This window comes from Rousettus aegyptiacus, unplaced genomic scaffold, assembly GCF_014176215.1.
Source record: "Rousettus aegyptiacus isolate mRouAeg1 unplaced genomic scaffold, mRouAeg1.p scaffold_m13_p_2, whole genome shotgun sequence".
In the NCBI taxonomy this organism is placed as follows: domain Eukaryota; kingdom Metazoa; phylum Chordata; class Mammalia; order Chiroptera; family Pteropodidae; genus Rousettus; species Rousettus aegyptiacus.
Genome location: NW_023416295.1, coordinates 63,941,291 through 64,013,379, shown reverse-complemented (window position 1 = coordinate 64,013,379; position 72,089 = coordinate 63,941,291). Strand labels below are relative to the sequence as shown.

The following is a 72,089-nucleotide window of genomic DNA, read 5'->3' as shown; positions in this document are numbered from 1 at the left end:
GTACATTATGAAAGGAGCCAAGAGAACTGATCCTCCCTTCTACTTCTAATTCAAAAAGAAAAGAATAGAAAAAGAATATGAACCTAGACACCTGGTCCCTCTCCAGCTGCTGCCTCACTTCTCTGCTTCCCTCTGCAACAAAACTGTCTAAGAGGTGGACTGTAGTTGCTGTCCTCATTTTCTTTTCTCTTTTTCTCTGTTGAACTTATTCCTACCACTGTTTTTGGTCCACATGAAACCATTCTTCTTTCCAAGGTCAGCAGATTCCATCTTGCTAACTCTGAAAGACAAATCCCAGTTCTATCTTTTGGAAGCATTTGGAACCCTTTATTCACTTGCCTTGTGAAATACTGTCCTCTTCCCTAACTTCATTTTCTGCTCCAGTTTCCCTCCCCGACTAAATGTTGGAGTGCTCTAGGCTCAGGTCTTTGTCATCTTCTTTTCTAGATCTACTCTCATTCTCTAATGGCTTTAAATTTCAACTGTATGCTGATGACTACTAAATTTATATCTGCTGCCTAAATCCTTCCTCTGAGCTATGCACATATGCATGGGCACACACACAAACGTATATCTTAGATTGGATGCCTAAGGGTAATTTAAATTAAATCTATGCAGGCCTTTTGAGCCACGCTTCTCTTGCACAGGCCCATTTCCACATCTGGAAATGTACTTTTCCTTCTAATAAAGCTTTTCTTTTCTGCTGTAATAACATAAAAATAAAATAAAATAAAATAAAATAAAATAAAATAAAATAAAATAAAATAATATAATTAAATCTATCCAAAACAGAGTCAATACTTCTACCTTCTGAATTGTGTTTTTTCTTAGATTTCCCATCTCAATAAATGACATCACCACTCCTCAGTTGCTCTGGTCCAAAATCAAGAAGTCACCTTTAATATTTCCCTTTTCTCACATCCAATTTATAGGCAAATCTTATCATTTCTGACTTCAAAATATATCCTGAATATGATTACTTCTAACCACCTGTGTTGCTGCTATTCTAATCCAAAGTACCACCATTTCCTGCCCGGACTCCTGCAATGGCCTCCTAACAAGTTTCTCTCTTCTACTTCTGTTTCCTTTCCATAAATTCACAACAGATATAAATATGATCATGTCATTCCCTTTTTTAAAACCCAACAAAACCCATGTCACACTTTAAATAAAACCCAAGCCCTTCATTATCTATTCTCTGACTACCAGTCTACTTTCTTCTAAGGCCATTGCTCCCTTGATTATTTGCTCCATCCATGCTAGTGTCTGAGCAGATTTCTGCCTAAATAGTTTCGATTTTGTTGGTCTCTGTAATGCTCTCCCTTGACCTGACCTTCACATTTGTCCTCCTAGATTACTTCTTTCAAGTCTTTCCTGAGACATCACCTTCTCTGGTCTTTCTAGACCCCATCCCTACTTTCTTATTCCGATTAGTTTTCCTATAGCACTTAATGTTAAATAGCAGTATTTATTTTTTCTTTATTTTATCTCTTACTTGCAGGTCAGCTCCTTGAGGGCAGATTGTTTATCAAGCACAGTGTCTGGCATATAATAGCTACCCAATAAACATTGGCTGAATGAATGAATGATTTTACCCTTTTAAGGATGGAAGGATTTTATGCAAAGCTTCAAGACAAGTTCCTTATACCCCACACCTCCCATCTAATGTGGTGCTGGTGGACAGTGAGAAGGTCTTTTGATGCTCTAAACCTCTGAAATACATGAAAAAATCTACCACTCCCAGCATGCAATGTTCTTATTGCCTTTGTTACCGTTCGTCAACATTGGGCCCTTCTCGCTCCTTCCACCTTTGTGGTAAGAGTTCCCATTTCTTTGGCCAGTTCACTCCTTGCCTGCTGGCCAGAAATTCCCAGCGGAGATGGTAAAAAGCCTACCAGATCGTCTCTTTGTAGAGGTGAAGAATTAGGTTACAAAATGTGTTTCTCAATCTAATTCCACCATCCTGTAGTTCATGAAAATTCCTCTTAGATGCTGGCAATAGCTTAAGTATCAAGTTTTGGCCAGTGGAAAAAATTAATATTTTATCTGACTTTTCTGGGATTCTTTTCTGGGATTTTAGTGGAAATTAGGAGAGGACGCATCAAGATCTTCAAACTACATTCTGTTATCAAATAGAACTTTCTCTATTTTAAAAGGTGTATCCCTAATCAATGATTTTTTTTTTTTTTTTTTTTTTAGCTTTTCTTCCCAATCCCTATATCTGGAAACTAAAATTCAAAGGTAATGAGTAATTAGGCAGAGTCTATAATTTTCATTAAATTGTTTGCTTACCCATTTCTTAAAAGCTACTTACAGAAATGTGAGATTTACACTGAAAGGAAGTGAATTCTAAATCTCACTTTTTTATGACTCTAGGTTTGAACTGAACATGCTTACATGGCAAGAATGTGAAATGACAGGCGGTACCTTCTGTGCTTTTGCCAGTTTGTCCCTCCTTACCCCTACCTCCAATACAAATATAGCAGCTCTGTCCTGTAAATATACATGACAAGGAGAGACACAGCCTCTTTCTAGGGCTCAGTACTAAGGAATTCTCCAGCAATGGATGCATTTCTGCTGCTGGGAGACAGTGGAGGGAGAGGCAGCTCATTCAAGGGGAACAAGTTATCCTGCTGTAATGGGGCTGGAATGTAGATGTGGGACCTGTCAAAGGAGCTTCTCTGTTCTCTATATTGACAGCTCATGCTCGCTCCATGACATGTGTGCTGCAGAAACATGACCTGGAACTGATGTGTTCTGGCAGAAACAAGCTGGGAGATTTCAGGCTCTCTCTCTTGCTCATTTTTTTTGTCTCTTCATGATGGTACTGAACTGTTGAAGGGGTAAGGGGCATGTAGCTGTCAGCAGTGGGTTCCCAGCCCCACCATCAAAGTCAGCTTCATAGCCCAGTAAATCCACATGGTGACTGTTCTTGAGATTCTTGGAAGATGACATTGTTATCTGAATATGAAATTTTATTCTACGTCGAATGAAAGTCTAGGATGAGATATATGCAAAATAGGGACTGAGAGAATGGGAAAATAATAAAACCAACTTCGTAGACACAAGTAAATAGGATAACCAAGGTAACAAGAAAATAATACCCTCCCGTAAAAAAAAAAAAAAACAAAACAAAAACAGGGTACAATGACCTTGTTATTCAGTTCGGTACCTGCAATTAATTTTTGTGTTGAAAGTCGAAAAGTCTGTTATGATCAGGCTTGATTGCCTATGTTAATAAAATAGAACTCTTTGTTTAGTTTTAAAATATCTTTGTGAGTGAGGAAAAATGAAATTTTGCTTTTAAAAATTCTACCCAGGTCATCAACCGATTTTACAAATAGATTTTTTTTTCCAGTGAGAAGGCAGATGTCTGCAAATCTTGGAAAGATGTCTAACCAGAAACAAACCCTGGCACTTTAATAAACTTCCAGCTTCTAGAACTGTGAGAAAATAAACTTCTTTTGTTTAAGCTTCCCAGTCTATAGTATTCTGTTATGGCTGCCAAGCAGACTAATACAATGCATAAGCAGATAATTATAACATGATGTGGTAGATATAATGATAGATAAATACCTATGAGCACACAGGGGAAGCGGCCCCTTCAGTGATTAGCATGATTATAGCATTTCACCATAACTACAGGTCATCGTGTCCTGATGAACCCAGGGGCAGGGCTCTGCCTTTACTTGGAAGCAAAGATTCAAAGGCATTGGGCAGCTTCAACAATCAGTCATTCAACAGATATTTAAAGAGCGTTTACTCTTGTTAGGTACTGGGGATGCAATGGTGTAGAGAAGGATAATTCCCACAAGATTTATCTTTGTAAAATGCAGAGACTGATAAAAACGAGTACACATAAAATAATTAAAATCTAATAAGTGTACAAAGGAAACAAGTGAGGGACTGACAAAAAGAATATGAATGAGGGGTAGGGAATTTTTAAGTGGGATTTTTAAGGTGAAATCCAAAGGATGTGAGAGGGGCGAAAGGGGGCTGGTGAACATGAAGGGCATGGTAAAAAGTTGGGGTTTTGTCTAAGTGTGATGAGAAGCCTATAAAGAGTTTTAAGCAGGGAAGTGATATAATCCACTACACCCACACTTTTGTTTTTAAAACAATCTCAAACTTAAAGTACAACTTTTTTCCAGAACCATTTGAGAGTAGGTTGCAATATGATATCCTGTATTAGTTATCCATTGGTATATAACAAATTACCCCCAAATCTAGTGATTTAAAACAACCTTTATTATATCAGAGCTTCTGTGGATCAGAATCTGGGTGTATCTTAGCTGGCTCCTTTATCTAACAGTCTTTCACAGGCTGCAAACAAGGTTTTGGAGGAGGCTATGATCACATCTGCACATTCGACTCTAGGAGGATTCACTTCCAAGCTCACTCAAGTGGTTGTCAGCAGGATTTAGTTCCTCATAGGCTAATGATCAAAGGCCTGCAGTTCCTTGCTACGGATTCAGTTTCTCACAGGCTGTTGGTAGGAGGCCTCCCTCAGTTTCTTGCCATGTAGTTCTCTTCATAGTGTAGCTTGTGACATGGCAGTTGACTTCTCTTAGAGTGAGTGAATGAAAAAACAAAGAGCACCGAAGGTGGGAGCACCCACAATCTCTTTGTCAGCTAATCTAACGAGCACTATGCTATCACTTTTGCCATATTCTATTAATTAGAAGTGAACCCTTAGTTATAGACCACATTTATTATAAGGGGATTGTGCAAGGGCATAAATATTAAGAAGTGGGGATAATGGAGGCCACTTTCGAGGCTGCCTAACACATGATCCATCACCCCAAACGCTTTACAATAAGGACATTGTACTCACCAAAGTACAATCACCAAAATTAGGAAATTAAATAGATATATTACTATTGTCTAATCTTTAGACCCTATTCAAGCTTTGTCGATTGTCATAATAATGTCCTTTATTATATAAAAAAAAAAAGGTTCCAGTCTAGAGTCATGCTTTACCATTTGTTGTCATGTCTCTTTAGTTTCCTTCAATCTGCTAAAGTTCCTCAATCTTTCCTTGATCATGTTCTTGACATTGTTGAAGATTGCAGGCTAGTTATTTTGTAGACAGTCTCTCAGTTTGGGATTGTCTAGTGTTGCTTTACGGTTGGATTCAGTTTATGCATCTCTTCTAAGAGGATTATAGAACTGATACATTGCACTCTACCAGGTGGCACATGGTTTTACAGGCTTCTCCGCCATAGAGTTACTCTTTCCCCTCCTTTGTAACTAATAAATATTTTGTGGAGAGGTACTTTAAAACAATGTAAAATTTCCATTCCAAAATGAACATCTCATTTATTCATTTATTAATTTATATCAGTGTGGACTAATAGATTTCATTTTATTTATGGGTAAATATTAATTACTATTAGCATTTATTTTGATGCTAAATAGTTGCAGATTTGACCAGTGGAAGCTCCTTCGAGCTGGCTTCTATATTCTTTTAACCTGTCTCCATCATTCTTTGAGCACTTCCTTAGTTTTTGACACAAAACATGCTCCAGATTCATCTTGTACTTACCCTACCCCAGCCTTGGGATCGTCCATATCACTAAGGTACCCTGGTTCTTTTCAGTGGAGAATGGTATTTAGAAACCAAGGTACATGCTTCTTGCTATTGGGGTGTTACTGCTCCCAGGCTTACTCAATAGATAGAATTAGGGAGGTACATATGTATATATGTGTGTATGTATGTATGTATGTATGTATGTATGTATGTGTTTACACACATTTACACCCATGTTTATTTTTATGTCTATTGATACATATTAAAGCCATGAATTCCCACTGCTGTTTCCAATTCCAATATAACACCACATAGTAAATTTTATTTTTCAACATTTCTGTATTTGTAGCCTCCTACTCCCACAATGAGAAACTAGTTTCCATCATCTTTAATATATTTGCTTGTTTTATCAGTGTCCCTGCATGCAATCAACTTCTCAATTCCGCTACCAACCACCTCCTCCCCCTCCCAGCATAGGTTATCTCCTCACCCCATCCAGGCTCCAACAAGCATGCTGAGCTACCAACTACCTCCTGTGTGGATATTCTTCTTACCCATCTAGGCTTAGGCAATGTATGCTAAGCTATCTCCCCACATGGATGCCCTCCTCAGCCCTGCTTAGGTTTTGATCCCGAGTTCTAGGTCATAGTGGATAACCCCTATGGATGCCTCCTTGTTTAGCACCGATTAATGGCTTTGGAGACGAGTTATTGAGGAAAGGCACCAAAGCAAAAAAAAAGAAAAGAAAAGAAAAAGAAAAAGAAAAAAGAAAGAGAAAGAGGAAGAACTACAGTATATTTTAAGCCAATAGTTCTTATTATTATAGGAGAATAAATTGGAGAAGGTAGAAACTGAAGCAGGGAGACCAATTGAAACACTACTACACAGGATCAGGTGAGAGATGGTGGTGACATGATTTAAGGGGCTGGCAGTGGAGTGAAAAAGAATTCATTTGGAGAGTTGAAATCATTTTCTTTTGGATTGCATGTGGGGGAGCAGGGAAAGGTAGAAATTTAGGGGTTGTTCTTTTTAGCTTAAGCAATGGATCGAAACATAGCACCCTTTACTTTAGACAGAATGATATTGGTGTTGAGAGTAGAGTGCATTGAGAAGAATCAATCTCTGTTTTTCATTTATGTCAAGCTCAAGATAGATATATGTGAGATATTTAAAAGGAAATGTTAAATAGGCCCATGAATATTACTCAAAGCCTGGCTCAAAGTACACTCTTGGCTGATAATATAAATTTCGATATCATGAATATAGAAAGAGTTGAGAGAAGGAGAGTACCCAGGACTGACCCTTAGCAACTCCAACAACTAGATGCCGGGAACAAGAGACAGACCTAGCAAATGAGCTTGAAAAGGAGAGATCACTGGGGTAGAAGAAAAACCAGAAAAATAAATGTGCTACCACAGAACTAAGGGAGAGACACGTTTCAAAAAGGCAAGAATAATTGGTTCCATTAAATATTATTGAGAAGACCAAATGTTCATTGGCTTTTGTCATTAAGGATGTTGACGATATTAAATTCAGCGGAATGTCTGAGGAAGAACCCAGTTGTAGTGGATTAAATAGTTAAAGAGATTCAGGGAAATGGTGTAAGACAATGAGTCTGAGAAGTTTGCTCTGAATAATGTGTGAGTTGGTAGCATAGCTGGAGAAGCATTTGGGGTCAAGAATGAGTCATGTTAAGATGGGTGATATTGGAATCTGTTCGTATGCTGAGGGCGGCGATCTCAGTGGAAGAGACAGATAAGGCAGAGTGAAGGGCAACAACTTAAACAGAGAAATCTTAAGGGTGATGAGTATTGTTGTCACTGGACAAGTGAAGGATTGGCCTTTGATATGCCTGGTCTTAGCAGTAAGGGGAAAAGAAAGATATGTGCATTAACAGATATATTTGTAGTGTCATACATTGAACACTTAAAAACATATTTTAATATATTTCTTCTTTTGTCTGGGGTTCTTTTTTTTCCCCTTGCTGATCTTCTAATTAAGGCTAAATTTCAAACCTTATTTCCCCAGGGAAGAAGGGGAGGATACTGCCTTAAATAAAGCACAAAGAATAGAAGAGGAAAAGAAAATGGTGTGAGAGAAGTTGCTGTGAGGCAGACAAGAAAAGTACAAAAGGAGGAGAGACCAGAGAGGATAAGAGGTTTGAAAGGAAGAATCAGCCACAGGAATCCTCCTGAGGTCTAACCTGAGAGTACCTTTTGTTAGAAAGTTGTAGATGGATTTGCAGGAAAAAGAATCTGAACGGCTGGTACTTACTTTCAGAGGGGATAGCCTGGGATGGCTGAATCATCTTAAGTCTTCCATTTGACATGGCATCACATCAGGTAAGGCACAGGACGGGGAGAAAAATCAGAATGTAAGAGATGCCTAAGAGCTGCCTCATGGAGTCTGCCCACCAACATAAACTCACTTCTTCAGGTGTGAGAAAGCAGCCGTTTTCAGCCCCCTGCAGGGACGGAGGTGCTGAGAACAGAGGCTCAGAATAAGCCTGAGGTTAGGATGAGGAACCTGTAATGTGGCCAGAGACCAGAGCATCATCTGTCTATGCTACAGGACAGCCACGAGAAGCCTAGAATGAGCCAACCCCAGCAGGAATGGGTGAAGGCTCAAAGAACAATGAGTGGATCCAAGGCTCCTCCCCTACTGCTGTAAAAGCGCAGAAACTTCCACTATGTCCAGACACTACTCACTGGAGGAAAGAAAAACAACAGGAAATGCAAAAACACCAGGACCAACTGAGTGCTTACTCCAAAAAGATTATATAACCATAGACTTTAAAATGCAAAATAGCTAAGGCACTTTCAATAAACTTGTCTTTTATTTTCCCCATGGGAATGAGAACATCAGAGAAAGATGAGGTCAGTTAGAGAAAATGAAGAAGTCACCATTTCCCCTAATGTAGCTGCAGTATAAATATTGACAGTAATACAACAATAAGCTTATTGGTAGTATAAATATTGACATCAATACAATAGGCTTCTGAGTGAGGCTGCATTGAATGGCTTTCATTTTGCTCATGAAATATGAAGTGTGAGTGCCAGCTGAGAGCAAGGGTTAAGAAAGAGGTGTAGGGGTTTGCAAAAAAAAGAAGAAAGCACAGAATAGCCGCAGGAAGATTCAAAATGCAGTTTGGTATCTTAGAATATCTTAGAAGTTTTGTCTTATGAAACAAAACAAAACAAGCAAAACAGAAACCAAACATACAAAAGAAGCCCTCCTGTTCAGATTTATATACTAGGGCAGATCCGGGTGTGGTGAATCCTGAAGCTTACACAATTTCGAGGCCCTCTAAGAAAAAGAACACTAAATTATGAATATAAAATTAAGAACAGAGAGTTGTAAGGGACTTATAAAAACAAGGGTCCCTGAAGTGCTAGTTTCATTAGCTTTGCAGTAAATCACTTCTATCTACATGTTAAATGACCATATTGCTCATGAGAAGACACTTCCTTCCCCACACCTGCCAATAACTCTCAGAACAGACTGACTTAACCTCAAGTTGGGATGCGCTGGCACAGACTATTGTGGCTTCCTCAACTTGCCTCACTTCCATCTCTTACCTTTCTCACCTCAAACACAAATGCATCATTTTACAGCTGCTCATTATTTTCCTGGACTACCAGCCTCCTACCCAAACAATATTTCTCTCCATGACTTAGATTCCAACCTCTCTAGATGGATGAATGACTTTCAAACTTCCTAGATCACAGTCTATATAAGAAAACCATTTGATATTATAACCCAATACACATACATATTACTGAAAGAAGTTTCACAAAATACAGTATTTTCTGTCTGATACACTGCATTTTCAAAAATAATTCTGGTAGGGCTACGCTAAAGTGATTCTTATGGCCAGCTGGTTTGAGAAATGTTCTCTGTTAGTGCTGTACTACTAATGTTTTTTCATGCTGACATTTCTTGCTTATGTGGCTCCCTCATTCTGGGTTGCCCTTAACCTCTGCTATGATTTTAGATCTTATTTTAATCCCCCTGGTTTCAAATAGAATTCTACCTTTTACATAAAGCCATCCATTAAATCCTCTGTGATCTCACACATTTCACATTCATGTTGCTGTAGCAGATATTTTATTCTGCTTTCAATTATAGTTAATCATTTAAAATTCAGTCTTCTTTACTTGATCATGAAGTCTTTGTGGGCAAGACCGTGTCTAATCCTAACATGGCCAATTCTATGAATCCAACAGTATCTAGCACCTAGTGCCTTGTAATTTTGTAAAGCAGAAGAAAATAATAGTGGTTCACAGGGATGTCATGAGGTTTAAATCAGATGATACACTTAAATAATTGTGGCATAACTAACATTTATTATAACTTGTTTTACAATTGAAGCAATTGGTTAATGGTCATATAAATAGTAATTGGTATGGCTAGAACAAAAAACAAGTTCCATATTCTTAACCACCATGTCATTCTGTCTTAGTTCAGTGCTTGACCCATAAGAAACACTCAGTAGTTTGTGACTATTATTGTCATTTCACAAAAGGGTGTTGGATCAAAACCAAATAAATAATTTGGCAGAAACTGTAGATTATCTGCCGTAGCCTTTGGGTCTAGGGATAATTTCATTTATCATTCTGCTATTAGTTTGCTATTTAATCTGCTGTTTTATTTTTCTGTATGAATGGTTATGACTACATGATTAAAACTCACAATATCAGGAAAATGAATTTACTGTCGTCAGTAGTCTTAATGACCATATGAGATTAATTGCAGGACTAAATCAACTATGCACAAATTAGATATTAAGATAGATGAAAAGAATCCAATTTGACCAAAAAATGATTTTGAGATTACATAGATCAAACTAATTTTCTTCCTTTGTGCAATTCAATTCAACTCAAGCCTTCAAATATACAGTGCAAGGCACTGCAGGGGATAGCAAGAAAAATAAGCAACATCCCTTCTTGCCAAGGAGTTTATAATCAAGTGTGAATGTCTTGGGGGTAGGGCAGAAGAAATAAGATATCTATAGAAATAACCCTAATATAAGGCATTGTAGATTTGTTTCATGAGGTTTCAATGAATCCTAAGGTTCCAAGGAGGAATGGCTTGTTTTTCCAATGAGGGAATTGTGGAGAGGAGGAAAATATTTGGAAGACTAGATACAGGCAAGTGTGATTCTGGTTCTCAAAATAAAGATGATGAGGGCATTTTCCTTACTGCAGATTTGTGGAAATCTCATAGGCTCTAAGTAAGGTTTGAGTATTACTTATTTACAGAATGGTAGGAGATCTTATTTATGAAAGGAATCTGGTGATTGCTAAATTTCATTGAAGAAGTCATATCAAACCAATCTTTTTTTCTGGGGGGTCATGATCTCGAAATTGGTGCAAATGAGAAATATGATATATAGAGAGCAGTCAAACTTCAGGATAAAACAGAAGAAAAATGAGTTACATTAAAATTGAACAATTATATCTAAAGGATGCTGATTAATAAATAGATGCTACCCTGAAAGACACTCTTTAGTGTCTTTTCATAGGCCTGTAACTCCAACACTGTTTGATTCATATTTAATCACAAACTTGAATAAATATATAGAAGACAAGTTCATTAATCTGCAGATGAATCAGAGCTGAGAAGAATGGCAAACAAACAGTGACAAAATTAGGATTTAAAAAGATCTTCATTAGGTTGAAATGAAATAATGACTCGGATCTACCAAGATAAAGCTAAGTAGTCTTGATCTTGGTCCAAAGCCAACAGCACATGAAAAGGATGGTAGAGATATGACAGTAGCAGCAAAAGGAGCTTCTAGTTTTAATTAGTTAACTGTGATGAGCCAATAGTGTTACATGATTGAAGAACCCATCACCACCACCACGACCACCAAAACCACCTCAACCACTATCACGACCATCATCACCACTATGACAATAACAACTTAATGAGCTCTTAGGCTATGTTCATGGAAAAACTGTCTGTGGAAGGGAGAGGATAGTTTCAACAATCACATCACAATTAGAACAATGTTCTGTGTGTCATATGCACAACCTGGAGAGCCATCATATGGGAGAAGAAACCCCAAAATGCATTATATTCAGAAAATGTAAAGGCTCTGGAATTGGTTAGCTTGGTGTAGAAAAGTCTTAGCAGGAATATGATAAAAGTTTTCAAATGATCCAAGGGCTATAATATGGAAAAAATGATTTAACTTATTTGATAGAGTGTCAAAAGGCAGAACTAGATTAAGTAACATTAATGACAGGAATATAGATTTCAGCTTATTAAAAAACTTTCACATAACTAGAGTTGTTTAAAAATGAAAAGCATGGCTCCTGCTGTAGTGTTTCCTATTGCTAGGATGTTCTGTATGGGCTGATCATTTAGACTAGGAGTTCAAGTACCTAATAGGTAGTTAGAGTTTGGCATTTTTAATTCCTGGACTGATAACACTGAGCATGCTGGGAACCTGGGGGCTCAGCAGAGAGGCCCGTGAGAGGATCCTATGGCTGCAGCTGAGGAAGAAAGGCAATAAGATGACAATATGAAGCTGGCCGGAAGCAATTTACTGACTCCTGCTCAGGGCTTGGTAATGGGATGTATGTTGGGAGAGATTGAAAGAATGACCACTGTTATAAAGTATAAAGGAAAAGGCAGATTTTAGTAGATGATATATATGAAGAAACATCTGATAACCGTGAAGACTACTTGTAATAGAATCTCCATAGAAAGTAGCTAGGGAGATAGTGGAGGGATCTGAATTGGGTAGGGGGTATAGTCTGAATCGTAAGGCCTTGGCAGCTCTGTGGCAGTAGAGTTTGGGACTGGGACAGCAATCATAGACAATGAGAATTAAGAAGCAGCAGTTGGAAGGCCAGTTTGAGCATTATGTGGGCAAGGAGAGAAGGCATGTTGAGAAGCAGGGTTTAGTTAAAGGAGACCCCCCTAGGACCCATCTCTCCCTGCCGCCTTTACTCTTACCCTCGGTTTCCACACAACAGGAAGATGGAGCCCACCTTGCACTAATCTGCAGAGTGTTCTGAACTCTTGGCTTGGGTAAATACTGGAACAAAAACCTGACTTCAGGGACTTCCCTTCCTTCTCTTACAGAATTCATATTTGCTAGGCATAAACTTGCCATTCTTAAAAGGTTGAGTCCTAAGCAAATCACCTCCTTCCCATCTCCACCCGTCTCTTTCTAAATTACTTCCAACAGACATACACTTCATGGTCTTAAATGCTAGCCCTAAGGCAAATTTCTATGTCTAAAGCATAGATTTTAAAATAAGAAGTCACAAATAAACAAGATTTTTTTTTAAATCGTGAGAAATTCTGTCCTAGTCATAGTTGGATTTAGTAACAAGTAGAGGATATTGGTACACCGTTCCTATTAGAAGGGTCTCTAAACATTTTGACATATATGCGCTCTTCACGAAAGTGCTTGTGTAGTGTACGACTTTGTGAAAGAGCTGAAGGTGTCCTAGAAGTCATTTACTTGGCATTTAAAGAGAAGTTGAATTTTCCTCTCACATTCAATTTGGACTTTAATTCTTCTTGCCATAGGGCAAATTTTTCCTTCTCTGCTAAATAACCATATTTTGCTTGTCATGAATTCAGAAATAACATTACTCTGTGTACAACTCTGTAATGAAGTTGTCTCGGACTTTAATACATTTTCTTTAAAATACTATTTTTACAGATTGTTCCCATCATTCTTATGGCTTCAAATAGCCAAGTTTAAAAATATAGAAAGATTGTATTAAAACTTTTTGTCATTTTAATTTGTCTTTAAAAGTTGTTTACATGAAGACTTCACAAGGGTATTCTGTTCCAAATACCAGGCAAGCAGGGGTCACCATGACTGCTTGGCTGTTAGGGAAAAACATCTTTCCCAGTGTCACTTGGCCTCTGGGACAAATAAGCAAGGACAATACAGAAGACTACATTCTGTCTTTCTTCTGCCTGTGCACTTTTCAGTGAAAGAAAATCATTTTCTTTTCTGTGGCCCAGGCTATGAACACTAATAGGTGTAGACAGTACATTTCTATCCATTACTCTGTGTCCACTGCCTGGCCTGGTGCCTGGAACATAGTAGGCCTTGAGTAATATCTATCTATGTTGAGGGAAGCCTACTAGATCGAGTTCTACCCAGAGTAGCTTTTTTGATTAATCAAGAAATTATTTCCATTATTAGATTCATATGAAAACTAGACTCCTCATGAGGCATAAAGGAGAGAGAAAGAAAATCTATCCTCTTACTCGGAGTTAGAGAGGGCTGATTTGAAATAAGCCTAATACATACTATCCTATAGAAAGTGGCTTTGTTGGTCGTTACTTTGAATCATCTTGTGACTGCTAGGGAACCCTAAGCCGCACATGTGCAAAGAGCCTAATACGATGGATAACAGGGGAGCAGAAAATCTGATTAGACAGACAACCCAGCCTAATCAGGAAATAACCACATAGCCTGAACACAAACCTGCTGTTCTCAGCTGAATACTGCTGGAAGTCCTTCCCCATGAGCCTTTCCCCACCCCCACCTAATCTTTATCCATTTTCTTTCTCTTCCATTCTCTCTCTCTCTCAATATCCTGGTCTCAGGTTTCTAACAAATTTGGCCTGTGATAATTGTGATTTTGTTATAAAATGCAAAAGCAATCCTGTCTGTGTGCAGAGCCAGAAAAAGACGTCTGTATAAATATGTTTGGATTTGTAATCTCATCCTACCCCAACCTAAAACCTTTGATAGGATTAGCCAAAGACTAGTGCTCAGGTAAATTTGCACTGACTAAAACCCATGTGAGCCCTGGTGGGTTAATCAGACCATTATAATCAGGTCCCCAAGCATGAGAGGTGTGTTCTTCCGAAAGTACTGTGGAGTGAGTGCTCTCTTTGTGCAGGGCTAGCAATAACCATAGGTGAACTTCATGTCTTTCATCACTGGATCATTTTCTAAAATGAACTATGTGCAAAGTGATCCAAAACAGCTGGGAAACAAGCTGAGCCATGGGTTAGACCAGGGCTGGGGATAGGGAAGTATTTAGCATTCTGGTGAGAGCAGGAAGCCCCTAGTTGGGGCAAAGCTATTGACCAGTCTTTTCCACCTGGAGGTGATGGGGACAGGCTGAGCCCCAACGGTAGGCCTTTCAGCACACCCTTCCCCCAACTCCCTGCTTAGTACATCTTCCACTGCTATGGACAAACAGGAGGACACACCGGATCTCCTGGCAATTGAGAGAACTTGGGTCACAAATGGTATCTTAAGGGCTCGTCGGGCCTCAGGTAGGAGAACCAATGCCATGATTGCAATATATCAAAGCCCAAAGAGCCTATTAATCGTAATGTCCAATTAACTGAGAGTTAGACAAGAGGAATCAAGGTCCTGAGTTACCTGGGCAACTGCCCCCTTTCTCAGATGTGCTGATTGCAGGCCACATGTGCTAAGCTGCCCACCCAGGTCTGGTCTGCACTGCTTAGTAGAGAGCTAGCTATAGCTGCCAAAAGGATGCTGCACTCCAGGAAAAAAAAAAAAAAAGACTGAGGACTCTTATCATTACCCTGTGTATTCTGACTTAACTCAGTGGAATGGGATTTGTTTGTGACTTTGGCCTCTTGATTAAAGTCTTGTTTACAGGAGAGATTCAGCTTTATGAGACATGAAATCTATACGTTTTCAAGAATTCTCTTTCAGAAAAAGAATGCAAAATCGAGTGCAGAAATTTCTAATAAAGTTCAACATACACCTACTCTGCAACCTAGGAATTTTACTCCTAGATATATAACCCAAAGAGAAAGTTAGCATATGTCCATAAAAAGATTAATACAAGAATATTCATAGCAGCTTTATTTATCATATCCCCAAACAGGAAGCAACCCTAATGCCCATCAACAGGCCAATGCATAAACAAAAGAGGAATACCATACAATGGAATGCTACTTAGCAATAAAAAAGAATAAACTGCTGGTAATGTGTAATAACATGGTTGAGTTTTGTTTACATTATGCTATGCGAAAGAAACCAGACAAATGATTCTATTTGTGTTGTTCTAGAACTGGCAAAATGAAATTACGGCTCTAATAGAATGGTTCAATTTTTAAAAAATCTAGAACTCTGATGGGAACGTGAAATGGAAAAATCACTTTGAAAAATAGTTCAACAGTTTCTAGTTTCCTATAAAATTAAACTCACGCTTCCTAACACACCCTGGCAATCCCCTCCTTGTTATTCATCTAAATGAAATAAAGCCTTCAGTTACACAAAATCCTGTACACAAATGTTTAGAGTGGTTTTATTCATAATGACCTCAAACTGAAAACAACCAGTGTCCTTCAACTGGGGAATGGATAAGCAAACTGTGACATACTGATATAATGGATACAATTCAGAAATAAAAAAGAACACGTTACCGATAACACACAACAACAGGGGTCAAGTTCATGTGCTGCATGTTAATGAAAGAAATTGCACTCAAAAGGTCACATGCATACTCTATGATTCCATTTATGTGACATTCTAGAGAAAACAGATCAGTGACTGGAAGTGGCGGAGAGTGCAGGGAGGGGCTGGCTGCAAAGGCCTTGGGGGAATTTTGGGGAAGATGGACAAGTTCTATATCTTGATTATGATGGTCGTTACATGACTCTATTTATTTATCAAAACTCATAGAATTGTGGCCTTGACTTTCTGGATGTTTCTCCTTCAGCAGAAGAGTATATGTTATAAAAACCATGAGGGTAATAGCCTAGGGAGAAAAATCAATAAATTAGACCCAGGGAAATATCCACCAAGAGACTTCGCCATGAATATTCACCAAGAGACTTAGCCATGAAACTCCTTTCTATCTCTTAAAATCACAGACTCTTTGGAGTGATAATAAAAGGTAGCAGTGTCCTTTTTTTTTGTCCAGGAATTCTACCCCGTGACCTGGCAGGCTGAATATCTGCTTATTTGATTATAGAAATCAGCCCTCTTGGCTAATAGAGACCTGACTCTAACAGATATAATTCCTCTTATTATTCAGGTTAGACTAAATTGAGGTAAGAAATAGACCCACTCATTCTCTCGATACAGTAGAAGTTAGCTAAAGCTCAGGCACGTGGCCACTCTGAACCAGAAGGGACACTGTGAAACTAAGTCTAGGTGTGTGCCAGGAAAAAGGGGAAAATGGATCGGCAGACAGCTGGCAGTCTCTTTCACTGTCTAAAACCATCCAAATTAGAAAATCGTACCTTCAAATGCCTTGCTTATCAAGGATTTGGCTTAAATATGGGCAACTATTCACATCTCTACTATTTTTTTTCTCAGTGCTTTTGATGCAAAGATAAAGGACAGGGGAAAATAAAGTGAAAAGCTATAAGAGAAGGTTCAATGGTAGGAATCTTGTAATTATGGGCTTGAATGAGGCTGATGAATTATTTGTGGGTTTACTGATGACATAGTTCTCTTTGTTCTTTATGATCATAGATAATTGATAGGGGTTGAAAAATTATTAGTAAGGCTAAATTTTTATTTGCTATAATATGTACTAGGCAAATCAAGACCTGTTTGTGAGTTGACCTGAACTCCTGTTAATCAGTGAGATTTTTCTAGGTTTTGCACATGGTTTTTTAAAATGTCAAATGCATTTCAGTATGAGAAAGGGAAGGTAGTGAGTGACATTGGGGAAAAGTACTCCAAAGGAGTGATACGGACCTAAATACTCAGGCATTACTTTGGGAAAATTCTAAGAACAGCTAGTGATGATTCTTCATAAACAGGTATAGTTACAACAAAAGAAAAAAATGTAGGTCATCTTTAGCAGGAATAATGAGAACAAAACCTAGAAGATTACCCTATCTTTGCATCACAATATGAAAGCCCAGGGCTGGGATCCTGTGGGAAGTGCTGGCTGTCAATCATTGAGAAAGACAAAATGCTATCTGGGATGGCAGAATTAAGGACAAGTAGGTCATAACGATAGAAAAATACAGTCTGAGAAGGTTAACTACAACAAAAAAAAAGTAAACCTTTTTAGTCATAAGGAGTAGGTGCTCGATAAATGATTGTTAAGTAAATACATAAATAAATCAAATCCTATAAGGTATTTTACCAAATATTGGAAGTAAGAATTAAAGAGATGAATTTAGTATGCTCACAAAAAAGTAAGAAGCACTTTACAGAATAGTAAACCTAAGGAACTTGTTTCTTCAAGAGGCAGTATAGAAAAAAAAAAAATTGGTAGAACCTAGAGTACATAAATAAATTCATGGATATTGTGAATGGGTTATTAGGGGAAACCAGGATGTTGGAAGGTTATTTTTTGAGACTGCTGCTAAAATGTAGTATAACCCGGGAAAGTCCACCACACTATGCCTTACTTCAGATTGTCCCTATCAGAAAGAGGATATGGGATGAACAGTCCATGTGTCCAGTATGTTAGTTCCCTTTTAAAAGCAGGCATTTAAAATAGAGCCAGATGTAAAAACAGGCACCGTTTCTCTCTTCGGCGGTCCCAGGTTGAGCCTTCCTTCTCAGAGATGCTGAGGAGCGCTCTGTGATTGATGACCACTGATCTAAAAAGACATCTATGATAATGGAGGGGTGGGGCCGCTCAAGAATTGTCTATGTGCCCATCTGTGTCACAAGGCAGTCCCAGGAATAATTGAGAAGAGTTTCACCAGCCTGAGGGGGTGAGGAGGTGATTAATTAATGTTCAGAAAAATTAAGAGTAAGTGAATTAGCTATTTTTGGTTGTTATGTCTCTTGAGAATAAAGGGCTGAGTGGGGAAGAAAGCAGGAGATGAAAAGAAAAGGGGAGCAAAGGGCACCAGGGGCGCTCCCCCCTCGCCCTAGTATACTAAGCGAGCCAAAGAGCTAGCCCCTCAGGACTGAGTTGCCACTTCCTAAAAGCAGAAAAATGCACGTGAGTCCCCAGGAACACACCCACCAGGTGCAGGAGGACTATAGCCGGAGAAGGTCTGCATGGCATCCTGGAAGCATGCAACTGTGAGAATATGGGGATCAACCGGCCTATCTGCACAGCTCTGGTGACATCCTTTGAAATCTGGTTCTGTTCTGAGGTTTCTTCTTGACCTCTCAGCTGGAAACTCTAGTCCCCACAATCCACACATTTCCTGCGCCAGGATACTGTGCCATCTATCAAGATTCCCTCCTGGGCACCTTGTCTCAGGTCAAAGGTATTGACAGTGACAACCAGCAGGCTGAGTCCTCGGCCTTCCTGGCACAAGCGATGCTGTATCACTTGGACATCAGTATCATTTGTATGGTGTATTGTGTGGACAAATGTGCTTTTCCTCCTCTGCTCTGGGGGCATATTTCTATTGGTCCTCTGTCTGTCTGTGCACCTGTGTCTCCTTTTCCCTCCCTTCCCTCTGCCCGCCTTGTCTCTATTGCTGGTTTATGCAGGACGTTTTTCAGTCTACAAAATGTAGCAACACGTTTATTACCCCTGGGTAACTTCGCAGACAATCAAGAAAATGCATTTCAGCATGATGAAGTGTCATGAACAATGAGTGTATAGCAAAATAAATTACTCTATAAATGAAGAAAAACATTTCGCTAATGCAGAGTCCAGGAATATCTGAAGGTAACAATTTACTTCAATTAACAATTTGAAAAACAAACCCAAGAGTTTTCTCCCTGATATTTATAGTGTTTCAAACTTGTAAAGGGCAATTATTCAGCCAGAGTGTTTGTTAGGATGAAGGCGGTCTGTGATCACTGAAAGTCTGCTCATTCTTTATGCCAGCTAACCTTCTGTGACCGCAGGCCTGGGTTGATGCCTTCTGAATTCTCATTACCAGGGTGCAAAACTTCATCTTGCCTCTTCTGAGTACCTTGTCTTAGCATACTGCACATTGCACACTTAGCATATTGTTTTGAGATTGCCATGTCATACATATGCACCTTGGACTAGATTGCGAGCATCTTGAGGTGTAAGTAGGACCCCAGCTGATTGAGTTCTGCATCCCGGGCACCTGGCACAGAGTCCACAATATGGTGGACAATTAATACACGAAGGAGTGAATAATTGTTACTGACTCTAAAATCTTGATTAATCTCTGCAAGAGAGCAGGGTGCAAAGCCCGTGGCTTCTTGTGATCTGAGATGCAGGCCAGGCCAAGTGGTCTGCAAGATCCACCATGCATGGTAGGGTGGGTCTCACAGCAACCTTTCACCATCATTGTAACATTGGGTTACTTTCAAGTCTTTGCTTGAATATCACCTCCAAGAGTTCTCCTCTCATTAACCTATTTACAGTTGTACCTGCCACACCCACACTTGGACTCTTGTTTTCTTACCCTGCTCTCCATTTTCTTCTATTGTTCTTATCTCCTTCTATTGTATTATTCACCTTATTTACTCATTCCGTTTATTGTTTACTATTGGTCTTTCCCATTAGAATGTAAACCCCATTGTGTGCCTGGCATATAGTAGACATTTGATAAAATGCGAGGTGAATGAATGAATTCTACCTTGTGGCCAGGAGATAGAAATTGCAGCCTAAAGGAATGATTTCCTTTTGTCTGTGTTCTTTGGAAAATAGGATTATATTGAGATATTTCTGGCTGAGTGAAGCTGAAAGAGAGGTGAAACAGGCAGGGTCTAGGGGATCCTCCCTTCATATAACCACTTTTCTCCTGTTTTTATATATTGAAGTTTTATAAAATATATCTTTTGAAAAATAAGTTCTATTGTTTTTAAGGAAACATGTTTGATTCAACTCTTCCCTTCCCCAGGACGAAGCTGAGATGTTTGTTCGTTTGTTTGTTTTTTCCTGCTTGCTCTGTGCTGAGCAGGGAGAGGACTATATGGCATCGATCAGCCCCTGTTGCCCTCTCCATTTTCCCTCAGGCAGATAAGACTAGGTTGGACCTATCAGAGCTATGATCCTGGCAAGACAGATGCCAGTCCTCTGGGGAGCCCCCTCAGAAAAGTTGGGGTGTTAGGTGCATTGAACACCTTCCTTCCAATATGTGAAGCCAGGAGTAATATACACATGCAATGGAATACCATTCGGCCTTTAAAAAGAAGGAAATTGTGCAACATGCAGCAACATGGATGAACCTTGAGGACATTACACTAAGTGAAATAAACCAGTCACAGAAGGATAAAGACTGCATGGTTCCACTTATATGAGGCATCTAAAATAGTTGAATTCCTAGAAACAGAGTGGAATGGTGGTTGTCAGGGCCTGAGGGGAGGGGAGAAAGGGAATTGTTACTTAAATGGTGCAGAGTTTCAGATTTGCAAGATGAAAAAGTTCAAGAGATCAGCTGCACAACATTGTACCTATAGTAACAATGTAGTATCGACTCTTAAAATTCTGTTAAGTAGGTAGATGTTTAGCATTCCTATTACAATAAAATAAAAAAATTTAAAGAACATGTTTGAAACCCACAGATTTAAGCAAAATATACCTTTTTCTATGTTTAAATAAAAATGCACAGTGGAGGATCTTTATTACCTGTATCCTGAACCTTACATAAAAGTAGATTATATCCCTATTTATTGCTTATTAAGGTCTATTACTGTTTTGCTAAGCTTTTTCTTCTTCAGATGTGTGGGTCTATGGACCAGCATCAGTAGCATTGCATCAAAGCCTGTTAGACATGCAGAATCCCAGACCTCGTGAGTGAACATCTGCATTTTAAGAAGATCCCCAGGTGATTCTAAGCCACTTCTAAGCGCCGTCTTTAACACTGTGATTTCGTACTCTCAGATTACTGTGAACCCAGTCGGCAGCTACACTGCTTGTGCTGTCTTTCTTTGAGTAGAGTTAGAAACGCATAGGCCTGCTAACAAAGCTGGGTAGATAGAACAGGAAAAGAAGGGAGAAGCAGGGCATGCGGACACCCCACACTTGAGATAATTAGGCTTGAACTGCTGACTGCACGCCCAGGCTGAATTATTTGGCTGAAGAACAATTTGAGAGTACAAGTAATTGAAATATACCATATTTCCTGAACTTCATTTCAGCTGATACTTTCAACCTCTTCTTGCAATAAATCTTCTACCATTGCTGTTAGCAAGAGGTAAAATGAATGGAATTAAGTTTCAGCTTCTTTCTCTGCTCCCTTGCAGAGTGAAATTACTAACAAGAGATGGCAGGCATATCTAGAAAGTAGGCAACCAGGAAAAAGAAGAGTAGTGAAAACAAAGAGAAACTAAGGGACGATCTAAAAATATGACAACCAAGCTCTAACCTCTGAGAAAGGAAGGGCTGACTGCACAATGATTTGAAAGCACACAAACCAAACTTGGTTGTTAACTACACTTGGGAAAAAAAGTTTAGTAAGGCAACCTGTTCTTTTACACACAGTATATTTTTAAGCTGTATCCAATCAAACAGAAATATACTTTAATATTTTTTGAGCAATTGCAAGAGATCCTATAAATATCTTTCGGCTCCATTTTTTCTTCCCTGTGACATAGGGTTGTGATTCTTGATGAATGATTTGTCATTTTTCCTATATGATTTTGATCATATCATTTAGCAGCACTGTGGGAAGGCACTTATGTGGTTTAGCTCTGAAACTACCCATTAAGAGATGAATAAAAAGTCAACAACATTATCCACATCATTAGCTTATGTAATAAAAAGTGATTAAATACAGCTAGCTTTCAAATGCATGTAAAATAGATCTAGCTGAAAGTATAAATTTTTATAATGTTTATGTTCTGTTTGGATTGAATTACCTTAAAAAACAGAAAATCACCATCCTATCTCACTGATTACCATCAACTCTGAAGTCATCAATAATTATGAAAACTTTGCAGAAATGGTTGGACAAAGCTGTAATTACATGGCTAGTATTGTTGCACATCTCATTGGATAAGCACCCCGCTCTCCCCGCCAAAACTTGACCATTCTATTTTCACCAAAAGAGAAATTAGAGCATGGGCTTTGCGGTTGCTGGAGGTGGGAGTGGGGTATATGAAAGAGGAAAAGATAAATTTATTATTTAAGAAATACTATGTTTTTATATTACCGAAAGATTTAATGAATTTGATGCGGGTGCTTTGCTTTTAAGGACTACTAGAGATTATGAGGAATTCCTGACTTGTTCCCACATACCTGGCCTTCTTTGGGTGGAGGGTGTGGAGAGGAAGGACCCAGAGACTGTGGGTTTGGAAATTTCACCTGTGGAACAACCTCCAGGTGGTTGAGTCATGCCTTATTACTGAAACTACTTGGAAGGCCACCAAGTCTCACTCGGTTCCCTAATAATCATCAGGAACTCCTTTTAACATTCACAAAACATGTTCAACAACAATCAATATTAGTCACATCTCATTATTCAAAGATTTGGGCTTTGTAATTTAATCATTTATCGTACATTTTTTGCCTTGGAATTATATCAAATTTTCACAACCAACATATTTCAGTCTTTACCCTTATCAACCTCTTAGCAGCTTCCAAACCCTTTGTCCCTGACAATCACCCTTTTCTCTTCAAAGCCCTCTCTTTAATTGGTTTCCATGACATGGACTTATCCTATTTCTCTGACTAATTCTTCTCTTTTTCTCTTTTAGTGGCTCTTTCTCCTCAATCTGACTCTTAAATGTTGGTGTTCTACAAGTTCATTGTGGCCATCAGTTTCATAGACCTAGACTGGTTCTGTTTGCTTCTTACTCTCTTTTCTCTCTAATCAATCTCATTCACTCTATGACTTCAACAACTTTCTATATTATAACAATTCCTAAGTTATTATCTTCAGTCCAAAGCTATTTACTGGCAGCAGTCTTGTATACACAGTTTTCTTCTCAATAATAGCTCTACTTGGATTTTTACAAACACCACTGACCCTCCTCAAAATGTATTCCACTTATATCCTATTCAAAGACACCACAGTCCAATAAAAGTTAGCCTAAAAATAAGGCACATTCTTTGACACCTGTCCCTTCTTTACCATTTATATTAAATCATCATCAGGTTATCGTTTTATCTCTGAAATCATTCTCAAATCTCTCCAACTACACTATCACCATCCTAGTACAAGTTTTATCTTCTGCCAGGATTATTTTTATTAAACTCTCTCCAAATCATCTTCCATACTATAGCTAAAGAGATCTTTTAAAAATGCAAACCTAATCATGACTCTCCATGTTTAATATCTTCACACTGCTCTTAGGTTAAGAACGAAGCATCCTTAAATGCACCTACCTATAAGGTTTATACAAACTCATCTCTGATGACTCAGCCATTTTCATCTTTTTCCTTGATTTACCTCTGGTTCCTGCCATACTGGCCTTATATTTCAGTTCTTCACATGGTCCAGGCTCCTTCTCTCCTCAGGCCTTTTTCCAAATAGTTTTTCTCTCTGGAATTCCATTCTTTCCCTTGCTGCCTTCCTAAATTTTATCTAGAACTTGATCTCTTCTCTTTTAACTTTCTCACTCAGAGCATCCACTCCTAGGGTTTTGGTAATCATTTCTGAGCAGACAATGCCCTAAAAGACAACACCTTTTTAAAGCTGCGAATGAGTATTTACAATAATGGATAAAATGAAATGCTTTATAAATGTCTTAACTTCAATATGTCCCAAACTGATCTTACCCTCAAATCTGCTCCTCCTCATTTCTTTATATCCTGGTAATGGTGTCATTAGTCTTAAAGCCACTCACTTTCATCATCCCCTCCCACAAAAATTCCAAACCCATTATTAGTCACCCCTACCTCACTCCTTCCCTTAGACTCAGGAAATCATTAATCTATTTTCTCTCTCTATGGATTTGCCTGTGATAGACACTTCGGATAAATAGAATTATACAATATGTAGCATGTTGTGTTTGGCTTCTTTCATTTAGCATAATCTTTTCAAGGTTCATCCATGTTGAAGCCTAAATTAGTACTTCATTCCTTTTTACAGCTGGTTAATATTTTATTATATGGATATACCACATTTCACTGTATAGAGATGTTAGTAGGAAGTGGTGCCCAGACTGGGACCATGTGATTAATTCTTGCCAAAGGAATGTGGATGGTGGTGAAGTATGTCACCTCCGGGCTAACGTTTTTTAAGAATTTGATGTGCTTCCCTCACACTCTCTTCCCCTTCCACCAGTGGAATTTAGACAACGACGAGGCCCTCGGATCCATGCAGCCACAAGATGGAATAAGCCTGGGTCCCTGAATTACCTTATGAAGAATTGCTTTTCTTAGTGTCATATGACTGAGAAATAAAATTTGCACTGTGTTAGACACCAAAATGTATAGGAGGTCAATTTATCACAGCAGTTTAGTTTACTTTAAATATTATAAGGATTATTATAGTAAAGTTCCAAAGCATGTAATAACAATAAATGATCATTGCTGATGCAAATTTTAAGAAAACAGATTAGTTACAAGTTTTCTTGACATGGGGTCCGTGGACTACAAGAGGGTTCATGATTAGAATAAATTTGGTTGGGAATAAATTACATTTTTATTTTCACTAACATTTAAATGAAACTTAGCATTTCTTTTCATTATGAATATAGGCAACAAATCAAGCGTTATTAGCCGTTCCTGTGATTTGTCACAAATAGGAAACACAAATCTTTTTCTATCACATTATAGTTGTTGCAGATATCTCATACCATTTATAGTTATCACTAGTTCGAAATTACAGTAGCTATTAGACCTGCTGTTACATCTTATAACTTAAAGCATTAATAAAAAGCACATATAGTCTATCACAAATTAAAAAAAATATTTTGATAAATGTATTTCAAATAATTGATTTTTTAATAATGCATGTATTTTATGCATTTAATAACATTATTTTGAAATGAGGCCATGGCATAAAAAAAGGTTAAGAACCCCTGAAATGTATTTCCTCAATGTAGGAATAGATATCTAAAAAAAAAAAAACAGGGCCATTGATGCTAAAATTTATATTTCTAGTTTAAATACTAGTTAAGATGTGGTAAAAAAAATTCACATTATAATATTTTAAAAATATCTCATAGTAATCTTAAGCATTATAATATTAATAAATAATGTAATAAAATAATATCAGGAATAAAACAAATCTGTGCCTATTTGCATATGTTTGGACACAGGCACATAAATGTCTAACCTTTCTTATGGAGGGTAATCAGTCATTTAAACCTATTAAGACTACTTTTAGGATGTTTCTTTCTAATTCATTCATGTAATCATTTTATAAATACAGCTGCTCCTTGTCTTACAATGGGGTTATGTAAATTGAAAATAACTTGATACAACTAAGCTATACCATAGCCTCGCCTAGCCTATCTTAAACATGTTGAGAACACAATATCCAAAAAATTCTGGCGACACAGTGCACTGTAACATTTCAGTTGTTTACTCCTATGATCGCGTGGCTGACCGTTGACATCCAGCAACATGAGACTAGCTCCCCAGATGATCAAAATTTGAAGTATTTTTTTCTACTGAATGCCTATTGCTTTTGCACCATTGTAAAGTAGAAAAATCATTAGGTCAAACCATCATAAGGGGACCATCTGCAGTAAAATTCTAGTTAAGGTATTTACAATATTATTGATCTTCACTAAACCACGTAAGCAGGTGTTTATGTTGAGTAGTATATCAATTATGATAGGAAAAGTAGTATATGAATAAAGATAATTCATTTTATTTATCTGTCATGCTGGGGATTACAATATTAAGAGTTTTAGTTTCATCTAAGTTTTATTAGTTAGTCTAAAAATAAAGTTGAAACCAGAGCTCAAAGCCTTGTTAAACTTTTAGTTTCCAAAGGCAACAGAACATACTCTGAATCGCTGCCATGTAATCTACCATCAAGTCTTTCTATTTATGACTTCTTGTACTCCGCAATAACTATTTCTCAAAAATCACTTCGAATCACATTAAAATTGCTTCCCTGTAATCAAAAGCCCTTCCTTCCAGTAAAATATCCAAAAGCTATTTCTAAAAATTAGAAGCTTGACCAATGATTTTCACAAGACTATGCACTATGAAAGATTGGGACTTTCATAGGAAAAAGATCTGGGTTTGGATTTCTAGTCCATTACTTAAAAGCTTTGTGACCTTAAATAATTTATTTTTTTCCTGAGTTTCAATAGCCTCGTCATAAATTGAAGATACCATCACTTACTCCATACTATTTTTTGTAAATATTAAATGAGAAAAGTATATAAATTGTAAAAAGATAACCTCTGTTTAAAAATATTGGTAATTCTAATCCCTTATTGACACAAATAGAGTCAATATTATAGATGTGAACAGTTCGACTTTGACAATGACTTAGTAAAATATATATATATATATATATATATATATATATATATATATCTTTCTAAATTTTTGAGATGGAATTCTGCTGGACTCAGTGTTTGCGTGTTGGGTTTTGAGGTATTGCCTATCTAACTACAGGAAAACTATTTAAAACACCAATGAAAAATTTTTGACAAATGTCTCTGGGCATGTAACGGCTGATTACATCGAAACCACTGAATCCCATGATTACCTAAGTTAACAGACTATGTAGTAACAGCTAGGGGGAAGTATTTCTTTTGTTTGTTTTGGATGTTATGAATTATTTGTGATGGCATTTTTTTTTTTTAACTCCAAAGTTGTAGTTAGATTAAGTACTGAAGTGTTCTGCCAAACACAACTCCTCTTGAAGTGGTTTGTACTATATTTTCAGGGAAATAGATTTTAGGGGGAATTTTTACTGTTTCAGTACACAGAGATCAGATAATAATAGCAGTTAAAATTTACTGACCTTTTCCACAGGAAATGGTAACAAATGACTTGCATGTATCGTTTACCTTAAACCTTATGATCTTCCTAGTAGATGGGTGTTATCAGAGACAGAAAGTAACTTGCTGAGGTTGGAAAACTTGTAAGTGGCAAAAGTAAGATCCAGACCCAGGTGTTTTCCAAAGCTCCTCTGCACTTTTTTTTTTTTTTTTTTTTTTTGGTGACAATGCTATATAGCTCTTTGTTTTGTCTGGATGTTTGGATATCTGAACTCGATGACATTTCATGGCATGTTCTAGTGTTGAGAATTTCAGAAGCCTAACACAAGTTGGAACTTTTAAACTAAGCATGAAAATATTATAAGCTGTGTGATTTCCTAGAACCAAATGAACATGAATACATATGAGAATATATGAGAGAACAAAAGATATAGTAGAACATTACTCCTGAGAGCTTTGGTGAGGAAGTCTGTTAGCACTGTTTCCAGTGGGGCTGAAAATCTTTATTGTCTTAATTTTCTCCCCCTAACCACCCACCCGCAAATGCATTCCCTCCCCTGATCTACTGAAAATTAGTGAGTTAAATTCTAACCTAATTTGACAATGAACTGCTTCGAATATTTGAGTTAGTTGAGTTAATTGAGTGAGGTATGCATAGCATTCAATTCTATATCTTCAGTACTGATTATTCTTTGAATTCTAGGTTCCTGCCTCCAAGTACATGCTTGACATTCCCAGTTGGATATTCCCCACCATTTCAGCTTTAACACATCTAAATTTAAGAGGGCTATAACCCACAAACTAGTACTTCTTAATGAGACCATCAGGAGAGGCATTAGACTCTGGGGCCCAATTGCTTATGTTCCAAGGTGGCTGTCACTTGTTATCTGTGTGACTGAACACATCATCTAACCTCTCTTTGCTTGAGGTTTACCATCTGTGCAATGGAAACAATAATATTTCATGGGGTTGTTATATAGATTAAGTATTACATATAAAACACTTGGTGCTGGGTACATAGTACCATGCGAGTGTTAGCTGCCATTATTATTGTTGTTATTGTTGTTATTATTCTCAATCATCTAGGCTGAAAACTGTCATCTTTTGTTTGGATTACTAGATGTGAAGAGGATGTGGGAACAAGGCAAAGGAAGCAGCTAGCCACCCATTCCTTTTACTTCTTCTTTGGAATATTATCTCATTTTCAACAGCTACCACCCTAAATTCGGTCTGCATTACCTTTGATCTTCCCCATTATATTAGCAGTCTTATTGCCAGTCACTTATTTATGCCCTATACCACCAGAAGATGTATCTTTTTTAATGTTATTGTAATGGAATTATTCTCCTATTCAAGAACTTTCAATGTCTAATCCTATAGCATATAGTTCAAATTTCTCATTCTGGAATAGAAAATTCCTTCGACCCAGCCCCGACCTATTTTTTGAGCCTCATCACTTTCCCTTACATGTCAAAGAAGCAGTAGGCAAACTAGTCCACTCACTGCTATGTGTTTTTCTCCATACGACATTCCTAGGGCCTGGAATTCTTCTCACTATTCAAATACTACCCATCTTTCATAGGCTACCTCAAATTTTGTCTCCTCCAAAGACTTGGAGCAGGTATAAAAGGCATCAGAATAAAAAGTCAAACTTTACTAATTCAGTCAGAGTACACATATATTATGGATGATTAAGTAAAAAGCAAAGGTGTGAAGTTTGAGAAATAATTATAAAAATTTAAAACTATTCATGTATTTTCATATTTATATAGGGATTGCAAGCAATGACTGAAGTAGCTAGCAAAGATTTCACTGTGTATAATAGAATGTTTGAAATAACTGTTCATAATTAATAGCCTTAACTATCTCACTTGTCCATTTGTCCATTCTGCTGTAATCTGACAGTTGCATTCATAAGAAATCTTGCCTGCTCAAAAAAAAAAAAGTCAGTGGAAAAAAATAGGAGTTTCAGATTTACAACATTGTTGAGGAAGGAATTTCAACAAAAGAGGTACTTTCTTATAGCTATAGAAGTATAATTACAAAACCCAAACATTGCTGAACAAATCTAGTATTTTATTATATCAAAGTATTGGCCTTTCTTTCTCTATTACTTCTAGCACCGTTAGACAGAACTCCTTGCCATCCCTGTCATCAAGACAAAGGAAGCAGAGCAGCTCAAATAAAGCAGTACTGTAAGCAACTCATAGCTTCCTCTTTGAGAATGGGGAGGACTCCTAATTAAGACTGCATTACAAATAGGTAATCACATAATGCAAATTGATATTATAAAAGTCCATACTGTGCTTGAATTCTTTGTTCTTAAAGAAAATATTAATTTCAAAACCATCTGGTTGATTTCTCAGAAATTACCAGAGGAGACGTATTTCAAAAGGATAAGTCTAATGTGACCTTGAGCAAATCACTTAAGACTGTGAAGGCTTGAGTTTTCTCATCTAACAAATAAAGGATAGGACTAGGTGATTTCCAATACCCAAAACACATCAATATTTCTATGCCTTTTTATTTTCTTACCTACAAGGATATAAATTATTTTTTAAGGTTCTGTTGCTGTGACCTTAAAGTTCAATGACTGTGTCTATTCTCACATACTTTATTTTTCAAAGGATTAGAATATAAATTCTTAATATTAAAATAATTATAAATTTTTAATTTTCTTTTATGATTCGAGACACCTTAGATTTTGAATGCCCTGTTCCAAATAGTGCACAGAAACATGAAAAATTAAATCATTTCTTTTTTCTTATTTTTTATATTTCATATAGTATTATATATTTTTAATGACTCTAAAACCATAATACATCTCCACATTTCTAAAATCCAATAGTTTATTCTTACTAACTTTTACTTTCATAGTATTTCAAAGACACAGTCCCTTTTATTAGAGATGAGAAGAATCAAATAATTGCTTAACAACTGGAAATTAATTTGAAATCTGAGACCATATCCGATCTTTTGCCTAAATCAGTATTCCCTGACTTCTTCAGGATTTCTTGGTTGTCTTGCTGGTGAGAATAAATTTGACCATCAGACCAAGTATCATTGCTGTCCCTTTCTTAGTATCAGTAGCTAAGAGTCCCCCAACCCATCTTTGTTTTGTGATTTAAGCCACTAGATTGCACTGTGACAAACTGGTGTTTTTACAGGAACTCACAATTTAAAAAATGAAGAAAACAATGACTGTATAACTATTGAACAATTTGACTTACTGCACTGGAGATTCATTTTCTATTTTAAAGATAATACAATTAGTTTCATAGACTAAATAATGGCATCTAGATAAAGCATTAGAGAGGGAAAGAGAAGAAATGAAGTCATTAGCAATGTATAGGAACCTCTCTAAACAGCATAGTTTAAATTTCAAACTGACATAATTAACAAGGTAGGATATTCTTTATAAAATCAGAAGCCCCAGGTTTTTGCAAAGCAGGAAGTCCCAAATTTGAGGTATTTCTAGGCAATTGGATGGTGACACCTATTGTCCAAATGTATCATTGCAGCATATCTTTTAAAACATCTATGAGCATGGGGTTGAATAAAGTTGGCAGTCTCAAGTGCAATATTAGGAGTACTTATCCATTTGAGATACTCATATAATTGTGGACAAATTTTAAATTCAGTAAACATACCTTACATGTATAGCTGTCTTGCTCTTAGAAGTTATTTTGTTCACAAGGGCTGTGTGTGTGTGTGTGTGTGTGTGTGTGTGTGTGTGTAAAAGGACATTCATTATTAGCATTAAGTTATTCTTTGCTTTGAAAAGGAGGGGCAACTATGAAGTGGAAAGGCCAACTAAAAGAAATCCTGGACTTTCGACAGCTCCTGCTGTTTGCGACCGTCCAGTACCAACAATAGTAGAGATCTACCATTGGAAACGATTGTAAAGTAACGACATTGATTTTTACAATTTATGGAATTTATCTTAGTGCTTTTCAATAATCCTTCATAATAATGAAAATGCCAGAAAGGTGGCTATATTAAATTTCTACAGTCTTTAACTCACCAGTGAAAATAAACTTAATTTAAAAATGGAAAACATAACTAATCTGAGGACAGGAGTTCTAATAGCCCTAAATAATCTATCACATATTTTTTCAATTTATTGCCACACTTCTCATTTGTTTTGAGAAACTTGTGCTATTATGTGCAAAAGTTCTATGACAAAATTCATAAAGCTTTCAATAGCCTCAATTTTAATATTGTATCTTCATTGTAAATTTCTTGACTAACTTTCCAGGTTTTTTCCAACTTGCTAAAATGATTTTTGCCATCCGGAGACATTATTATCTTGAATCAACATAGACCTTTGGGCTTACCTGCATAAAACTACCCTGTGTGGTAATCTACATTTGATTTTAAGGGAACTAAAAATAGAAAGCAATCTAAAAGCCAAGTGCTCATCCATTTGAGATGAATTGCCTCTTTCAGGTCACTAATTCATACTACAGTGTCCCAGGAGAGTTAATTTATTTCCCATGAGTGACCACTTGACTCTGAGAAGGTATTTTAACTCAGCAAGGCTTAATATAGAACACATCTTATTATTATAACTTAGTTACACCGTGGTAAACAGTTTTCCGTTCTCTTTCTCAGCCTTACTCAGTACCAGAACTGTCTTCCTTTGACCCTACTGGTGTTTTAAGTCAGTTTAAGTAGCTCCAAATCTGGTAATTTACAATTAAAATTGTGAGACAGTAGAGATAAAATTTGTATTATTTAAAATAACTTTTTATATGAGTGTATAAATTCATATGCTCTGTAAGCCAATGACAAAAGGATCTCATGTTTCTCTGTAATTAGGAATGTTGAGAAAAAAATTATTCTAAAGTATTGTTGATTGCAATGTTAAGGTTCTAACCTAGTCGGTTTCAAAATAAATAAATAAATGAATAAATAAATAAATAAATAAATAAATAAATAAGCAATCAATGAGCAGTAACCATGAATAATCAAAGGCAAAACCCTGAAATAAAAAATGAGTCATTGAGGTTTCGTTTAACTCTGAAAGTGCTAATTTTTCAGGGTGCTCAAAGCTTGTACCCTTTACAACCTTAGTAGGTATTTGTATGTTTAAAAAAAATTAGTTTGGTATCTATTAAAGTCCCTATATATCACACCATTAAAATTAACTATTGTATGATAGCAAAGTTGTTCACATAGGGATAATAGATTTAGAAAATAAAAATAGAAGATAATCAGATAAATTTGAATTTCAGATAAAAAGCAAGTAACTTTTTAGTGTTTGTATGTACCATGCAATATTTGAGGAGATAGATAGTATATATCACTAAATATACCATTCCAATTGTGCTACAATTGTAAAACAGGTTGAACCAATCTGAAATTAATTGGGGATCTCTCTACACAAGGTTTGTGGCTTAAAGTGAACATTAAGTTCCAGTTGACCCCATTAGATCTAGATTATTGTTCTGAACCATCATTAAATAGTCAGCATCTATTTCTCAACATTACTGAACATCTATGTGACAGTCACTGGGCTGAATCATTCTTCCAGTAACAAAACTAGACTTTTGGCAGGTACTTTTTTCATGAAGTTTGTGACAAGGATGGCTTACTATTCAAAAGCTAATAAAAATTCAATTTACAGCAAAACAATCTAGAGTATAAGTACAGATCAGTGTTGAAAAATTGAATAGCTGTTTTTTTTTTCTTTTAGTGAGTTCTTTTTTTTGACCCAAACTGATAAAATATGCTGGGGAACAAGATCTCAAATGCTGTTTAATATCCATTTTTGTATCATTAAATTGTTGCTCATTTTAAATACAGGAATATTGTCTTTATACTAGAATACATAAGAATTTGTAAGTTAAATATAATCTTACACAAAAGAATTAGAACTTCTATTTTTATATGACAATAAGATCAAAGAACACTCTATAGCATTGCAACCTTATCTGTTTAGCCCGTTTTCATTTTAGGGAAGCATATTTAATGATTATGGCATTTCATGTAAATATGCTGAAGTAATATTGCAAATGTGACAAAAAATGAAACATTTCATGAAATAATCAATGAAACAACTGTTAGATCAATAAATAATTCAAGAAGGAAAAACTACAAGAATGACTCAATGCGAGGAACTCTAAAAGAGAATGATTTTACTATCTAAGGATTCAGAGGTTCTTGGAGAACTCTTTAAACTCTTGGAAAAATTGATCATGTTTTAAAAATGTAAAATATGTCTAATACAACATTATAGGAAAAATAAAATGCTTTGTAAACTTGATTTTTTTAAAAAAATCTAAGAATTAATGTATAGTTGAAATAATACCTAAATATTTTTTAAAAACCCATAATTTTGTTTCAAACTTTTCTGATATAACCAAACATTTTAATTGCCCTTTTAAAAAAGTGGATTCAGTTCAAGACTCTTTTTATGGTACTGGTTATCTTTGAATAGGTCATCTATGGTTTTAAGAGTACATTTAGTTATATTTTAAAAGACATTTTACTTAAGTATAATATGCATACAAAAAAGTGTACATTAAGTGTACAACTTAAGTTTGCACAGCTAGGATTACCCATGCAGCCAACACCTAAATTCAGGAAAAGAACATTACCAACACTGCAGAGCCCCATTGGTCTTCCTCCTGGTCACTTCCCTTCTCCTCCCAAGGGTAAGTACCATCCTGATGGCTAGCAACATAGGTGTGTTTTGTACTTCACATTAATGGAATTATATAGTAAGTACTCTTTGGTATCTGCCTATTTTCACAAATTATTAGTTTCACCAACAAGTTTATTAGTGTCATCATTTTGCTGCCATAAAGCATTTTCATTATATAGTATATCCCACCATGTGAATATACCACAAATGAGATCTCCATTCTAGAGCCGATGAACAGTGAAGTAGTGTCCTGCTTTTGGCTATCCTGTGTAGTGCTGGTATGGACTTTTATGAGTACATGTTTTGTGGTGAACAGAAGTGTGCATTTCCAGTCTATATCTCAGAGTGGAATTGCTAGGTCCTGGGATGAATTAAGCTTTAGAATTGCCTGGTTTCCAAAGTGTTTATACCATTATGTTTTCCATTAACACCAGCTGTACTTGCTCTACATCTCTGCTCACACTTAAAACCTCTTCTTTTTAGTCTTTCTGGAAGCATATAGTAGCATGATATTGTAGACTTAATTTGCATTTCTGATGATTAATTAAAGCACCTTTTCATGTTTATTGGACATTTGGATATATTTCTTTGTAAATGTTTAAGATCTTTTATTTTTAATAAATGTAAAAATCTTTTTTCATATTATTTGCTTATTTTAGTTGTTTATTTTGTATATGACTCCTTTGTTGAATATATATACACACACACCTGGATTGTTGGATATATCTAGGTCTTCAACTTTTGGTTGTCTTCTTCATGTCTCTTGGTGAATTAAAAGTTCTTAATTTTAATATAATAGAATTAATCAATTTTCCCTTGTGTGGTGTGTCCCGATTTAAAAAAAAAACAAAAAAACTTGCCTACTCAAGATCATGCAGGTCTTTATTTCCAGTAAAAGCTTTAATCATTCACGTTTAGATGTGTGACCCATTTGGAAGTGATTTTTATGTATAAAGTAAAAGCAAAAATACATTCTTTTCCTATATGATTACTCAATTGACTCAGTAATATGTATTGAAAAGATTGTTCTTTTTTCACTGCATTGTGTTCCTTTTGATATAAATCGAGTGACTACTTATATGCAGGTCTTTCTTGAACTTGTTTTTCCTGTTCATTGGTCAGTTTGTCTATTCTTACGCCATTATCAATCTATCTTAATTACTATAGTTTTATAGTAGCAACATGGCTTTAAGTGATTATAACTTTCAAGTTATGAGTATGATTGGAAGTCAATTGCTCAAAGCCTTAATTGAATCTTCTGGATAATTAAATCGTATCTTACATATATTCTTTTGACATAAAATGGGGAGGGCAGACAATGAAAAACTTACAAAAAAGTTCAAAACATCCTTGCTAGTAATGCCAAGATGAGAATAAAGATTATTACCACGTTTAGTAGGGAACTGAGTCCCTTCTTGCAAGATGTGAGAGGAACAATTTAAGACAACAAAAAATACAAAAGAGTTGTATACAAAGTATACGATCAAATGCAAAATAGTATGGTGTAAACCAAGTAAGAGGATTGCCAGTTAAAATGCAGGGCACCTAGTTAAATTTTGATTACGTTTTGCTCTCCAGAGAAATCTAGCAATGTCTGAAGGTATTTTTGACATAATAGGACTTGCTGTTGGCATCAGCAGAGTAGAGGCCAAGGATGCTGCTAAACATCCTACAATGTACAGAACAGGTTCCACAGCAAAGAACTATCTGGATCAAAATGTCAACAATGTCAAGGTGGATAAATCCTGCTTTGAAGCAACAAGAGAACCAGTCATAAGAAGTGGAAATTCAGTTCAAGTTAAAAGCAAAATTTTGCTTAAATGTAAGGATTATGTTGATGTGACAAATGACAGAAGCCTAAGATAGATGTGAAAATTTTAAACTTGAAGCCAGAGAATCACACTGTTTGAAGTACAGCATCTATAATTGAATTTTTAGATGTTTCAGTACATTTTCAAAGAAATTTAGAGCATGCAGAGTTGAATGGAATATGTTCTGAAGTTTATCTACAAAACATGGTGGAATTGGTTAACCTAAAAGTTCAGCTTAAATTCTGCAACTCTTTGATATTTTTCACCACTTAAACTTCTTGATAATGACCACAAAGAGTATATATATATATATATATATATATATATATATATATATATATATATATACACATACACTCACACACACACACACACACACACACACACACCACTCATATATATACATATACATATACATATGGGTCCTAACACTGGCCATGTGATCTGCTGCATGCTGTTTCTCATTTTGTCTATTAAACTGATGTGGGCCAGATGATCTGAAAGATCCCTTCTAGCATTTAACATCTACACAATAATTCCTCAGTTCTTGTAAAAATATAAATTTCACAACAAAAACATATTTTTCAGTGTTCTCAGTGACAGGTACAATACCAATTTCAATGACTCAGCCTTACTTTAAAAGATAAGCAAATTTATATTTAAAATGGATAATTTTATAAATTCTTTCTTGATGGGGCCCTAAGCAAGTGAATATGATGAAATGATACTTGCAGTGTTTTCTTACTGCAGCATAATATAATCAACCACTTTCTCCTACTATTAGCAAGAATATCTTGGGATTGATTCACCAAACCTCAATATTACCATAACATTTAGGAAACTAATTTTAATTGGTAGTAACTGTTTCTCATACTGTTTCATTTGTGGAAATCCTGTTAGAAAGCAAGATGATAAAAGGACCATGCCCCTAATTATGCACAATACAGTATATAGCCATGGTCACCTAGAGGAAGTGATATCCTTTCAACCAGTAGAAGGAACTTCAGAATTGTTAAAGCAAATGTAGAACTTTCAAGGTAATATGGCTCAAAGAATGGTGCAAGGTAGGAAGTGCTTAAATAAGCAATATGCATGTTACAAACGATGAGAGTGGTGCAAAGCAAGGGATCAAATAACTCTAGTGGGATTGGCCTTTGTATTGTAGATGTTTAGCAGCATCTTTGGCCTCTACCTACTAGATGCCTATAGTATCTCCTAGCCCCACAGCTGTGACCATCAAAAATGTCTCCTGATATTGCCAAATTTCCCCTAACGGGCAAAACCGTCCCAATTCAGAACCACTGAGGTTAAAAGCTATGCAAACAAGTTGGTTCCAAGATCCTCTGCAGACACCCAAATCTATAATTATTCACAATAATAAGGGTTAATCTCACATTGTTGAGTGAAAGAAGCCAGACAGAAAAGTGAACACAGTTTCATATGTATAAAATACTGAAACAGAAAAAAACTACTACTTATATTGTAGGAAATCAGGATAGTGGTTGCCCTTGGGAGAGGCAAGCATGGAGAGGAGTGCCTGGAAGGCAGCAGGATGAGCCTATGAAGTTTAGTAATGTTCTGTCTTGATCTGGGTGCCAGTTACATAGATGGAAATTTATCAAGCACTATGATATGTGCAAATGTGTTCACACGCATGCACACACAGACACACACAGAGGCAGTAGGCCCTCCATATCCTCTATATCTGTTTTACATCCAGATTCACCAACTGCGGATCCAAAACAGTTATTTTTCTTCTATGGTTGGGAATCTGCACATTTGAAGAGCCAACTGTATACACTGTTCTACACCATTTTATATAAGGGACTTGAGCATCCTTAGATTTTAGTATCTGCAGGTGGTCCTGGAACCAACTCCCCCTTGGATACCAACTGTAATTAAATATATATTTTTTCAAAATGCTATAGGAATCACTTCATCTTTTTCATAATAAAAACTTTGTAGCTCTTACTCTTTGAATCATAGGCAATACTTATTAATCAAGCTACACGTTAATGAAGCAGAGTTTTAAGTCAAATTGCAATAAAATTTAAAAGTTGGGTCATCTCCATGTATTCCTTTTAAAATCAGGCATTTAATTGAAACAATCCATTTCAATTAATTCATTTGGTAGAAGTTACTTATTCTCCTGAGACTTGTCTCTATTCCTATTGGCAAAAGCCTCACAAATGAAAAGTAACTTTTTAAAAGTTCAAAATTCTATATAAATAAGCTCTGTCACAAAAGAGGCAGAGTACTGTCAAGTACTGCAGTTTCTATCTATTGCTAAAATTGGAAAGATATGATTTAGCAGCTGAGGCATAGTTTTGTCTGAAAATAATCTACATTTATTTATTACAATCCAGGAGTTAAAAATTACTTTTTTGGCATGTATAAAGATGAGATTCATATGCTTTTATACATAAAGATGTAGTATTATCCTTATTCTTTTCCAGGATGTACATTATTTTAAAGTAATACTCAGACTGGTACAAGAACATTTAACAGGCAATAAAGAAAAAAAACTGGAAAAACTGAAATCTACACTAAATCTAGAATTTTTAATGCACTTATTAAACAAAAATACTTTAAAAAGATTAATACCATAGCTTTTTAGGAGTCTTTAAGAATCGTTATTTTAAAAATACTGCAATGAAAACATATATATCATAACCAAATGCGTGATTTATTTTTGGAAAAAATAATTAAAACTGAGATTTTTCCAATAAAAGGGAGAAATAAGATCACACCCTGATTACACATTAATCACCACATTCTGTATAATATGGATGTGCTCAACATGTAGTCAGTGATAATGTGAATGAACATCAGAGATTTAAAAATCACAAACCACCTGCCATTGCTGTAAATTCATAAATGTTGAAATAAATACCTGGAGATAAGTAAATTTTAAAAACTGAAGCCTTTGACAGTGTTTATAGATCAATCTGAGTGTTTAGTAGAAATTGTACAGCAAATTATTTGACATTACTTCTAGTTTCCACTCAATTTCTTTATAATATGGCTGTCTGGTGTTGCATTTGTAAAGATACTTCCTACAACCACATGGGTACCCCAGAGACTATGACGAATCACTTTACAGCAGCCAAGATCATCAACACGAAATCCTAAATGTCGATAGCGTTCATCTGTTTCAAAAAGAGTGTTGTTTGTATATGGTCCAAAAAACTGGAGGAAATAAGAAATGAAGCAATATTTTCAGTAGCAAGAAAGACAATGGAGTAATAACTTTATGCAAACACATATCTATTTTAATATTTCAAATATTTAAAAAATAAAATAAATAAAAAGGTCACATGCAACACCTAAACTGCCCTGACACCTCTTCTCCCCCTATTACCTGTGCATTCTGGAAATGTGAATTGAATGATCTAGCAAATTTCATGCTATCTAGAACCAACTGTGTAACACTACATAACCTTTAAAGATAGAATAAACTTTAGACAACTATCTTTATCATTTTCAAGATAAGGAAACTCCATAGTAAGGTTTGTTTCAAGTCTAGTCTATACCTCATTTGACTTTGAGAAGAAACGGATTCAAAAAAATTAGTTACTATTTTTAATGAAAAGATATACCCAGAATTTAAAATGTGACCACGACAGTGGTTTAGTTATTTTCAAAGTATAACTTTAGAAATGTTAATTTCTCAAAAAAGTTTTTGGGAAATTAAAAAAAAAAAATTTCTTTTACCATCCATATTTTCTTAATTCTAAACATTTTTCTTCCTTAAAGTAATGATTGCTAATTTTCAACAGTTAACACTAATTCGATGTAAATTAAATAATAAGGATGGAAATTAATAACTGTTTTTATTTTTTTTAATTAAAAAATTTAAAATGATAGAGAAACTTAACTGCGAGCAATAAAGAGGTCTCTCTAAGTTGTTGTGAATACAACTTACTCATAGTGGTACTTGACTGGATAAAATTGTGAGGTTTTAAAAAAGTTTTAAGTGATATATTTTTACCAAGGTTATAGTTATAAACAATTTTATAATAAAACCCATTCCTACTTCAAATTCTATAATCTGGCTTTCAAATGGTATTTAATTACTCACCGCCAAACCAGATGATGGGTCAATAAAGTCAGCCCAATAGCCTTCAGCTCGAAGAGCGTAGCATATTTCCTTAGCACCATTGATGAACTGCACAGGAAAAAGACAGAATATGCTCAAGATAGCATATTATTTTTATTTTTAATAAATTTTAAAAAAATCTTTAGTCTCAGATAGATACTTCAGTAAGATTAATCAAAATTAAAACTGATCAGTTAGACTGTAAAGTCATAAGATTATCGCCAGTCTAAAAGATTAATGGTTTATATAATACCTTCCTCCCTTTCAAAAAGTCTAAACTGTGTATTTTTTCTTCTAAGTCATTTCCTGTTTTAGAAACTATTTCTAATCCTTTCTGTGCTATTAACTTCTGAATTTGTTAAGCTATAGTTGCTATTTTGTATCACTATGGAAATTTTAGAAATAAGGTAAGAAAGGAAAAACAAAATATTCATAATTAAAAAAGCTGAACTATTCACTAATATTAATAAATGTTGCTTAAAAATACATACTTGTTTGTGTGTCCTTCAAAAACACATCTATCCACTCACATAGTCATGGAATATTTCTGAAAAGGCACATAGAAATAACAAAAAAAATGGATAGATGGGGTACAGGGTTGGATATAAAGCTTACTTTTTTTCATTTTATACCCTTTTGTATCTTTTGTATAGTACATAATTATTACATACCATGTGCATGTATCGCCTATTCAAAATCTTGAATAGGCGATACATGCACATGGTCTTACTATCCTAATTTCTATGTCTTTATTAACTTTATCAGAAGTCTATGCAGTAAAAATGACAGAACCAATATTAGGACCAGGTTAGAATGTTAAAAAAAAAAAGGATAGATCATAAACGTTTAAAACAAACAGCATACAGTTCCACTTACAGCCATAATAGAACAATAGGTACCAAACTTGCCATCTGCTGAAAACTATAAAACTGACAAAAATATATGAGGTAACTGTTTTTAAACTCAGACAGTCAGAAAAAACTATAATATTTGAGAGAAGGGAAACTGATGAGGTGATCCCCATATTTGCTTGTTTTGTTAGGGGATACCTTGTCACAGGGCAAAGAAGTGAATTCCAAGCAAAGAAGTGAGCTGAGGAGGTAGAACTCAAGGATTCTGGACTGCTAAAGCATCTGGAATTTGTGGGGCAGGATACTGGAAAAGAGAGATGAGCAAACAGGCTCCAGATTAGTCTGCAGAATGACTAGCCCTGGTTCTATAGCCAAGGGCTGAGCTGTGCATGCACAAGATGATACCCTGCAAGGCCTAGCAGAGTGTGCCCGTTGTGGGGCTGAGAGGTAAATGGTGATATCAAGGGCTGTGCAGTGCTAGATAACAGATTTCTGGCCCACTCATAGTAGAGAGACCTCACTGAGCACATGTGGCATTCAGCTGTGATTCTCAAAAGTCAAAGCCTTAGGACTATGGGCCATATCCTAAATAAGGGGTTAGCAAGCTATAATTTGAGGACCAAATCCAGCTGGCTGCGTATTTGTGTAAACAGTTTTATTGGAACATAGCATTGCCTGTTCATTTACATACTATCTGTGGTTTCTTTAATATTACAAGGGTAAAGTTGAGTAGTTGAGACCCTGGAGATTACAAAGCCTATCATATCTACTATCTGGCTCTTTATGGAAAAAAGTTTATTGAGTTAACGCCCGCTATAGAGGTACACAATTTAAGCCAATGTATTTTCTCCCAATTCTTCCTTGTAAACTAATGAAAAATGTTAAGAGAATACTATATTATTTTGATTATCTTTATACTTAATATTTACATTTACTGTTGTATTTAATTAATCCTCATCATTCTTAAAAATAGGAAACTACTGAACATGGTCTAGAAAAATCATTAGAACATGTATCAATGTCATGAAGAGATGTGCCATACACATAAACTACAGGGAGAGTAAAACAATGCAAATGTTTGTTTGGTTAACTTAAAGAATCTCAAATTATTACAAAAATAACCAGTTTAAGTATTTTTCTCTTAGTAATTCTATTCATCATTAGCAAATACTGACATCTGCTGGAAAAAAAAAGAGATTTAAATCATAAAATAAAATATTTACTTGGACAGTAAGGTATATGTAGTTTTAAAATACTCATATATCTAAAATAGAAAAAGTCTGTTTTTTTTCCCATAGAAAATAGCTTCAGTCATTATAAAATTAAAAATCACAAGATAAAACATGTTGCCATTTCAAAGCCCTGAAACTGATGTAGGACTATAATGAGGTTAGTATTAAATAAGGTGCAGAATCTTTACCTGATCAAAACTTAGGACCACTAGTGCAATGCACATGTCAAAGCTCTCTAGTGACTAAATGATAGTGATAAGAATAAATTTATTAAACATTATCTCAAAATGTGAATAGAAAATGTTTACTGAGTTAATGCCTATTTAAATTCAACTCTCTAAATTCAGATCTCTGTCATATCAGAGACAATGTCTTATGCCAGTCTGTAATTTCCTTGCTAACTAGCATATAATTTGCTCATGACTGTTAACTACTACCTGAAATTTATAAGCAAAGTTGTATGTTGAACTTTTAAGTACTATGAAGTCATTACCATGAAATATTTTGTTGAGTGTATAAAATATATTTTTACTAATGAAGAGAACCATACATCAAACCCTAGAGAAAATACAAAATGATTTCTAGCATTATCATACATGGAAATTAGTAATGGTAATTTTTCAACTACAGTTAGCTAAGGTCCCCAAGTGAGTTATTCCTAACCTGTCATACAGGCGCAGAAACATTCCTTTCTATCTTGTAAAGAACCTGATATAATCCAACATCAAACTCTTACAGAAAGTATATATTTTTAAAAATCTAATACTTTCAGTTACCTCATCGTTTCTCAGATTGGTAAAAATAAAAAGAAATGCTAATATCCAGGGTAAGCTAGAGTGACAGCATATACACTAAGACAATCATTTTGGTAGGCAAATTGGCAGCATCTGTCGAAATTTAAAATATACACTTTAATTCAGAAATTCCCTATTTAGGAATCTATACATATAAATGTGTGCATAAGAGATATATGTACAAATATATTCACTGTAATAGCAAAAGCTTGATTTTCAACTTATAAATTACTAAGTAAAATTTTAAGTAACTTAAAAAATTTATGATTTGCTTGTGCAATATAATACAATGTATAGATTTTTACAAAGAATAAAACATATCTATGTATAATGATATGGAAAGATGTCAAAACATACCTTCAGGTTAAAGCAAAAGACAGGAAAAAAAAATGTGGGTATATAATTTTTGTGATCACATGATACACGGTTACTGCTTACTTCCTGAAAAAGGCTGGGGTAATTTCCATGTTTTATTTAACATGCTTTAAAGAGAGAAACAGATATGTAGGGAGAGGGGAGAATCAAAGAGTTCATGAGTATGAAGAGTTTATTTTACTTTGTTGATGTTCTTACTCTATTTTCCAAATTTCCTAAAACAGACCTAAACTCAAAAAAAGAAAAAAAAAAGAAAAAAAAAAAAAGGTGAGAGAAAGAGTACCAGAGTCTAAGTTGTTCGATTACACTTAAAAAAAAAAATGTGGCATTGTTATTCTCAGAAAAGATGTTAAGTCCTCTGGTACTAAAATAAGTTAGCAGAGAATTAATAAAAGCTAGAAAAGACACTCAAAATTGTAAAACATTGGTCATAAAATTAAATTGTCAGCAATTGAAAGAATTACCTTTTCCAAGAGCATTTCTCTTTCGTTTTCTACCTCCTCACTCCAAATAGTCATATCATTTTTAGTTTTCTGTGTTACAGTCAGAATCATTAGTTTGTTGCTGGTCACTTCCGGAAACAGTGACTGAAAATCTATAAATAAGAATGAAAATTCAGGAAGAAAAAAATATATATATAGTTTTCATAAACAACATAGTGCATACAAATATTTCCATGGAAAAATGATGATTAAATTATTGTGGTACCAAATTAGGTTTATAAATGCATATTATTTTTGAAAAGGACTAAATAAACTTTGTTTTCATTTACTTCTCTTGTTGGATGAACTGAAATATTATTGCCAACAATTTTGAAGACTAAGTAGGGTTACATGTTATTGGTCTTGTAATTTTCAAAAAAGTTTATAAAAATTTTTCTCAGTATTATTCATCAGCTCATGAAATTACAGCTATAATAATCACCCCCAGGAATAGAGGGAAAGCTTTAGGGAAAAAGTTATAAAAATTCTACTATTCCTATCTAATGGCAGTGAGAGGCTGGATGTCAGGTGACATATGAAGACCTTATTTTGGCAATGCAATTATTTCACATCAGACATGTTAAAATATTAAGTAAAATATAAAGCATTACAATTCCTATGGAGTATATTTTTCAACACATTAAAAAATTAGGGACGTTCTCTAATATATGTCAGTGTAAAAGGCATAAAAGCGCGATATACCTCTTCGCAGCAATTCTGGACATGTCTGGATTGCACACTCTACTTTGGCACTTTCAAAGTAAGTTTCTGCACTGTTAATTTGTTGTTCAACGGGTGCATCATTACCCTAAGGAGAAAAAAATATTAAGTAAACAAAATTTGGAGTTCAAATAAACTATCTTGCCTGTTATGAATCTGTCTTCCCTAAAAAGTTTTTAAAAATAATCCTAATCTAACTGTTGGTGGCATGATATCAGTGTTTTCTTATATACCTAAACTTTTCTCTATGACGAATATAAGATCTGAAAATTCTGAAAAAAAGAAAAAAAAACTTGACTTGATACAAAAACGAGTTGGCTAAGAAATGAACATACTGTAACTGTGTCTTACAATGTTATCTCTTATATTTAATTTTCCTTTCCTTTCTTTTCGTTCATTCTGTAATCTGTAAAATAGGGATAACACTAACTTACAAAATAACATGATTAAATATATAGCTTCTCCTATAGGAAGAGCTTAGAAGCTTTTCTTCAACTGAAATTTACTAGGCACCTATTACACATCAGAATAGGCATTATGATGGTAAAAAACCTAGTTTTCCCTAGTACATCTATCAGAGCTAGTAGAAGAAAAATGGCATGAACAGATATATGCAATCCAATATGAAAAGTACTACAGAGTTATGAAGAAAGTCTTCTAGAAGCACAGAAGGAGAAGAAACTTGCTTTGCTGGGAGAAAGCAGGAAAAAGTTGAAATCATCATATTTGACCTACATGTTAATTAATTTGTATATCTGACAGAAAAAGAATAGGTGAAATATAGGTTAGGAACTCAGAAAGAAAAATAGTCCAACTAGACATAAGGCATGTGATGGTCAAACACAAGTGTATTTTAAAAAAATGAAAAGTATGCTGCGACTGGGATGCAGAGAGAGTAGGAAGTGGTGTGAGGCAGGGGAGGAAAGGAAAGGGTCAAACTGTGGAAAACCATTTATGTCACATTAAGAAATTCTCACTTTAGAAGCAGTGAGAAATAGCAAGGTAAGATACAAAAAGCTAATGCTAATATTACCGTGGAGGATGTATGGTAATGAGGGGGAACAGGTTAATAAGACTAGTAAAGGCCAATTTATTAATTGCTTACTGCTTTACATACACTTTCACATTTAATCCTCCTAACAACTTTGTGAGCCAAAGATTATTATTATCCCCATTTTATATATAAAGAAACAGAGGCTTAGAAAGGTAAATAATTTTCTGAAGGTCGCAAAATCAAGTAAACAGCAGAGCTAACCTTTGAATCCAGATTTATCCTATCTCCATAGTCCATTATATTACAATGCCTCTAAGAATCTAGGTAAGATAAGGTAGCTTGGAACTCTGGCAATATTAGTGAGAATTAAAAAGACACAATTTAAAAGCTACTTTAAGAGATAAAAGCAATGAGATTTTATTACTATTTATGGGGTATGATGGAGAACAGAGTCAAGGTCGGCACTATAATTTTTATCATGGAACAGTGGGCGGACAAATTATAATATGGTAATAAGGACAAAATTTAAGAGAAAAAAATTCAGTATTAGACATGTGAAATCTGGGGACCTGTGAGAAAACCAGATACATTTAACAGGAAGATAGAAATATAGAACCAGAAATGTCAGAAACAGAAATAATAAGTTAGAAATTATCAAAACACAACCTGTGAAGGAAGTAATGGGAATAAGTGACCAGGCAGTAATTTACATGAAGAATAAAAATGTATGGGAAATATTGTGTAATTGGTAGACAAAGGAGAAGCCAAGAAAAATGAGAAGAAATTATTTTGAGAGAAAAAGTCAGGGGAAGTCGACTGTGTCCCAATATTAGGTTATCTGATATAGTCCAACTAATCGTAAGTGGTTATTGCTTTTAATAATATGGTTTTTATTAAAAACAAACAAACAAACAAAAAAACTCAGCCTGAAATGAGATAGAAATGTAAAAAATTATAAGCATCAGGGATTTGACAGACTCTGAATTGCATGTAACTTTCTACTTGATTGGGCAATGAAGCAATACCAGTTTAAAAAAATCATTAAAAAAAAATCCTCAGAAATTGATTTTTTAAAAAACCTATTTATAAGTCTTACTTTTTAGGGTATATCTGAAGAATTCCATAAATCTCAAAATTTTCTTAAGTTTTTAAATGGCTAGAGGAAGATAAAACTAGTAGAAATTTAGTCCATATACAAATTATAATTACCATTTGTAAATGTGAAAAACAGGCAATCTTAATTTCTGGTAATATAAAATTAATTAAGCCATCTGTATTGGATGAAACAGTAGTTATCAAAAAAGACATTTTTGAAGAATTATTTAATTACTGAAAAAAGACTGTAATCTAAAGTAAAAAAAGTTATTACTAACACTATGTATAGGACAATTCCAATTTTTTAAAATCCATATATTTTGTTTTTGTATACATTGGAATTATTTTTTTTACTTTTTCAGTGAAAGTAATGTTTGTAGTAAACAAAAATTAATAAAGTATTAGTTAGAAAAACAGAGTAAGTGATATTAACAATTTACCTGAAATTCATTCACATATTGTGCCATCACAAACTCATGTCTTTCACTTGATAAAGGTTCTGCTAGAATATCAGGTAAAATTTTATGAACCTGGCTTTTCTTTTGTGACATGGTCCCATTGAGGTGACAATCAAAACCTATGTTCCCAGGAAGCTGGAATCTCTGATCTTGAGGTCCAAATGGTCCCATAGTTTCATCAGGCCATATTGTTCGAGAGCCTGAAAAGAAAGAACACAATGAATTATTTTCCCCTTAACAATCTCATGCACTGGTAAACCGAAAGAATAAGTGCTCGTCTTACAATTAAACATTTTTTACCTAAATAATATATTTTTGAAATTTGCTTTCCTGTGTGAATATAGTTAGTTTTAAGTCATTTCCAAACCACTAATCAAAGCAACCAGTTGTCAGCTCACAGGCAAGACCATTATTAGGAGAAAGATTCAATAAAACACTGTAATCTATATCATGTAATGCTTGATAGTCATTAAAAAGAACACAGTAAATCTTTACTGATATTGAATGAAGTCCAAGATATATTACATTAAAAGAAAAGCTAAGTTAGAGTAATTCAGAAAAAAAGATCTAAAAGACACCATACTAAACTTAAAGAGGGATTACCTCTTAAGGAGGGGCGTGGAGCTGCTATTACCTGGTGGTGCAAAACATTAATGAGATGGGAAAAAAATCTTGTGTGAACCAATGTGACATAATGTCATGTTAACTAGGTACACGAGTTAATATAGACTAAACATGTATAGAAGACCACGTTACTTTACTCACTAAAACTTTAAAAATATCCTAACTGGTGAAAAATTAAAAAAAAGATCCATAAACGAATAAAGTAGTAAACCGAACAAAAAAAATACTCAAGAGTAGGAGTTCTGTTTACAGAAAGGCAAAATTGCTGAAGACAGTTAGCAATAAAAATATTTTTTAATACTCTGCCCAAAGTGAGGGACTAAAAATGGCCATGTCAATATGGTTGCTCCATCACTAAACTGTAAGTACCACCATCTCTCTTCCACATCTAAGACAGACATCATCTATCAATCATGAAACGCTTTCCTACTGAACCCAGATGCTGTCTTATAATTTTTAACCCAACACCCCAATACTTCTCAAACTTTTAAGTATTATTTCTAGCAACTTTACACATGATGTTGATGCTACTAGTCTGAAGACTGGAGTTAATTCATAAGTGAAAATATATTAGCTATTTTTGAACAAGATAGGTTTTAACTTCAGATAGAACAGTCTCTTGAAAGAAAATAAATATCCCATATTCATAGTGGATTTGAGCCGCATGTACTAGTCATTTAGGTTTTCTCTTTCGGGAATCCTGTTCATATCCATTAAAAATTTTTTTTTGTTCAGTTTTCTACTGGATTTTTCTTTTTCTTATTGCTCCATAACATTTCTTTATATATTAAGGATACAAACCCTTTATATGTTCTGATGACAATAAATCTTCCATTTATGATACATATATATTTAGCCTTTGGATGATATGTATTGGAGAATAATCAGAGATGGAGTTATTAAACTGGGGCAAGAAAACCAGGGAGGCTTTGTATGCCCAAGTAAACTTACATTACATTGTAAGTAACCTGTTGCATAAAAAAAAAAAGGATTCCATACCCAATCCTTTTAGGATATATTACATTAAATTTCTAAGAGCCTCCTTTAATATTTTAATGTGCCTTATAAACCTCTGGGATAGAACTATGGCATATAGCATTTCTTAAATTTACTAATCATAGAAATTAAAAAAAAATTTTTTTACCTTGAAAAATTTTCATTGCTTGAGGACAGTTGGAGAAATGCTACTGAAAGCAGTGGGAAGATAACCAAGGTTTATCAAGAAGTAACATGATTAAAATGTTCCAGAATGATTAATATCATGGTGGTGTGCAAAACGGATTAGAAGCAGCCTTTGTAAATACTGGGTAAGTTGTTGATTCAATAAACACATGTATAAAAAGTGCTAGCTCTATTTAGGAAATTCAGTAAAGAATGGCAAAAAGTAGTAAACGTTTAATAGGATTAAAAGAAGATTTGAAAAGACTGTATTTGAAGATAGAAACTAAAGTTTAATAAAGTTTTAGAAATCAATATTCCTTCTTTTCATGTTGTAGCTTTCTGATATAGTCAGAGCTCTGATTTTATTTTCAATGGAATAAACTCAACTTTCGAAAATCTGTAACACCTTAAAAAGAAATATTACAGAAAACACAACTCAAGATGTTATGAGTCAATTACAAGTAAAACAATGATAACATTTACTTACATATATCAGGAGGTGCAGTGGCTACATGAGGTTCATCAGAACCTGAAGATCCTGCAGTTGAAAAGGCTTTGGGATTGACAACCCTTTTAACTAATGAGCACAATCCTGGGAGATAGGTAACCAGTCTGGCTCTGTTACAGAGCACCTAAGAAATGACATGAAAATTTAAATTATTTGCTCTGGATATAAATGTTATACTTGCTGAGACAATCTCTTGCAAATCTTCACAATGCGACACGTCTGAAATTTATTCTACTATTGAGTACTTGCCACATGACAAGCATTATGTGTATTTGTTTTTTAAAAAATAAACATAAATATAAAAAAAAAATGTTTCTTTGGGTTTAAGAATATGGTTTTTCCAATAAATGCCAAGATCACAACAGCCATACAGAGAGAATGGGGATCTCTAAAAGTTGTCCCATTTAGCAACACTAAAAAGGTAGCACAACTAATAAGAATCTTTCAAAACTTTTCCTAGGACCAAAACCTGTTTACTTTCTAATTATTCTTTTCTTTTACTGCTATAAACAGTGCTAATTAACTCCCATGCTATCTTTTGTCTTGGTTTATGGAAATGTCCAATTTCTTCCATTTCAGCATATACCTCTGTGGTATATTTTCTGTTCCTATGTTCATTCTCTAGACTCTGTGTTCAGTTATAATAGATGAATATGTAAACATCTTTCATCCATAAACTTTTAACAAAATACCTGGGTCAGAATACATTAATTCGGTATAATTCAAACTATAGCCAAATATAGCCTACTGCTTAATTTGGTAGTTTACTGTAACACAGCCACACCCATTTGTTTATGTATTGTCTATGGCTACTTTTATGCCATAATGACAGAGTTAAGTAGTTGCACAGACACTCTATTGTCCACAGAACCAAAAGTATTTACTATATGGCTTTTTACATAAAAAAAAAAAAAATTATTGCAAACTCTTACTTTAGTGGGAAAAATATAACAATATCATCTGTAAAAATGTTATTAAAAGATCTGAATAATTAAGAGATCCTTGAAGCAATAGAAAAAAGTTTTATGGAGGAAAAACTAGCTTTTGAAGAAATAGACAAAATTTGTGGGGGAAAAGGGGCATTTCAATGAGTGACTTTTGGGAACAAAGTTATGGCACTATAAAAGGTATACTTAGAAGAGTGACAAGTTCAATGAGGGAGGATATAGGGGAGGTGCAGTAAAAATCCAAAAGTTAGCTTGTGAGTAACTAAGAAAGGCTTTATATTTGACATTGACAGTAAAGGGTCTGTTGCCTCAAAATTCTAAATCAGAAATTTTATTCTATAGGCAAGGAATGGAGTAAACTGATAAACATAAGGATATTTTAAGGAATGTACCATTTCAGGGCAGTATGGAGAATAAACTGGAGTGAGGTTAGAGAAGCGGTATGAAAACTATTTACCAGGATGATGAAACAGTCTAGCTATCTGATGCCTTAGAATCACTCTTTTTTCCCTTTCACATAGTATTCTGAAATCCAACCCATGTGTTCTTTCTGACTTTATTTCTTAAGTACAAGAGAACATCCTAACTGGTTTTTCTACCCCTCTGACATAATTTCTAATTTTACCCTTCCTTCCCTTACTCTATCCTTTAGTCACATAAAAATATCTATCGAACATTTCCTATATTTCTATGCCTTCTTTTATATGGTCACAAGATTTCTTCAGTTACAATGCCCTTTTCCCTCTCTAAGCTGTACCAATTCCAACTCTTTCTTCAAGACCTAGATAAATAGAACTTCCATTATGTTCTCCAAAGTGCAAGGCATGTCTCTAGAGCATTCTGCTTAAGTGAAAATTTAAGTATCTTCCCTTGGGTCTGTCCTACACCTGCCCAAAGAGGCAAAAATGGTAATTAGGCGGCTTTTTATCTACTAGACGAACTCAGAGTTTTGAGTATTCCTATAATACTATAAATTTACCTTTACAACTGAAGACATTTAACAGACTGAATATACCTCAAGATCTAGTGGCAATTGAAAATTTTAAATTCCAAAAATATTTGAGCATAGCCTCAAAATAATAAGAGGCTCAATAAGAGATTAGCCGAAGGGAGCAATACTAAATAGTAAGTACTAGCAATACTAAATAGTGACTAGGGGTCAGGTCCTGCACTAAGTGCTTCATATGCACTGTTTTATTCAGTTTCCACAACACTTCTATATACCACTATTAACATTAGTTTAATTATTAAAATATTTGTGATCCTTCACATTCACATTGATCCCAAGCAAAAACAAACAGAAAGATTACCCAAATTATTTTAAAAACTACTTTTTATTAAAAATTATGTTAGCCTCTGAGTACCAAGGCCCTAGACTCTATTTTGATATTTTCTCTTGATGGTAAAACTTTTAACAAACATTATATAACAAAATGTGAGTTCTGTTCCAAGTCTAAGAAAATCTAATCACTAAGTTTCATTTTAGTGTAAAATAAACCAGTATATGATTTGTCTACTGAGATAGTTGATGACAGTACTAGTTTGTTACAAAATTTGTCCTTTAACCTATATGATCCTTAAATCCTTTACTGTGTATGTGAAGTATTTTGAGCAAACTTGACAGATTTTATGACACTGGGTCAGTTGGTGAATATAACTGAAAGGTATAGCCAATAAAAGAGCTCAAAAATTCGAAGAGCCAGTTTATTGTAGTTCAAGAAGTGTGTGTTTTATATATGGCTAACGTCAAACAAACTTAGGTTTCTAGATTTGGGAAGATGACAAGCTATTAAGATTTAATTTTAAAATCCTTATTAGTATATAAAAAAGAACAGTCCTTTAGACCCTGTTTTAGGACTAAGTTTTGCTTTTGGTTATTTGAGGAGAAAATATGGTCTACATCAAAGACTGAAAACTAGCCATCTATGAAAAGCATCCACATCCATCCACAGACATTTTTGTGTGGTCTACAGTGTTACAAGAAATTTGACTTAAATATCCACATTGAGAAATTGTGAGATTTCACACAAAAGGTCCAGATTTTTGACTGTTCTTGAAAACTCAGAAATTCTATCTGGCAGCACTGGATTCACATTCTCAAATGGCATTATTTAGCAACAAATCACTGTAGCTAAGAAAAGGCTGCTATTCTCCTTATATCAGAAATGAGCACTTCAGTTTGTCAAAATCGCCAAGTCCTCTTAATTTACCTGTCTAGCCTCTGAAAAATGGACATTTATGACTCTTGCTATGTATGCTAACTAAATTTTTGAAGAACACACATATCTGCATATTTCACTATTAATATGCATTCAGCTTTTCCAATGCACATTAACAAAATTTTAAAAGCACATTTGAATATTAAAATTTTATTTGAACTCCTTTCTAACAATAAAAGGATTTATGAAAGTATCTTCAAAATATTCACCCTACTTAACTAATTTATTCATTTAAATCAAAATAAAGCCAGGTCAAATATTAGTACTCCATTCTATTTAATGTCTCTTCTTTGAGAGTACCACATTCTTCCTTTTGTAACATACTCTTTCTGTGGTTATGGCTAGGTAAAAACTCACCTTAAAACACGGCCAACACTCACAGTTTACTTTTATAACTTGTCCCTATAGTCATATAATTCGACTCTTATTTAATATATTGTGTTCAATTACAGGAATACTATCCTAGGTAATTGTCATGATCAATCTTCCTAACACACAGCTCTGATTAAATCACCACAATTTAAAGACTAAAAAGTTTAAATTACTGAGGTTGGCATTCAAGGCTCTCTATTACTTGACCCAAACTCCACCAGCTAAACTTATTTCCCACTAATCTCATTCACATCATCTTATACTCAGGAAGATAAAATTGACTTGATTTTTCATAAGGGGGTATCTTTAACTATATCTCTCATTCTTCTCACTAAACCTCAGACTACCTAAATTCCACCCATCTTTCAAAACTCAAATTAAATTCTTCTCAGGTTAAGTGATCTCAAGACCCTACTACTTTTCCCTCTTTACATAACTCTGAACCTGCATTGTACCTCTGTACTGCTTTTAAAAAATTCTTCCTACTTTTATTGTAGCTGTTTACACACACGTATGTCTCTTGCCCCCTATTTAGGGTCTGATTAATCGTTGGGCAGTTACAATAAATAAACACTCTGGTCTATGTGAATAAAGTATCTCTTGCTCTCGTTTTTTAAGATTTGGAAGGTTACTTGCTCTACTGAAACTGCTACAAAAACTTTCAGTCTGGCAAACGAAAGAAATAAAAAACAGCTTACGAGTAGATTATAAATATTTACTGAAACAATGTCCTTTAAAAATACTGAAAGGATGTTCGCACTGTATTTATTAAACTGAATTTGTAGAAACACGTACACTTGTATTGAAAAGAACGTATTCAAATTATTTTCAAAGGCCACTAACATGATTTTCACATCCCTTGCTTCCTTTGACATTTTCGATACACTAAGTCTAAGCACGAAAAATTTTATGCCACCAAACCATCCTAATTACACCCATCCCTCCAGTATTTCCCAGCAGGTTCCCAAGCTATAGAGTTTTACTATACTGCTTCTAAAGAGACTACTCACATTGGCCATTTCTAGCGCAGAAGGCAGACGCAAAATATCTTTCGTTTTGTAAAGTTATTCCTGGGAAAGGACAAAACAAACAGGCTTGTGACGGATTAAGCTCTAACAACAGCGCTCGCGTGACGCCCACTATCTCCTACCGGGTGTGTATCCCCATCACAACAGGACCGAAACCCAAGGAGGCCAGAATTCAACCCCGGCGTCCACAGGGCACAGACCCCCGCCCTGGGGAGGCCCCCGGCTCTTCGCCCGCGCGGTTTGCGCCCGCCGAAGACGACTCAGACTGGATCGGAGCCGGGAGTGGGAAGCCGGGGCCAGGACACAGTCCCAGGGGTCCCAGGGGGCCTTTTAACACACGTCGCGGCAGCCGGACAACAACTACTCGCCAAGGTTCGAGTTGCGGGGAAGGGTGAGAAGCGAAAAGAACCTAAGGACAGAGTGACAGGACGACTGGGGACAGCGGGAGGGGCACTGTGGGAATGGGGGCAATACCGAGAGCTGTGACCCGAAGACGGGCGAATTTGGAGGGGCTACCGCGGGCGGAAACCATCCGTACCAGTCACCACCACCGCCTTCGGCAGTCCCAGACTCGGCTCTCCCCGCCGTCAAAATGGCGGCGGCGACGGCAGCGGTGCCAGCGCCTACGCCGGCAGTGACCAGACTGAAGAAGTCGCTTCCGAGCGCGTTGATGCGAAGGATCGTCGAGCCGATGATGCGCACGCGCACAGTAGGCCTGCGCAGAGCCACCTTCCGTTGGGGGAGTCCGGGCCTACGAAGTGGGAGCAGGGTGACTTGGAGAAGGGGGACGAGGGCTTCTGATGTGGCTTAGGCGGCCATTGCATTTCGTTCATCAATTCCTTGATCTATTTGATAGATTCCCCTCACTCTAAGACTTTCTTACAGTCCCAGGAGATGATAGTCTTCTGTTTTTTGTATATTGTTTTTTTTCCCACTAATCACTGTTTTGGGGCATAGGGCACTAATGTTTTTCTCTTGTGTACCAGACCCATAATAGCCTAAAAAAATTTATCTATCTATCTATCTATCTATCTATCTATCTATCTATCTATCATCTAATGACTCGTTTATAAATAGTATATAATTTTTATTTATCATTGTATTTTTTTAAATAACTGAGGTCTGTACTTTATTAATACTGATAGTTCCAGTTGAGTCATGTTCGGCAAGTTATTCTCTATGTTTTTAGTTTCCTCACTTCTAAAACTGGAATAATAATAGTGCCCACCTCCTATACTGTGAAGATTAAATCATATAATATACAGCTAAGACACAAATTTGATAATGCCATGACTGCTTACATCTACCCAGTTGTTTCTCGTTGCTTCCAGGATTACATCTACGTAGTATTGCTGAAGGCTGATTATGATCTGGCCCCTGTCAACCTCCCTCAATCCCTTGATCACTTGTGGGTCTCCCCAGCTGCCCACGGTGTTTCGGATTCTATTTCTCTGTTCGCACGCTTCCTTTGCTTGAAATAACCTTACCTTTCTACATCTTATCTTAGCATTCAGGGAAACACCTATGCATCTTTCAAAAGACATTTCATGTATCACTCTGCTGTAAAGTTATTCCTGACAGCCTCACGCCGTACCATTGATCACTGACTCCTTTTATCTCCCATCTGGACTTGACTGATGATTTTCTATCATAGCAAATATGAATACACATGGTTCCCAGTCTCACAAAGCTTACAATCGCCATTCAACCAGAAATCTTGTTATATAACCTAGACAAGTAAGCCAAATCGAAAGAGAAATCATGAGGCATGAAAAAAAATGAGTTGTAAGTAACTTCAACAGTCAACTCAGTGGGCCTTCTCAGAAGGCTCTGTGATTCCCAAGCTCTGAGCTCTGTGTGTGTGTGTGTGTGTGTGTGTGTGTGTGTGTGTGTGTCTTGAGAAGATCCTTTAACTTCAGGGCAGTGGATTGGTTTGAAAGATGTGGGATTGGAATTGAATCAGCCAGATAGGAAACTACTGCTGTGTCTATGAGAACATGAGAGCCTGATCTAAGGGCAGGGGAACCTTAAGGAAGCAACACGGCATAGCTATCTACTGGTTGCAGATGAAGAAAAGGGAACGAGTTGAAAATGATCCTAAATTTTTGACTTAGAATAATTGATGAATGGATTTGCTTTTGCTGAGATTGGGAATATTAATATTTGTGGAATGTATGCTACCAGGTAGCTCTCAGAGGTTTTTTCATTACCTATTTTAATTTTCTTAACAATCCAGAAAAGAGGTATTATTATCCTCATGTTAAATATGGAGAAATTAAAGCACAAAAAAGTTAAGTATATTACTAAAGCTTCCACATTTAAACTTAGGTCTGTTTTGTTAAAAAATTATGTTCTCTTTCCCATAGGTATTGTCTCCCAGGAGCAGAACAGATTTTAGGAGAAAGATAGGGTTTGGTTTGGGATATCTTGAGTTTTCAGATGACTGAGGGGGAATTCATGTGGAATTGTCAATAAGTAATTTGATAGTAGTCCTATTGCACAGAAAGTGCTTTATGTGGGAGACAGAGATTTGAGGGTCATTGACATATGGGTAATAGTTAAAGCCTTCACCTGGAGTTCAACAATGGACTTTATGGGAAAGGAGGAAGGTCTGTGGAACTCCTTAAAATATATACACATTTTTTTTTGTATATTTGCAAGTAGAATTATTATAACTCCTGCCCCCAAGGAAAGGGTACATAGCTTTATCAGATTCTTAAAGGAATTCATGACTCTGAAAAAGTCAAGAATCACTAGTGTAGAATATAAAAAAAAGGGCAAAAGTCAGAACACCAGGAGATATTGGTTAAAAGGTAACAGAAGAAGAAAAACTAGCAACAGAGACTGAGAAGTTCAGTTCAAGGATGATTGCAGTTCAAAATCAAAGCGGGGGACAGAGAGGGAGGGAGAGAGAGAGAGAATTCTAGATATCAGGACAATAATTGTTCAGTATTATTAGATGCTGCAAAAAGGTCTTTTTGAGAACCCCAAAACAGTCCATTGTATTTGGTAAATAGAATCACGTGTCTTTGCCAGAGGTGTTTCAGTGAGTGAGGTAGGGTGGGATTTTGATTACCATGGTATCCAAAGCCTCAAACATAAACCTTTTGAGGACAGAGATTTTATTTGTTCACTATATTCCTGGGACTTCACTGTCTTCCTGCCACAAAGAGGTGATCAATAAATATTTATTGAAAGTTGAATAGATGAAGAAGTGGTGACTGTTAAGAATAAGCTACTATTATTAACAGCTGCTTTTTGCTCTATTTCCAAGCACCATACCTGTGTTTACATCTATCAGTGGGGAGACAGTAGTGTCTCCATTTCATAAAAATGAAGAAAGTGAGGCTCAGAGATGTGAAATAAACTGCTTGATGCTATACAACTACATATAGCAATGACTGAGATTGAAACTTAGATTTGTCTGGCTCCAAAATCTTTACTTCTTCCACAGCAATAAAACTTTGGGGTAGAGAGAAAGGTGAGTAGCTGTCTCTCAATTGTTATTACAGTTTTCCCTTATTTATTTGCTATCTTCCTTTCACTCTCTCTTAGATTCTTATTCTTCAGACACAAAACAGGGCCTTCACAGAACTGTAAAGATTGACCAATGTACCAGATTATGAAATTTTTCAGAGACAGATATGTAATCTTTGGGTTTTTCCCCCCTAATATAACTATCATAGCTTCCTACATTAATGTTTTTTGAGAAACATATGGCTTCCTTTTTATTCTAGAACATACTAATCTCAGTAACAAAGGATGCATACTTAAGCAAACTAAGGAACATGAAGTCATCACTAAGAGCTCACAAAGGCTATTGTTTTGCAGCTAGCTCTCTCTATAAAGACAATAGGATTATAAAACCTAAAGAGACAAGAGGGGATATTTTCTGCTCAACCAAGCATATCTGAAGCACATTAGGAGTTTGGAGACAATATTCGGTGTTATTATAAGAAAGGTTGCATGAACCTGGTTGCAAGAAGTGCCATGTAAAAGAAAAATAACAATAGAAATTTAAAAAGGGTGTAGATAAAAGAAAAAATATACGAACAGTAGGCTTTTATTCTTTAACTTGGTCACAGAACTCAGTTGTTGAGAACACATCTTTTTGAGCTGCCTGCATCAGTGCTGCAATAGGTCTTTATTATTTGATATATTAAGATAGGCATATGTTTTGTGTGTTTCCAGACAACTCAGGATTTTTCTATATACATTTGGTATGTTCTAGCTATTCATTACTAGATGGCAATGTGTGATAGTTATAGAGAAGTGTTACAGAGTGTGAATGTTGTATCTCTCTAACCTCTCTCTCTCCCACTGTGTGGTTTTAGGACTAGAAGTAGGGAATGAGTGAATCTCCAAAATAAAACAATTCTTAAAGCCACTCAAATGTTGGTGTTATGAACAATTCTAATGCGTTTCTGATACAGCCCTTTTTCCCAATTTTATTTCTTGCAGGAAATAATGCTAAAATGTATAGACTTATACTGACAATGGAAGAGAAGTCCTCGATTTAATATTTTGGTTTTTAGCTTGAATGTGATTCACACAGTCTACCACTGGACTTTCACTGTGATATTAGATATAACAATTACCTATCTGCTCTTCCCTCTGTGTCATCATTACAATGGAGACAACAATATTATCTGCTTCATAGATATTTGGAGGATTATGATATAATGAGTGTGAAGAATTTAGCACAATGCAAGAACACTTAGCAAGTATGTAATAAATGTTGCTGTCATCTTCATCATCATCATGAACATTATCATCATTACTGAACTCCTCTAACTCCATTCTTATGATGGTGATACTGTTACAGTTGGGGCTGATTTGAACTTTAGTGTCTCCCTAAGACTTTGGGAGAGATAATGATGCAGAAGTGTAGTTAGCATTTTTCCTCAGTTCTTCTTCCATTGAAACAGTGAAGAATCAGAGGTCAGTAAAATTTAGAAGAGATTTATTAAAAGTATATTTTAGAAATACAGCATGCCCCAAGGAGGCACATGGTTTTAGCAAAGAGCTGTAACAGAGTGCTGTAGCAACCACCAAGATAACCAACACAAGAAGGACTCCAGAAGTGGGAATGTTTGCATTTTATTTGGGCCATAATGGATGATTCCAAAAGCATTCCTAGGTGATTGGCAGGTGAGGTCATTTTGATTGACACTTGGCTGCTATATAACATTTTACCTAGTACACATGTGCTTACCCAGAATTCAGTCTGTTATAATTAGATTCATAAACTTCCAGGCATAAACATAGTATTATAATGAAGCTTACATTTTGGACAAATTTGGGTAGTACATTCTGTGTGAGTGTCTGTAGCTGGCTTAGGCCAGCTAAGATTCTGACCCTCCTGTCCTTTGTCTCTGGGGATGCAAGAGGGATTCTCTAACTACCAGAATGCTCTTCTTTGGGTGGTCTCTAGGCTGGGTCCCTGGTCCTTTGTTCCTCCTGTCGTTCATGTCTGACTAACTACCTAACAATGGTGCCCCGGGTCTTCCTGTCTCTTTGGTGCCAGAAAATGGTTTAGTCCAGAAAGGAACAGGCATAGGTTTAGGTGGGACTTTCATAAGAATGTTGGCCTGTTTTACTTCCAGCTACTTCTTTTTGAAGTGACTGTGTCTATCTTTTAGGACTCAAGACTATAGACAGAGCAGAGAACAGCAGTGAGGAGAAGATTTGAATAAAATCACTTTAACCACTGAGTGAGAAGCATCTTATAAGTTCAGGATTCAAGCTGTGGTTATTTGGTTACATAAAGTGGAAATGTTGTGGTTTCAATAGGGGCATAAAGCTACCTGGGAGCTTGGTAGAAATGCAGTCTCTGGCTCCATCCCCAAACTACTGCTCTCAGAATCTGTATTTTAACGAGATCCGTAGTAATTATTATGCACTAACGATCTCTTGAGTGAGATTGACCAGAAGGTGGAAAAGTGATGGTAGATTTGGGGCTTGCATAATGTTATCACCCACATATATAGAATCAATCTATGAGGGGCTTAGGAAGCTGCAATTTAAGAAACTCTTCTGGAAATTTTTATGAGCACTAGAATTTGAGGACTACAGGAAAACTATAAAAACTCTGCTGAGGAGGCACGCAATACACGCTGTGAACACCAGCTGTCACTACTGTACATGTTAAAAAGACTCTGGTAGTTAACAGCCAGGAAAATTATTGTAAGAACATTTTTAAAATTTGAAATGTGAGGATCTAGGGAAATGAACTCCACATTAAGCAGATGAGGATTATACCGTGATTTTATTAAAGATCTCTAGGACATATAAGTGGCTTACAAACAGTAGTGGTTAGAAATTTTGGGCACATGTGAATCAACCTACATCAGAAGAAGAATGTCTCATTGTGCTTGGGGAAAATAAAATGAATGTTTTGTGGTTTAAAAACTCAAACTAGACTCTACAGTCTGAAAGTATGTGAGACAGCTCAGTGACTCTGAGAATATCTTTTAATTTTCCTGGTTTTATGTTACAATATTAGTTTTGCCAAATATTTAATTTTCATCTGTATCTCAGGGATTGAAAGTCTTATGTAATGTCCATATGAACATTTTTTTTATTCGTTAACACTGTACCATACCGAGACATGGACATTCAACTCCTGGTTTTTTCATACAGCTCCATGTGGATCACCATGACAGTCTCTCAACTGTGAGCCTTGAAACAGTCATAAAAATATCTACAGAAGGGTTGTCACCAGGAGGATCTGGATAATATATGTGAAATGCTTTATAAATTTTAAAGTATTAGATAAATGCAAATATTGCTTTAGTGCTTATAATGTTGGGCTTTGCTTTTATATTGGTCTTTGGAATTCCACTAAAGCACTATTTCCATAAAAAATGACTCTGGTTCTGCTAGGAGCCTATTTATTTTCCACAACTAGGTCTTCTGTTCCACCCCAAGTAGAGTTGCCCTGTAAAATAAAGGACACTCAGTAAAATTTTAGTTTCACATAAACAATGAGTAATTTTTAGTATGTCTTAAATATTGCGTGACAATCTGGCAAATCTACCTTCAAGACAAACTAAGGAAGCTGTCCCATGTCATGTTTATAAACCCCAACCTCATCTAGTAGCTCAAATCTTCTATTTTACCTGGTTTGGAAAAAGTCTGGCTCGAAGACAGGAATGTAAGACTAAACATGCTTGGAGAGAATTATTGCTATCAGAAACCTCATGTCTTCAAAAATTGTCTAGAAATGGCTTACATGTGCTTATACTCTAAAGTCTGCTTGAATGGAAATAAGACTTCTTTAGTAATTAATCCTGAGAATTTTGTATTTGTTATGTTAGTCTGTTGATTTTTAATCATTCATTAACATCTCTTTCTCTCTCCCACTGTGTGGTTGTGGGACTAGAAGAAGGGAGAGTGTGAATCTCCAAAAGGAAGCAATTCTGAAGTCGCTCAGAGAGTAGTGTTATGAACACTTCTGAAACATTTCTGGTGCAGCCCTCTCTTCCCAATGTTATTTCGTGCAGCAAATAATGCTATTAAAATGTCTATATAGAGAGTCCACACCCCAAAAAGGAAGGAGAGAAAGGAGAAAGAAAGGTGGCAGTCAGGTGTATGCTAGGCGTTGAGAAAGAGTTTTCCTGGGGAATTGTTTGCAATTTCAAATTACTTGAGGAAAATTCAGAAGATAGGAGTTTAATTACAATAAAATAAATTCATAATTAAACTTCTATGGGTATATCCTGAAGTAGAATGAAATCACACTAGTTATCTTGATGTGGTGAACTGCCAAATCTATCAGGAAGCTCTTGGAGGTTCACTACAGAAAAATGTCACCTTTGGGCTCAGCTATCGTTAATATACACCTGCCTCTGGACACTAGGTGGCGATGTACGGCAATATGCGATTTCAGAATTTCTGGTGGGTGTGCTAAATTAGTGGGGAAAGAGTTGTAAGATGAGTTTTTGTTTCCTGCTGTTAACGCAGAGCCCTTCAATTTGTGGTAGAATGTCCTTTCAGCTGTGATCTTATGAAACTTCAAAAGGGACAGGAACTGTGTCTGATCTACCTCGGGGTAGAGTGGGGGGGGGGCGGATTTCTTTTTTTCTTCCATTCTAGGACTGATTACTTGACACTTCTGCAAAGTACTTAATTAGTCTCATCAGCCATCCATACTTGATACCTATGTCCAAATTTAGATACAGACATGATGAAGCTGTTCAATTGGTATTTAAGGCCATTAGAGGGAGTCAGGAGAGGAAAGCAACATTGGATTGAAGTCATTTGAACCATGAATGGTGGTGGTAAGGCTGTATTCCTGGGGCATGTGATCCTTTCACTACAAACATTTGCTAATTTGTTGACAAAATGCAGTGGGAATATCTCCAATGGATCCGCTGAAGACCCAATACCCTGTCATTTGAGCAGAGCAGGCACTTCAGGAGCCCATGGGATTATCAGTGATTACACTACTCTTTGATATAAAGGTTCCTATTTTCTATACAGTTTGGTGACTTTTGGTACCATCAGTGATGCATGTTTATTGATTGCTTAAAGAAGCTTTTGTCTTTAGAAAAACCAATTAAATCTTGGATCAGGTAAATTTTTTTCTTTTTTTAAAATTGTTGATATTTCTGAGTTCTAAAGAAATTAACGTGCATATTAAATGATCATTGAAACCTTTATTGTTTTGGGAATTCTCTGCATTCCTTCTTGTATTTATGCCCTTTCTCCTGCCTAAGTAAAGCAGAATGATTTAGTTAGAATTTGTGGATGAAACTTATCAAGCCTATATTCTCATCAAAAATCTAGGATTCGAGTTAATTTTCATGCCCCAATTTTATTCCTCTTGCCCTCTTTACATGTTCAGCTTTCTCTTCATCCATCTTCTAACATTATCTACCTTTTAATATTATCTATCAGACTATGCTTATTCTCACCTGAGTCTTTCTCATCCTGTTCTCACCAACTCTTATGCCCTTCTCTCTCCTTACTTATGTATATATGTGACTGATTTTTCAATATTCAGCTCCAAGGCATTTCCGTCATGAACGTACCTCTGGATAATTCACACTGATCGCCTGCTTTCCTGAACTCACTGAGTATTACTTGGGTTAGCTCATAATTATAACCTGGACTCAGTTGCTTTCTAATTGGTTTACACACGGGGCCATACACACACACACACACACACACACACACACACACACACACACACACACACACACCCCTGACTAGATAAACTAGATAATGAGCTTTTTGAGGGTGAGGACTGCACCTCAATGACATCTGGCAGTATGGTGCATGTTGTATATACATACCTACATATACACACACACAGACACACACATATACATATACACATATACATAGACACACACACACATATATCCATATGTATATATACACATTCATCTTTCGTCCATCTCTGTGATCCCAGAGCCTAAAACATAGTAGAAAGTCCATAAATGTTGAAAACAACTGCAGAATTGATTTAAACTACTCTGCCCAAGTATGAGGTCTCTGATAATATTAGATTGTGACATCTAGTGTATAAAACTTGGTAATCCTCAAGCACAGACCTTGCAAGAGCTAGCTCAAGCCTTGTCTCTCCCATGACAAATTCCCAAGGCCAGTACAATCCTCCTGATTCTGAATTACTAAATTATTATATCTACCCTTACCATATCTACATTGTAGAATGGGGTTGATAATGGCGTTTATCTATCTATGTTGTGATGATTATCTCTAAAGTACTTGGAACTTTTCTTGTCATATAATAAGTGATTGTTTGGTGATTATTATAATTATCAGTATGAGTATAAGATTGTTCCTTGTTTTCTGTGCATGGAGCCTGTCCTACCAACTAACTACTCTTTGTTCCCTTTTCCTGTTCTCCTTCCTTTTTTTGAGATTGACTACTATTTATAATTATGTTTTGTTTACATTTTTTTATTAGTTTCTCTTGGGTCAACAGTATGTACTATTAACTTAGCCTCCCTTCAAATAATAATATACCTTTTCATGTGTAGTATAAAAACCTAACAACGGTATACTTCTATCATTTTATTGTTTTCATATATTTTACTTCTATATATGCTGTTAATTTCAAACTACATTGTGAGCATTTTTACTTTAAACAGTCATGTTTTGATGATAGTTTAAAAATGAGAAAATTTTCTTTTACATTTTCCCACGTTTTTATCATTTTTTGACTTTCTTAAATCCTCTGTGAAGGGTTAACTTTCTATCTGGGGCTATTTTAGTTCTTTCTAAGAAATGTCCTTTAACATTTTTGGAGTGCAGTTCTGTTGGCAATGAATTCTCTTAGTTTTGTTCATCTGGAAATACATATTTATTTCTCATTTTTGAAAGATATTTTCCCTCAGTAAAGAGCTGTAGGTAGACAGTTTTGTTTATTTATATTTCAGTATATTTGGTTTGTGCAGTTTCTGATGAAGAGTCTACTGTCATTCTTTTTATTGCTCTGTGTAAAATGTATCACATTGCAGCTTTTTTTCTTGCATAATTTTTGAGATTTTTTTATCATTAGTTTTTAGCAATTTGATTATGTTGTGCCTTGACATACAATACCCTTCTGAGGATTCAACTTGATGTTTCTGTATTTTTTTCTCCATTTTGGCTGATGGGAAGACAACAATTATTCCTAACCTTCTCTGAACCATAGGGGTTTTCTGACTGGTTCTTTCCTGTGGTTCTTTTCTAGCCTTGGGCCATTTCCTCTTGAACGTGAACAAATCAGTAGCTAGCCAAAGTCTCAAGCAGACTCCACTGCAGATCTCAAGAGTTCTTTCTTTGTACAGTTCCTTTCTTTGTGGTACTGTGCTCCAGAAATTCCATCTTTTTTGGTTTACCTGAATTATGACCTCTGCTCTTCAGCTTAGGGAGATTACTTGACTCTGTGTTGTTGCCTTGAAACTGCCTCCAGGAAGTAAGTTAGTGCATGTTGAGGTCCCATGGACTATTTTCTTTCTCTCAGAGGTCACAATTTTATAATGCCTCTTCTCTAATGTCTGTGAACAATTGTTTTCTATATTTCATCTTAGTTTTTGGTTGTTTATAACACGGTGGTGGTGGTGGTGGTGGTGGTAAAATCCATTCTTTTTTACTCCATTTTGGCTTGGAAAAAAAAATTTCTGTGGATATACTGATGTAGTTTACTGGTGAATTCTTACTTCCTGATATACTACTGCTAAAGACCAAATGAACACCTCAGAGTTTATGGTGGACGAGAATAGCCATTAAATTGATAATAAGACCAGAGTGTATGTGAGTAATCTAGTAATTCCCAAGCAATGATAAATTAAAGGATCATAAGTATCTTTTGAATTAGAAAGTTCTTTAAACCGTACATCAACTGTGGTAGAAAAAAATATCATGAAATGTAGAATTCTTTTTTCCTACAATCTCTGCAAAGTCCTGTAATTTTTTTAGATGGAGTAACTGAAGTCTAAAGAGGTCATTACCTTTCTCTCTGGCAGACAATTGACAGGAAGTGCCAAAGTAGAGCTCATATACCAACTGCCTTAATAGTGTATGTACTCGTATAGGTAAATGAACAACAACTTTAGTCTTCTGACTTCAAATTAGAAGATTATATGTTCAACTTCCTAATGAATAAATACTTTATCGCCTTTAAATTTATTTTGTTTAAAAAGAGGTCCTCCTAAAATTTTGCTTTGGCATGTTGCTTTAGTTTTGGTATAAATTCCCAAAGATTCAATGAAAAATTAAGCATATAAATCTCTATTAAAAAGAGTATAGCATTTTAATGGGCATAGTTATACCATTCAGAAATGAGGTAAATGTATAGACATGAATAAATGTATATAGCTTCAAACTCTATAAAGGGTTATATAGTTTTAATGTTTTATTAGTTTTAAAAGTATTTTGGATTTTCAAATAAAATTACTCTATTATTGTATACTTAGAGATATTTTTCTATACAGTCATCTAGACATTATTTGCTTCTTTAGAGTTTGCTATGGTTTTCCAGTGTTACATGAAATAATATATTGGGATGATTTTTCTGTTTTGTGGCAGTTTTAAAATATGTCCAAATCCCAAGTTACAATATTTTAGTGTTAAATAATTTAAAAAATATTCTGCAAAAAAAGATCTCAGGATTAATAGAAAAGTTTTCTTATATGGGCCGATTGCAAATTTTAACCATGATTCTTAGTAAATTTATCTTTGACATGAATTCATAAATGCCAATTATAATGAATCTGCCTCTTTAAATCAAAGGAGCTGTTAAAACCAAATGATCCAATTACAGGTTCGTTTCAAAAATAAATGAGTAAGAAAAGCTTTATAGATGCTTAAGATGCTATTGCTCCTTTTACAGAATGTCAAGAAAGTAATCAGTCTTCCTTTGATTTTCTTTCTCTCAAATTTCTGGAGACTTTTCATTTGCAAAGGAAAAAATTAGAAAGCTATGGGGACACCGAGAGAAAACAGCTAAAGATTTCCAAAGGATTTCATGGTAGAGGAACAGTAATGACTCATAGCCACTGTACGCAGAATTCCAGCAGGTGGACTGTGCTCATACAGTCTCACCATGAGTGGGTCCTGATCATTATGTTTTGGATTCTAGGCTTGCACATAAGTAAAAGTGAAGTTGTTAGTGTGTTTAATAAAAACAAATGTTCATAAATAGAAAAAACAGTCATATTTTCAATAGCTTTTATACTGACTTGTTTCCTTTTATTTATTTTACTTGACCACCCACCAGGAAACATGATCAGATGGCATAATCTTTTAATTACATTTAAAGCTTATGTTTTCTTTTATATTATGTTATAGTTCTTCTGTGAAGAAAATGCCATGAGCTGAATTACAAAAGGTAGTTCAAAATTTTAACATGTACTTTCAAAATGTTTTCTTCACTCCAGAGCTGCTATTGAGGAAACTTTTACATTACATTTTGGTCAAACATTTTCATATTGTCTGACTGTCAATATGTAATCCCTCTTCAAATAAACAATTAGCTAATGATTTACCCTAAAATGTTTACTTTAGGATCTATTATATGATCAACATTGTGCTGAAACTATAGGTATGCAGAGAGTGTGAGCATTTGCATGATGAAAAGAGACATGTTAGTGGAAAATATTTTTAGCATTTTATTTTGACTTACCACGCTATAGGATGAGGATTTATTGCTTTTCTGCTCCTTGCCTTGACCATACTCAGGCCACTACAGGCAGATAGTTCCACCTGCCTCCCAAGATGGCTATTTAATTAGACCAGTAATCAAGGTTTATATATTTTTTTCATTATGTAACTGTTACTCATAGATGAGCTAAGTAGTATACTATGATCACTTTTCTTTCCCTGAGCAACATTTTGTGTGCCTTGAAGCCAGTAAGGGTCTGGTTTAATTTTTTGTTCTTTCAGTTTTTCTATGACTTTATCACTATCTTAGATCGACCTTTCTCCCAGTTGTGGAAACATCATCTCAAAACTTTCAGGCACTTTAGGTTTCTATCAAATTCATCTTTTTAAAGAAATCTCCTCTGCTACTTTTCACATGCTCAGTTCTTAGACCAGTTGCTCTCTAGCCCTGTAGCATAGCTGTCATTCTGGGGTATTCCTTCATGGACCTTCTCTTTCCTGTATTATATTCCTTGTTTCCCGAATTTCATGTCTTCCTCCTTCTGAGTTTACTTTCTTGTATTGGAGGAGCACATTCTCCAATATCTTCTTGAAAAGGCTACATGCCAAGTAAAGCTTTTGATACTTTTGTACCTCTAGAAATATTCTTATTCTATCTTCGTATATGATTATTATTTTTCTGCATATAAAATTCTAGGTTGCAAATAATTTTGAAGACATACTTCCATTGTCCTCTGATTTCAGGGTTAGAATCAAAAAGATCTCTGTAATTGTGATTCTTGAAACTTTGTATGAAATTTCTTTCTCCTCCCTTTCTGGACCCTTGTTGGATTGTCAGTTTTTTCCCACATTCTAAAATTTCAAAGTGATGGTGTTTGGTGGGTGGCCTGCTTTTATTCATTATGCTTAGTTCTCACCGGGCCCTTTTAATCTAGAAACTGATATCCTTAAATTCTGGAAAGATTTTTTGAAAAACTTTTTAATGTCTCTCTTCCCTCCATTTTCTTTTTGTTCTTAATGAATACCTACTATTCAAATGTTTGATGCCTTGTCATTCTAGTTTTATTATTTTTCTTTTCTATTTTCTGCATATTTGTCTTTTGGGCCTCTTTTTGGAATATATCCTTAATTTTTCTTCCAAGCCATTTATTAAGTTTTTTGTAGGTATGAAAATGAATATTTAGACTAAGAAAATTATAAATTTAAAAAACCCGACGGATACTACAAATGCATTTTATTTTGCCATACTTTTCCAATAATATTTACTGATATGTTGAAGTAGATTAAATTAATAAAAATTATAAAAATATGTCAAGTATAATATTTTATATTATTATTTGACATTATTACATTATTATATTATTTGACATTACTTGTCAAATCCAAAGGTCACTTTATTGTATTATTCATACTCAGTCGCTCAGCAGTGTTGGACATAGCTGAATGCTCCCCACTTCCTGAAGCACTTACTTTCTTCTTTCAGCATCAGTGACACCATGCTGTTCTGTTTTTTCTTCTGCTTTACTGGTTGAACCTGCTGGCTTTTCCTCCTCTATTAAATTTCTAGAAAATAGAGTTTTTCAGCAGTTTAATCTTTGACCTCCTCTTTTCCTACTAATTCCCTAGGTGATTCTGTTTTTTTTTTTTTAAATAACAAATTTATTGACCTATAATCCACATACCTTGAGCTTTATCCCTTTAAACTATTTAATTTAGTATTTCTTGCGTATATACAAAGTCATACAACAATCACTATCTAATTTTAGAACATTTTTATTACCCTCCGAAACAAACCAAATACCCATTAGCAGTTACTCTCCTTTATTTCTTCCACCACAATCCATGGCAACTACTTATTTAATTTTTTTTTTCTAATGAAAATTCAGTGTTTAATTCATGGAGTGACCTGGGGTTGGGGTTGGCAAGTCACTTGCCTATTTAGGATTAAAAAAAAAAAATTATTATTTTTAATTTAGTTTCAGGTATACAATACATTGGTTAGACATCTATATAGTTCGTAAAACGATCTCCCCAATTGCACTGTCCCTTCCATGACCCTTCACCTAGCCAACATATTAATGCTAACTGCATTCCCTATGCTGTGCTCCCCATACCTAAGACCATCCATCAGTTACTAATTTGTACTTCTTTAGCCCTTAACCCCATTCTCCAAGCCCCTCAAAACCCCCTCTCCTCTGTCTAACACCAAATTGCCCACTATATTTGTGAGTCTCTTTTTGATTAGTTTGTTCTTTTTATTCCTTAGATTCCACATATAAGTGAAATCATAGTGTTTATCTTTCTCTATTTGACTTAAATACTGTCTAGGTCCATCAAAACAACATCTTTTTCCATCCCCTTCCTTTTCATATGTAGGGGTCTTGTTTTCTTATCCTTTCAGTCACTCTGTCATTTGGTTGGAGCACTTAATTCTTTTCCATTTAAGGTACTTACTGATAGAAATGTAATTGTTACTATTCTTTACTCCTATTTTTGATACACATTTTTTCTTCTTAAAGAAGTCCCTCCAACATTTCTTGTAATACTAGCGTGGTGGTGATAAATTCCTTTAGCTTATTTTTGTCTGGGAAGCTCTTTATCTGCCCTTCAACTCTAAATGATAGCTTTGCTGGTTAAAGTATCCTTGGTTGTAGATCCTGGGTCTTTATCATGTCAAATATTTTGTGCCAAGCCCTTCTGTCCTGTATAGTTTCTTTTGAGAAATCAGCTGCCAGTCTTATGAGTGTTCCCTTGTAAGTAACTGTTTTTCTCTTGTTGCTTTTAATATTCTTTCTTTGTTTTTAACCTTTGATGTTTTAATTATGATGTGTCTTGGTGTGGGCCTTTTTGAATCCCTGATTATTGAAATTCTCTGAGCTTCCTAGGGTTTTATGTCTATTTCCTTCACCAGATTAAGGAAATTTCCCATCATTATTTCTTCAAACAGCTGTTCAACATCTTGATTTTCTTCAGTTACGCCAATCAGACGAACATTTGGAGCCTTAATAGTGTCTCATATTTCCCTTAAATTATTTTTATAGTCTTGGCATCTTTTTTCTTGCCATTCTGATTGAGTGTCCTGATTGACTTTCCTGTCCTCTAGTTAGGGCATTTGATCCTCTTCTCTATTCACTTTGTTTATTCCTTTGTTTATTCCATTTAATATATTTCTCATCTCAGATAATATGTTCTTTATTTCACATCGATTCCCTTTCGTAATTTCCATTTCCATTTTTATGTTTTGATCTCTTTGTTGAAGTTCTCACTAAATATATCTATACTTTCCAAAAGTTCTTTGAGCAGCAAAGAGCACCTGACTTGCTGAGGCTATCCCAGGATGTAGCTTGGGTGGTGCCACAAGTTGGGGGAGGTGGGGTTTCAGGGAATCCTCTGGGTGGAGCGACTTCTGTTATCCAATTTTATGATGTCATGGCTATGGCGGCACTGTGTCTGCGCACTAGGTAGGGGAGGGCTCAACAGGGCACAATGGATACTACTGGCACTTCTGTATACAGTGAGTATCGCTTTGGCACTCACTCTGACAATGTCTCCTTGTAAGTCCTTTGTGCCCACTGCGTGCATCCAAATTGGCACTGGTGCTCGGTGTGAGCAGGTCTGTCACTGTGAAAATCCACTCACGGACTCGGCCCCTTTAAGAGGCTTCTCCTGCTGCCCCAGCCTCCATCTCACTCAGTTGCTCGGGACCGGGCAGCTCCACGTCCTCACCCCGTCCTACCTCCTGCCATTGCAGGGTACTTTCTTGGACTTTTCCCTAGTTGTATGCCTTGTTCCTTTAAATCTCAGGTGATTTTTTTCTTGCTGCTGCTCCTTGTTTCTGTCACAATTTTGCTTTGGTCTCCAGAGGGATGAACGGAGCCTCCATCATTTATACCGTTTATTTCTCTCTTCCAATTTATTTTTATCTTTATGGATTGCCTGTTCTGGACACTAAATAATTTAATCGTGTAATTTTTTTTGTGCGTATTTGTGTCTGCCTCTTTCACTTAGTATAATATTTTCAAAATTCATTTATGTCATAGCATGTATTAATATTTCTTTTTATAGCCAAATAATATTCCATTGTATAGGTATACAATTTTGTGTATCCATTCAACAGTTGATAGACATTTGTGGTGTTAGTACATTTTGGCTGTTATAACTAGTACTGTTATAAATAGTCATGTGAATCTTTTTGTGTAGATGTATATTTTTGTTACTCTTGGGGGTATACCTATGAGTGGCAATCCTGGGTCATGTGATATCTCCATGTTTAACTTTTTCTGGAACTGTCAAACTGTTTTCCAAAGTGACTGAATACTTTAATGTGTCCATCAGCAATGTTTGAGGGTTCCAATTTCTCCACATCCTGGCCAACATTTGTTATTATCTGTCCTTTTTTCTAATATATATAACCTTCCTAGCGGCTATAAAGTGGTATCTCATTGTGGTTTTGATATATATTGAATATCAATACATATGAATAATAACGTCAAGCATCTTTTTATGTGCTAATTGACAAGTTGTATATCTTTTTCAGAGAAACGTTTATTTAATTTCTTTCTCCATTAAGGTATTTGTCTTTTTATTGTTGAGTTGTCATAGTTTTTTATATGTTCTGGATATAAATCTCTTATGAAATGTATGATTTGCATATTTTTTTTCTGCATTGTCCTTTGATTTTATTAATAGTGTCCTTTGAGGAACAAAAGTTTTTTATTTGATGATATCTGATTGATACATATTGTTTTGTTGTCTTTGATCTCAGATCTAAGAAACCATTTCTAATCTAAGATTATGAAGATTTGCTACTGTGTTTCCTTCTAAGAGTTGTATAGTATTAGCTGTTACATTTGGTTTCTGATTCATTTTGAATTAGTTTTTATATGTGGTGTGTATAGGGATTCAGCTTCATTCTTTCTCATGTGGATATGCAGTTGTTGCAGGCACCGTTTGTCTTTCCTCATTGAATTGTCTTGCTCTATCACGTTTAATTATGTTAGCATTTTTACTTTTCAAGAGCTGAGTTTTATTTTCTGAATATTTTTTTAGTAGTATCTTGTTCTTGTTTTTTTCTTTTCTTTGAGGATATCAATGTTATTTGTTTTTAAACAAACATAACTTTCTTTGCAGAGACTTTGTCCTCATTTCAAAATCTCTCAGAGAGACATCAGCAAGAGAGTGGAATAGGAGAACCCCACTCATATCCCCCATCAACAGCAACGATTTGACAATGATCCATGAAAAAAAGCCAAGGAGCAGTCCTGCCCTTCCAGGGACCTGCCCCGAGTCACAGCTGTTTGAGACCTGAAGGTAGGCTTCCTGACCTCGGCCCATTAGCATATCCC

General features: G+C 35.4%; 1 protein-coding gene across 3 annotated transcripts; it reads right to left on the bottom strand.

Annotated features, from left to right (window-relative positions):
* Positions 1-37,991: 37,991 nt before the first annotated feature.
* Positions 37,992-54,271, bottom strand: MMADHC (metabolism of cobalamin associated D). Of its 3 annotated transcripts, none has more exons than XM_016151121.2 (8): positions 54,167-54,271; positions 53,611-53,670; positions 49,042-49,186; positions 46,752-46,969; positions 44,205-44,310; positions 43,485-43,615; positions 39,751-39,837; positions 37,992-38,858 (listed from the first exon to the last, which is right to left on the bottom strand). In XM_016151121.2, the coding sequence occupies exons 2-8, from the start codon at positions 53,617-53,619 to the stop codon at positions 38,664-38,666; spliced, it is 891 nt and encodes a 296-aa protein (XP_016006607.1). In that variant the 5' UTR covers positions 53,620-53,670; positions 54,167-54,271; the 3' UTR covers positions 37,992-38,663. The 3 variants fall into 3 exon arrangements, with proteins under 3 accessions (XP_016006607.1, XP_016006606.1, XP_016006608.1); XM_016151120.2 differs by having other exon boundaries at positions 54,103-54,248; XM_016151122.2 differs by having other exon boundaries at positions 46,842-46,969; positions 54,103-54,248.
* Positions 54,272-72,089: the final 17,818 nt, after the last annotated feature.

Excerpts from the sequence above, each read along its gene's own strand:
- MMADHC (XM_016151121.2), bottom strand. Across the intron at positions 43,616-44,204 it reads TCCAGAATTGCTGCGAAGAG|ATTTTCAGTCACTGTTTCCG; the intron begins GTATATCGCGCT and ends TCTTATTTATAG. Across the intron at positions 39,838-43,484 it reads GAGAAATGCTCTTGGAAAAG|TTCATCAATGGTGCTAAGGA; the intron begins GTAATTCTTTCA and ends TTTCCTGTGCAG.